Below are 59,912 nucleotides of genomic sequence, written 5' to 3'. Positions count from 1 at the left end.
GGAACCCTTTGGGGTTGGGTTAGAGGACCTCACAACACTGTTTCACCTTTAAATTCTCTTCTAAAAACTCTTCAAAAATCTTCTTTTAAAATGTCTCTATCTGTTTCGCCGAAATAGTTCCATAACATGTCTAAAACGTTTTCGCCCAAATAATCCCTAAACGTAAATTCAGCGTGTTCCTTTGTTATTGGCATCTATGTGCTAACGCATTTAAAATTAATATGAAACCTTTTCGCGCGCTAAAACAATTCATCGCTAAGATGTTTCTTGCCTAATTGTTTCCATGGCCTTTGGTTATTAATTTCTTTTGGAGTTCGACCAGTAGAACTGTTCCCGAGGCAAAGACATTAATGACTTGAATCTATTCCTGGAGAAATGTTTCTAGGCGAAAATTTTTAAAGTCTGATAGATGATGTCATTGATTGATTGATATGTCAAGAAAGGGAAATTAATTTGTTGTTTCTAAGGGGAATTATTGATTCACGATAGGTGAATTGAGGTCGACAGCACAGGTGTTCCAAATTCCGGGTTTTTGTTGTTCTAAGTGCACGCTCTCAGCGAATGTCAAGGTTGTTGTTGTTGTTGTTGACACACTTTGATTACACAATCGATTTCTCGGAAATCCACTTTCCCTTCGTTTACGCAATCAAGTTCTCGGAAATTCACTTCCCCATCGATTACGCAATCAATAACATTGTTCCCGTTAGAATTCAATGCGCATGTGCAACCTTCACCCCGGAGTTATTACACACAGAAACATCAAATAAATCGATCTTGGAAAAAGAGGTCATTGACCGATTACGCAATCATTCTCCCTAGGGAGGCTATGCCCTTATTTGGTGTACTCGTGGGAGTTTTTAAAAAAAGTGTCCGGATCGGGATTCGAAGGGGTATTGTACTCGTGGGAGTAGCACCCCCTCCTCTACTTTCAAGACAGTGCAATTTAAATCGGTGAATATTTCGGCCCTATGTCCAAGGGCCGTCTTGATTCACTCCTGGACCCGGTATGGTTAACCTCTCTTCTAGAACATTTGAAACCCAGGAAATCGAAACACTGGAAAAAGGTCCAAAATTCTCTTTTCTGCCGAAACAAGTTCAAGTGGCGGATTTAGTCTCCTCTTTAGAGTCCGCTTTGAATAAATACTGACCATCTGTTTCAAACCCTGATGGTTAGTTCCTGTCTCATTAATCCCCTTTATAAAAGCCAAAAAAAGGCTAAGTCTACTACCACTTTCCCACGAAAAAATTTGCACGACATAAAAATATTATCTAACCTCCGCAAAGACCCATCTATTATAATAACCAAAGCAGACAAAAGCAACTCACTCGCTGTCATGGATACAGCAGACTATGACAACAAAATCTTTTCACTTTTAAAAGACACAAGTACATATAAACCAATCACTCATGATCCTACTGATAAATTTACTAATAATATTATAAATGAATTAAAACAGCTAAAACAGAATGGTAAAATCACACCACAATTATACAACAAATTTTACCCCCGTGGTAGTTTCTGTCCAAAATTTTACGGCTTACCAAAACTGCATAAACAAGGTATTCCCCTAAGACCTATCGTAGCATGTACTAAAGCCCCCGCTTCCAATATTGGAAAATGGCTTTGCACAGCTTTCAATCCTTTACTGTATTCACAAAATTCCTACATCAGTAATTCGGCAGATTAGGTTAAAAAACTTAATAACACAAGTATTTTAGAAAACACAGTAATTAGCAGTGTTGATATTGTTTCCATGTACACGAATATAGATGTGGCTACTTCTGAGCAATTATTAAAAACCAAAATAGAAGAAAATTATCACAATCGAAGACTCAGCGACACGGATTGATGGTGAAGTTTTATTTAATCTTGTTAAAATCTAAAGTAAGTTTTCAATGTATTTTCAGTTTCGTGATTCTTTTTATCAATAAATAAATGGGTTACCAATGGGAGCAGCTCTATCCGGCCTACTGGCTAATATTTATGTCAAGAACCTTGAAAATTCGGCATTAAATTCTTATTTTTTAAAACATGTCTATTGGGGTCGTCACATGGATGACGTAATTTCACTTTGGAATTATGGGGAAACTGAACTTTGTGGTTTCCTAGATCATCTTAATACTTATGATATAAATTTTCAGTTTACCCTAGAAATTTAATTTGAAAATAAACTACCATTTTTAGATGTTCTAATTATCCGTAATGCTAATAATTTTGACTTCACTATCTATAGAAAACCAACACAAAACAATAGATATCTTCATTTTAATTCAAATCACCCCCCACAAGTTAAAAGAGCAGTTGTAACTTCTCTCATTCACCGTGCCCTGAACATTTGCTCCGATTCATACATAAAGCAGAAATAAATTTTATCAGAGATATTCTTTTTGGCAACGGATACCCCATTCCTTTTGTCAATAATACGATTAACCATAGACTAAAAAGACATTTTCGTAAAATCAACGATTTTTCACAATGTGAGGCTCCGGAAAAAACCTCTAATATAATCTATCTTCCGTACATCCCAAGAATCACCACAAAAATAAAAAATATTTGCACAAAAAACAATCTGTATTTATTTTTCACCAATAGTTTTAAAATTACAAATTTCTTAAACTCCGGTAAAGATAAAACCCCAGTTAATCGCCAAAGAGGGGTTTATCAAATACCATGCGATTGTGGCAATTACTACGTTGGCAGAACTCATCAGAATCTAGAAAAACGGATACACCAGCATAAAGAAGGCATAGACAAAGCGTTAATTGCCAATAATTCTAATAACTCCTTTGATTCTGCTTTAGCTATCCATATATTTGATAATCCCAGCCACAAAATACTTTTTGAAAAATCTTCTCTCATTAGTAGTGATTTGGGGATAAAACAGGTGGTCAGGGAATCAATCGAAATTAGGCTCAAAATAAATAAAAATATTTCCTTAAATAGAGACTTAGGAGAATACTCACTGAATTCTTTATACTCAAATTTAATTTAAAATGATCTAACAAAATGTTTTATTAAACCAATTGACAATAGTATTGAACCCGTTACAAAAAGGCCTTTAAGACTAGCTGCTAAAAAAGCAAGATTGGCTTTGAAAACTTGCAGTTAATAATTTCATTTTATTTCGTTTGAATGACTTCATCTTCTCCTGTCATTTTATTTATCAGTTCTGGTTGAACTTTGTTGAAGTAAGGAAACTAGGTCTGTTTTAAAGGTTTTTAAAAGCTGTTTTTTAAAATCATTTTTAGTTTATACTTCGTATTTTAATGTAAGTTTGTTTTTATATATATTTTTAGTTGTGCTGAAGACGGCCCTTGGACATAGGGCCGAATATTCACCGATTTAAATTGCACTGTCTTGAAAAAAAAAAAAATCCCTATTGTTTTTAAGTTGTATTTGTTTGATCGAAAGAATTTTTTTCCAAGTTTCTACGACAAAGATTTCAATAAAAACTTATATGACCCCAGGGCATAAAATATAACCCTTGCCCTGAAGAGGAGTGTCCTGCTCAAACGTATAATTTCCTAAACTTTAAACTGCGTGAAACAAAATGGCTATCTCAAAATTATGATTGGATGTGTTTGGGGAAACAGTGGGCGTGGAAGGGGTGTTAGTTGCCTTCCAAGCACTTTCGACTATTAAAAAGGGCACTAGCCACTTCAATTTCCAATCGAATGAGCCACTTTTGAAGTTTCTACGACAACGCTTTCTATGAAAACCTTATATGCCCCCAGGGTATAACTTACCACCCGTCCCAAGAGGGCTCTGGGGGGTTGTCATCCTCACCTACCGGAGTCCCAGTACTTTCAAAGAAACTAAACAAAATGAGTACCTTAAAATATCGATTGTATTTGTTATGGTATATGGTGAGTGTGAGAGGGGGATTAGCTGCCCTCCAATAACTACCGAACATTAAAAAGAGGATTAGTTCTTTGAACTTCCAATCAAATCCGAATTTTTTTGAAGTTTCTACGACAGCGATTTCTATAAAGACTTTATATGCCCCCAGGGCATAACTTACAACCCATGCCCTGAGGGCTGAGGGGGAGTGTCCTCCTCAAAAACATAATTTCTTCCTGGAAATCAACTACGTGGAACAAAATAGATATCTAAAAATTTTGATTGTATGTGTTTGGGGGAAAGGTGGGCGTGAGAGGGGGGTTAGTTGCCCTCAAATCACTTTTGACTATTAAAAACGGGCACTAGCCCTTTTAATTTCAGATCGAATGAGCCCTTTTTCAAGTTTCTACGACAAAGATTTCAATAAAAACTTATATTCCTCCAGGGCATAACTTATAACCGTCGCCCTGAAGACTGTGGGGGAGTGTCCTACTCAAAGGTATAATTTCCAGAACTTTATACTGCGTGGAACAAAATGGCTATCTCAAAATTTTGATTGGATGTCTTTGGGGGAATAGTGGGCGTGGAAGGGGTGTTAGTTGCCTTCCAATCACTTTCGACTGTTAAAAAGCGCACTAGCCATTTCAATTTCCAATCGAATGAGCTCTTTTGAAGTTTCTACGACAACGCGTTCTATAAAAACCTTATATGCCCCAGGGTATAACTTACAACCCTTGCCTTGAGGGGGGTGGGGGGTTGTCTTCCTCAAAGACCTAATTTCCAGAACTTTCAACTACGTTAAAGAAAATAGCTATCTTAAAATTTTGATTGTATGTGTTTGGGGAAAAGGTGGGCGTGAGAGAGGGGGGGGTAGTTGCCCTCCAATCACTTTTGGATATTAAAAAGGGCACTAGCCCTTTGAATTTCCAATCGAATGAGCCCTTTTTGAAGTTTTTACGACAACGCTTTCTATAAAAACCTTATATGCCCCAAGGGCATAACTTACAGCCCTTTTCCCGAGGGCTGTGGGGGAGTGTCCTCCTTAAAAACATATTTTTCTATCTGGAAATCAACTACGCCGACCAAAATGGCTATCTCAAAATTTTGATTTGATGTGTTTCGGGAAATGGTGGGCGTGGGAGGGGTGTTAGTTGCCTTCCAATCACTTTCGACTATTAAAAAGGGCACAAGCCACTCCAATTTCCAATTGAATGAGTCTTTTTCGAAGTATCTACGACAACTTCTTCGATACGAAGTGCCCTGGTCTAAATGAAAAAAATAATAAATAATACATTGTGCCAATATCGTTCTTATATGCCCCCAGGGCATAACCTAAAACCCTTGCCCTGAGGGTTGTGGGGGAGTGACCTCCTCAAAAATATATTTTCTATCTGGAAAGCAACTACGCTTAACAAAATGGCTATCTCAAAGTTTTGATTGGATGTGTTTAGGGAAATGGTGGGCGTGAAAGGGGTGTTAGCTGCCTTCTAATTACTTTCGACTATTAAAAAGGGCACAGGCCACTCCGATTTCCAATCGAATGAGCCCTTTTTGAAGTTTCTAAGACAACTCCTTTGATAAGAAGTGCCCTGGTATGGAAAAAGAAAAAGAAAAAACAAAAAAATAATAATACATTGTGCCAACATCGGGGTTTGGGGGGTAAAGCATTGCATATATTAAATACGTAACCATTGCATATATTAATTAAAAAGGGCACTATCCCTTTGAATTTCAAATTGAATGAGCCCTTTTTAAGTTTCTACGACAAAGATTTCAATAAAAACCTTATATGCCCCCAGGGCATAAGTTATAACCATTCCCCTGAAGACTGTGGGGGGAGTATCCTGCTCAAAGGTATAATTTCCTGAACTTTAAACTGCGTGGAACAAAAAGGGCTATCTCAAAGTTTTGATTGGATGTGTTTGGGGAAATGGTGGGCGTGGAAGGGGTGTTAGCTGCCTTCCAATTACTTCTATCTGGAAATCAATTACGCTGAACAAAATGTCTATCTAAAAATTTAGATTGGATGTGTTTGGGGAAAAGGTTGGCGTGAGAGGGTGGGTTAACTGCCCGCAAATCACTTTCGACTATTAAAAAGGGTACTAGACCTTTGAACTTCCAATTGAATGAGCCCTTTTTCAAGTTTTCTACCACAAAGATTTCAATAAAAACTTATATGCCCCTAGGGCATAACTTATAACCCTTGCCATGAAGACTGTGGGGGGAGTGTCCTGCGGAGAGGTATAATTTCCTGAATCCAAAACTAAATGAACGAAAATGGCTATCTCAAAATTTTGATTGGATGTGTTTGGGGACATGGTGGGCCTGGAAGGGGTGTTATTTGCCTTCCAATCACTATCGACTATTAAAAAGGGCACTAGGCATTTCAATTTCCAATTGAATGAGCCCCTTTTGAAGTTTCTATGACTACGCGTTCTATAATAACCTTCTATGCCCCCAGGACAGAACTTACAACCCTTGCCCGGCGGGGTGGGGGGGGGGGGAGTTGTCATCCTCAAAGACTGAATTTCCAGAACTTAAAACTGCGTTGAATAAAATGGCTATATAAAAATTTTGATTGGATATGTTTGGGGAAAAGGTGGGCGTTAGAGTGGGGTTAGTTGCCCTCCAATCTCTTTCAACTATTAGAAAGGGTACTAGCCCTTTGAATTTCCAATTGAATGAGCCTTTTTTGAAGTTTCTACGACAACACCTTCTATAAAAACTTATATGCCCCCAGGGTATAACTTACAACCCTTGCTGTGAAGGCTGTGGGGGGAGTGTCCTCCTCAAAGACATACTTTCTATCTGGAAATCAACTATGCTGAACAAAATGGCTATCTCAAAATTTTGATTGGATGTGTTTCGGGAAATGGTGGGCGTGGAAGGGATGTTAGTTGCCTTCCAATCGCTTTTGACTATTGAAAAGGGCACAAGCCACTCCAATTTCCAATTGAATGAGCCCTTTTCAAAGTTTCTACGATAACTTCTTCGATACGAAGTGCCCTGCTCTAAAGAAAAAATAATAAATAATACATTGTGCCAACATCGTTCTTATGTGCCCCCAGGGCAAAACTTAAAACCCTTGCCCTGAGGGTTGTGGGGGAGTATCCTCCTCAAAAATATATTTTCTATCTGGAAATCAACTATGCTGAACAAAATGGCTATCTCAAAATGTTGATTGGATGTATTTGGGGGAATGATAGGCGTGGGGAGGCTAGTTGCCCTCCAATCACTTTCCAGTATTAAAAAGGGCACTAGCCACTCCAATTTCCAATCGAATGAGCCCTTCGAAGTTTCTACGACAACTCCTTCGATACGAAGTGCCCTGGTATGAAAAAAAAATAATAATAATACATTCTGCCAACATCATTCTTTACTTAGGCAGCGCGATTGCGCTGCCTATGATAAAAGTTCAAATAGGGATAAAATACTTTTTATAGACAGTGTTTTACAAACAATGATAGAAATTCACAAGAAATACCAGATATTTCGTTCACATATGCAGTGACCGTCATCAGTAGTAAAACTGTCATCAGTAATAAAATTATCTAAGTAGCCATTTTATGCGATATTGAAATTTATACAATAAGAATGTTTAAAATAGATGAAGTAGAAATAGAGGAAGTAAAATTTGAAGTAAAGATGAAATAAAATAGAAGAAAAAATCGGCTATTGAATGCCTTATGTTAATTTAACTATGCTTCTCAACAAAGTTTCATCACCAAAAATACACAAAAAGTGCAAAACTCGACCTGTCTTTATGATTATTTAATGTCTGTCAATATTTTTCCTTTCTATATCCCAACTAAAAAAAGTGTGCTAGCTCGCCCCTCTTTTAAAAATTGCCTTGGGTAAATTTCATGCTGTTTATTTCTAGTGGCAATAGAGATTACAGAAAATAATATTTGACAGTGCTGTAACGGACGGTGACTTGTAAATATCGTCTTTTGTGAGTGAAATATTTTGATTTGGCTGCTAAAAATTTTTGTTCGAATGTTATTTCTTTCACTTGTCAGCGAAATTTTTGCCTGTGTCAGGTATTTACAAGGGACTTGATTTCTTTCAAGGGTAGGTTGCCTTTAGTCGGCAGAGCAGAGATAATGAAAGTTTAGTCCTGCTAATCATTAACAAGTTTGCTTTAAGTTGTTTGGCTGGCTGTGAAACTCGCTTTGGCTTGGAAACATTTGGCTGTTATGAATGCTAACTTTAAGTTTCCCAAATTTGAAATGTAGAATTTATTTTATAACTAAAACAAGTGCTTTGGCTTTAGTCGAACATAGTCTGACTTGCTGTCTTTTTCAAGTTAAAGACTTTCATGTTATTTGATTTTAAAAATGTACAATTCCATCTCAAAACACAAAGTCCCAAGAAAAACGGTTTAAAACTGCCGTTAACTGCCTTTTCCATGCCAAGTTTACTGCCATCTTTTAGTGCTTTTTGACGACCTACATTGGGAAATGCTTCTCAGAAATCATCAACGTCAACCCTTTCTGCATGACAAGAAATATCTAGAACAATACTCTGTAATTGCAACATTACTGTACAAATATCATATTATATTCTATGTCTCTGTATGATACCATTCTTAAGAGACTAGAATTCTGATGCATTTTTATTGAATTTTTTTACGTTATAGAGTTGTGAGCTGTTCCAAGAAAGAAAAAGTAAAACAACGACCTCTAGCGTTAAATACCGTCGAACTTATGAAAGTAGCAAGTAGTCGTCTCGGAATGTCACCTCACCATGCTATGCAAATAGCTGAAAAACTCTACTCTCAAGGCTATATATCATATCCAAGGACAGAAACAACTTCGTATCCAGATAATTTTGATTTAATGTAAGTCTACCTTATTCATTGTCTGCCATAACATGGACTGTAACAATCTATTGTAATGAAGCCAATACTAATTGCCTTGTACTCCTTTTGGCAAGGGGAAGGGTTAATCAGAACAAGCTCTGGTGTCATATTCCCAACAACATCATTTAAAAAAGATATACGCTGTTTTTAAAATGCAGTTCATGAATTGTGTACGAGCTTTTTTTTTTACCAAACGATCTAGGTGTGCTACTCTCAAGTGCTACTAATGATTATTTAAAAATCATATGTCGAAGCGATCTTCCACTTCTTTTGCTTCCTGATAATGATAATTAACAAAAACCACAGTTTTCTGATGGAAATAAAGAGCGAAGAGGAAACTTAAAATGGACAAAAAATACTGCTTCGCAGTGTTATCCAACATTTATTTTTAAATAAATAAACAGACAGCATATTTCTTCATTTCTTTCAAATAAACTGACTCATAATATTTTCCTAAGTTTAATAGAATTCTGAAAATCTAGTGCTTTACTGAAAACACAAAATTGATACAACAGAACACGATTAGGAGCAGAAAAGTCCTTAATCACCCTGCAGAAAATAAGACGCGATTTTACAAGGCTCTCAGTAGTCCTTCACCGGCCATGAAATCGGTAAATTTTAGTACGCAATTTTAATTCTCTCAAAAGCTCAAATAAGATCAGTTCTGATTGGGCAATGAAGAAATTTTCGCTTCAGATTTCAAGCATCTGTAACATCAAATGATTGTTTTCAGGTATGACAAGCTGGGAGTTACCGACATTACCATTATATAAAATAAGATTGTCGTACAATCATAATCTTATTCAATGGTAAATTAGGAATTCTAGCGCACCTTTTAGAGGGCCGATACCGGTCGGGCGATAATTTGCCACCCTTTCAGTTACCCGTATGCCCCAAGGGTCCTCATTCTTGTATGGTAGTGGGTCCAACTTTCATGATAGCCAGTATAATCAGAACGGCCAAGAGGTCCGAAAAATTTGATTCCTAGGAGTGACATGATACTTGCAACCCTAGGCGCACAGATCCAGAATCATGCAAATAGCCCCATACAAAAAGCTTCATAATTAGAGTTATGCGAGAATTTTCGACTGCATAATAAGAAGGCTCATAGTAGGGATATTCCCTTTCCTCTTCCAACACACCCGTCCCCTTCACACGTATCTACTTGTTGTGCCTATTTTGACTTGCTGATGACATATCCGAACTAGCTGACTATACAACTGTGACTAATATTGAAATATAGACGTCCTAAGTCAAGGGGCTCATACTTTAGGAGGTTGAAGCTCCCGTCGTACTCCCTCCCTTAAAACAAACCACATATAGACTTGCCTCACCTCTTCCGGTTAAACGTTAGCCATGGATTAGGAATTAAAAATATCAAAGTACCAAGGACATAAAAAAAAAACTTCAATTTTTTATTTGCCCCCTGGACTTATTTAAGTTCTACGAATTTTATGAGATTTTTATTTTGGTTGTTCCAAATTGATGAGGTTTTTAAGGCAGTGCCACATTTGCGTCAATGCTGCCACGTTGAACCGTGGAATAAGACTCTTGACTAAACTTTTTTTTTTTTTTTTTTTTTATTATTATTATTATTTTTTTTTTTTATGTGAACAAAACTATTTAAGAAAAATTATGATGACTTTATAACGTAAAAATTGGTTTTAAAAATTTATAACCTCATTACTCATATATTTTTTCGTTATTCTACATGCACTCTATATTTTTAACAATTTTTTCATAACATAAATTTTCTTTTTTGTTTAACTTTAGCCGATTTACGCATGTTTTTATTAATTTTTCTTGTACTTAGTGAAGTTTTGAAGAAACAAGAAAGTTCCAGCCATTGGGGTGTCGAAGTCACAGCTTTACTATCTGCAGGCTTATGTCCACCCAGGAAGGGGCAAGATGCTGGTGACCATCCTCCAATAACTCCAATGAAACTTGCTTCCAAGGAGTTGCTTGACTCTGATTCATGGAATATATATGATTACATTGTTCGTCATTTTATCGGTTCGGTAGGTTCAAAGTATTTGTTTTCATATGAAATGTCTCTAAATATGTAACCTGAAACCGCTGAACTTCTTAGAGTAATTGGGCTGTATCCCACAACTCGTTCACAAACTCCATAGGACGAGGATATTGGTTTATTTTGTTTGAAGTGATTTGGAGCAATATGTATATACGAGTGTTATGAAGCTGTGTACACACATTTAGAAGCAAATGTGGAATTCGCTCCTAAATTGGTTCTTTCTATCTGAAGAGAGGTTACAAAATTCTGCGTGCTTGAAATAGCTGAATGTTAGGAATAATTTTTCTTGACCTTTTCAGGTTAAATCTTTAATCGGCTCATCTTTTGCTTGAAAAACCATATGAAAATGCTTATCCAATGCCATTTATGTAAATACCGTTTCTAAAATGACGTCACTTAAGGGTGAAGTCACTTTTTTCAGAATAACCTCATTTTATGCTATATTAAGCTGGCTATAACCATATAATGTTTTCGGACAAAACAGCAAAATTACTATAAAAATTAAGTGTAAAAGCCCCAAAATATTTAAACTGATTTCATTAGTTTGACATCTTCCCTTCAATTTAATTAAACTGAATGAATGTCAAATGAAGGTATTAATATCTAGAATTGAGTGGAGTTAAAACACTTACTCAATAGATCAATTACTTCAGTAATGATAAGTTCATGCTGTGCCACTGCATATTCTTGCAATGAGACGCCTTTACATTGGTCTGTGACTGAAGCTCTAATAGGTGCCACTGAATTTCTTCTAGAAAATGAAGCCAACCCAAATGCAAAAGGTAGGGATGAGAAAACGGTGTTATTTTCTGTTTTCTCTGTTGTTTTTTTTTATATTTAAAATGTGAAAGATAGTAAAGAGGAAACAACCTTACCTTGTGCTGCAAAAATATGCCTTAGGACAATCACAGGCTACTAGTTTCAAAGGGTGTCGCTATAGATACCTTGGATGACAAAACACCTAAAATATTAGCTCTATTCCGATACTATTTAACACCGTGTTCTCCAACAAGCTTTGTTCTGTTCATTAGGATATTATCCATCAGATAATGGATATCATATAAACTGCATCCCTACTTAGCTCCTGACTCCACACTGAACCAACCAATAACAGGGTTACCAAAAATTCTCTCAAACTTGTCAGATTTTGAGCCGAAATTCTGTCGTTTGGCTTTCAGGCCTGTCAATGAGTGTTTAGACCATCAACTGCTGTTAACAGCGGTGAAGCTACAGTCGACCCAATTGCTTTACCCTCCACCATCTGTAATGAGTCTCAGCTACTATGAACGATTACTCTGAGGCTGTAATACCACTTTAGTGGACATTTTGTTACTCCTGTAAAGTAAAATCTTAGTCATATTTGAAGGAGGTTGGAAACTTAAAGGCTGATGGATGTGCACTGCTGCAGCTGAGGCTCTGAATGCACAAATTAATATTGGCACTATTCATACTAAAGTTCACAGCTGCTTTCATCTTCTATAAGAAAAGTGAATTGAACAAAATTGTGTTTATCTTTTGCCTTGTAATATAATTCATTATGAATCAGGCATGTTCCATGGCGCAAACCCTCTGAAATATCTAGATTACGCACTAGCATAATTAACTTGTTATTCTTTAGTTTCAAGTCAAAGGGTGGTAAATTAGCAGCTTCTACTGATTAAAACATTATGGTGTGAATTCGATTCCTTCTTCCTGTTTATTCTTCACAGGCCCTAAAATTATACGTTCCGTCGTTCCATTGATTAATTTCAACTTCTCCCTAAATATTCCCTGAAATTTTCTTCTTCATACCCTTAGCATTAGTTGTAGCAATAGTGACAGTAAAAGTAGTAAGATTATTACTACTAGTTGTAGTAGTAGGCTACTAACAGTAGCAACTCCTCTAATAGTAGCAGTAATTGTATGTGGCCTTTTGGTCTGATGAACATCCCCTTCATCAAGCCCTGGACTCTCAAACAAGGAAACCCAAAACCAACAGAAATTACAATAAATAACAGAGTGACACTTAAAACCAGCAGAAATTAACATGACGACCCCCATGCCATCTCAAGACCAGAAAATAATTTGCACTTTAAAAAAAAAAAAAAAAAAAAAAAAAAAAATGAACGTGGATTGACAGTTTAATCTACATATTCTGATATTTATTCCTTAAAGTTTTAATAGTTTTTTATTTATTAAAGTCAAAAAAGTGAAAAAATTTAAGATGTATTTTGTTTTCAGTAAAGTGCAAATTACTTTCTGGTCTTCAGAACGCATGGGGGTTGTCAGCCCTATTCATGTTAACTTCTGCTTGTTTTGAGTTTGACTCAGTTATATATTGTAATTTCTGTTTGTTTTGGGTTTTATTTTTTTATTGATGGTGATTTGTGGTAATTTTTCGCTTGGAAAATTATTTGACTTTATTTTCTGATTTTTGGTTTAATGGAGCTCTTTACTTTTCTTTGAAAAACTGATTTTGTGGAACAAGTTTTTAAAATTAACTTCTGTTTATTTTTTATTGACATAGTCTTTTTGATTGAAAAAGGAAATAATGTTTTATATCTTCTTGTTTTTTCTTTCTATGAGAATCCATAGTTTGGCTTGTTATCTGCATGTTGGAGAAGCCTTTTCAATAATTTTTAATCCTGAAACAAATAGTATTTTTTAGTTTGGTTTTATACCTCGTCAAGTTGACCTCAAAAATAGATGTAATACCATTCCCAAAAATGTCATCTAGGTCTTTTTACAACCTAGATATTTTTCCGCTGTTGTGATTTAGTTAATTTGTAACAACAGAAGTAGTGATAGTAGTAGCCCTGAAAGTTTCAGCTTAATATCCCAAGTCGTTATTTAGATGTTTTATTGGCAGCCAGCATACACACAGCGCCTTTTGATTTAGTTTTAAAGCAACATTTAGTTTTAAAGCATATTTGGGAAATTGCATAACTGTACCGGGGGGGGGGTCGACATACCCAATATCCCTAGAGACATAGTTACTGGACCGTTCTACTATACCGAATAAAGATTCTATTGGATACATTTGGGGAAAAGAAGAGGGAGAGGGTGCTAGTTGCCCTCTGATCACTTTTGAATCTTAAAAAGGGCACTAGATCTTCTGATTTCCAGTTGAATGAGCCCCATCCGAAGTTTATATTACCACCTCTTCCATAAAAACCTTATATGTTAATAATGGGCAACTAGTTGAACCTATAACCCTTGCCCTGAGGGGCTGGGAGAGGTGTTGTGATCCCCAAAGATGTAATTACTGGACCTTTCAACTATGCTGAAGAAAATGGCATTCTCGAAATTGATTGGACATGTTTGGGGAAATTATAGGTGTGGGATGGGGCTGGTTTCCCTCCAGTCACTTTTGACTCATAAGAAGGGCACTATAACTTTCAATTTCCAATCGAATGGGCCACTTTCGAAGTTTCTACAACAACTCTTTCGATACGATGGGGCCTGGTCATAACCCTTCCCCTCCCCTCGAAAAAAAAATACATTTTGCCCACATCGCTCTTTACTTAGGTAGCGCAATCCAGCGCTATTGCGCTACCTATGATTCCAGTCGCTTGGTAGCTCTGGCGGAAAAGAAGAACTTTAGAGATTTACTATTGCATTTCAGTAATACCCAAGCTAAAATGTGATTTTCTTAGTTTCTAGAATGAAGTGCTAATAGGCTCCAGTTAACGGTTTTTGAAAACAGAATTTCAATTGTATACTTTTTTTTGATCCGTCACGTCTCGATTCAATTCGTCCGACCAGATTCAAATGCTTACTCCTCGTTCCGTTATGTGATTTGAGTTTTGGGGAAGGGATAATTTGTTTTTTCTGTAGTGTGTGGACACTGAGAAATATTGAAGTGATCTGAATATGTGAATGTTGACTGTTAATAAATCGTAAGGAGATCTTTAAAAGTTATTACAAAATAGCCTACCTGTCAGTTTATGTACAAAAGCAACTAGACATTCAAAATTTTATGATTTAAAAATCTACATAACTTGAAATTTTAAGTACAGTGGCTACAAAAACCGTCTGAATTAGCAAAATTGAAAAGGAAAACTAATTAAGGCTTAGCGTCTTCTCTGGGCGCCTCAAGCTCGAATCTTTGTTCTCCGGTAGACAGAGTCAACCTTTTCGTCTGGTAAATACTATCCACTTCTTAGTAAGTTAATCTTGTTTTCATCTGCCGGAGGATAATTATTTTATGGTCTCTCTTCTGAAGATTGGAGGGCAACAAGCCACCCCCACATTGTTTTTTCCCAAATAAACGCACGATTTAATGCTCTTAGTGCGTTTACTAATAATTTTAAATTGGTCGGTAGCTTCCCGGTTTTTAATTTTCTATTTGAGAATTTAAATATTGGATTGTAAATAAAATTTAGACAAAATTTAATTAATTAGTCAAAATTTTCGATGACAGTAGTTTTTTGAATAAGTTCTTGATAATAATTTTACTATAGAAATTTGGATGAACGGAGACGTGTATTATTGTTCATGTGGATGGAAGTTCTGCGTGATTTGGTCTTCTACATGGCTGAAGCCATGACGACTTCCACAATAATGTTCTCCGATATTGAAATGTATTGTATTCGTAAGTTTAAGTGCATTTAAACATTTTATATAGGAAAAGAGGAAAATTACCATGTAGGAATGAGTGCTGCTCCCTACCAATCCCTACCACGCTCTTTTCCCCTACCAATAATAAAGGTGTAGACCAAAAATATTCCCGGGAATCAAGAGGGATTATATATCAATATCCACCTCCCTCTTTCCCCAAAACTCATTCTGTATTTATATGAAGGTTCAATGGAAGTTAGAACATTTGGGCATTAAAATGCACAAGAAACTCTTTGTGTAGTAAAAAGGGAGACATTTCCCCGTAGCATTCTTATCCAGACTTAGTCTAAATGAAGGGAGATGATTGATTAACTCCTATCCCCCACCTAGACCCTTACCTATATTTATTTGAAGTCTCACAGAGAGTTAGACAATTTGGACATTGAAATGTGCTCTTTTAGGCATCTGCCCCCTAGCTAGTCGTGTAACTGGTAAAATTGGTCACGGTAAAATTGGGTATTTTACCGTAATTTTACGGACCACGTAAAATTGGTATTTTACCTATTTTACTTAATTTACGTATTTTACCTATTTTACAGGTATTCTACGTATTTTACCGGTATCTTACATATTTTAGAAGGACTCGCAATTTTCACAGCACAAGAGCGCGAAGAGGCTGGCAGTAACAAGCTTGGATATGATATTGTTTTGTGTCTAGCTGTATCACCCAGTTTAGGCCGTTTATCTGACTTCAGTCTCATGTTTCAGAACGATAAAGTATATTATAGTACAGGTAACTACAATTTTAAAATGGGGAAATAGTAGCTGAAATTACATTATTAGTTCTGTGAACTGTTAAAGACAGAAAGGGCTACACGCACGATTGACGTATGACGAACAAGAAATATTATACAATTAAATAGCCGAGAAAAACAAGGGTAATGTCAGCCAGTGGACAGAAAAGAAGTGAAAGTGACAGAAGCATATATTTTGTCAGAGACTTCCTCCCAGCCGTCTTCAGTGCTAAAAAAAAGAAGGAAAACTAACCTTGTGGATTAACTCTTAACAGAGCAGAAGAAAGGGTAAATCGAACAAATCAAGCTGAAGGGAAAATGTTATTCTAATCCTTTAATTTTAAGTTATTGTAAATTGGGTTTCTAGGAATATCTCCAGTGTCTCTATTTAAACAAAGTCTCTATTCGCAGATTTTTAATTCGAATTGCCTTCCAAAAAAAAAAAAAAAATGTGGGAAGCCATTTGCTTCAGATATTAAGGTTGCCTCATCACAGAGAATTAAATGATTTGGATTTTCAACGATGTGGAGGGACAAAGCAGAATCAATATCCTCATTTTTATTTTCGTTTTCACACCCCAGATAAATCTTGTGTTCATGCCGCTGTTCCCCGGGAGCCGACAATTACCGTCCTCTCCGGAAAATACCCCCCATGGAGAATTTCCGCCTCCCCCATGGAAATCCCCCCATTTTCCTCTGGATAATTCCGGATCTTCATTAGAAGAGAAATTGAAATTTCGATTACCTATAGTAAAGACCCATAAAGGTTCAAAATATTAATATTTCTTCGTTTATTTTTTCCATGAGGCTTTTCATGTGGAAAGTGTGGTTGAATAAATTTTGGAGGAGGCTCAGTCAATTGGAAATCGAATGTTCCAGTGTCCTTTTCTAAGATTTGACCTTCTTTTCAACCAATTGTTACCGAATGTGTTGTTACTGACTACTGTGTCTTTAAGAAATTCTTATTCTAGTTTAACGGCCCTTGTGTTTCAGCAGTTAATTTGAAACAGCCTTCAGATAAATACAGAACTATTTCTAAGGGTAATATAAGGGGAAGTAGAAATTAGTATAAAATCCTGAGGGCCGCATCCAGGACTTTTGTTGGGAGAGGGGAGGGGTGGCTTGGGAACAGGTAGAGTCATCTGCTTTAGAATCTGAGTCTGAAGGAGAGGAGCTAGATTATGATCCAGTGCCTAGCTAATGAAAGTCATCAATTTGTTACCAACTACTTTTTTACTTCTACTCGGTGCTTTTATAAATAAATGTAACATAACATGTATATGATGAGAAATGTGAGAATGAATGCGGCGATGAGAAATGTGGCTGAATGCAGCTATTTAAATATGCAAGGCTGTTAGGGCAGTATGTCTTAGATTTAAATATAGAATAAAATTGTTAATATGATTTTACTCCCAAATAATAGTAGTATTTTTAAGGGATGTCCGAAATCAGGAACTGTTCAAGTGCTGAGGTGTTACCCTAGGCACAAGATTAATAAAGGGATAAACTAGACTATTAATTAGATTGATGAAACGCTAGATGAAGGGGGCAATATCTTTTTTTAAACCCAGGAAAATCAGAATCCTCAAAGTGTTTCATTAAATCTGAAAGTGCTTAAACAGAAACGCTCAACTGGTCTTGTAGCTACGGGGCAACTCTAAAACACCAATTTTACCCTATTATTTCTGGGGAGTACCATATTTTACCCTATTTCACCAATTTTACCTTATTTTACCAATTTTATCTTATTTTATCAATTTTACTTAACGAGTTATTATTTTACGGTAATTTTAAATAGCTGATGCGCAATTATACATCACCAAACATAATTTCATGAAAAATCAGTTGAATCAACTGAGCTAAACATAACATTAATATAAATGTCCACATTAACAATTTGTCTTGTATGGATCATGTGACTTTTCACTGACGAACACGCCATCCTGTGGCATTACTTCCTCTGCAGCTGGAAGCAAAATATGTAATTTTTTCATACTTTTTAATCGATTGGCGTTCTCAGAATTTTCAAATGATAGCAGCTTGGTCTGCAACGACCCACCGACACTCCTTCATGATAGCTGATGTGAAATTGTACCTCACTGTACATAATTTCATCAAACATAAGCTCAGGGTTGCTACCCCTAGTGGTTTATCACTATTTCTTATGATTTTTATGTTGCCTAGTGATTTTCTTCTAGCTAGTGATTTATAGTAGTTTTTTTTCTAAAACTAATGATTTTTTCCTAAATCTTGTGATTTTTTCAAAATATAGCGCGTAGATTCATGTCTCAATCGAATAAATTATTCAAGAAGCTAGTTGAAAAAAAAGAAGCAAGATAGTGATTCACTACAGTTCCTAATATGTTCCAAATTAGCATTATTGCAAATATACCGCCTTCGAAACTTCCGATTTACCACCATATGTCTATATCAGATATAGACTTCAGAGTGTTATTATCAACATGATAGGTGAATCTAGGTAATCGCAAAACTGCAAAAGTGTTCTATACTTCCTATTTCACAAAATTTGCTCCGATCATACATAAATCTTCGTATTTATGTTTTTTGTCTCTATCATCTATCTTTTAAAAATTAGATTTTCTTCTGTTAAAACGTTTGAAAGTGCAGCGAAAGGTGTATATGAATACACCCTCTGCATCTGCAGATAGAAAAGGAATGGAGTCATTGAAAAATAAGAAGGTATGTATAGATTAAATATAATTTTCTAAATGCAAAAAGAAATCTTTGAAAAAGAAAATAGGACTTTGTGCTTTTTATAATAGGATTTGTAATAGGATGTGTAAAGATAGATTAAATCAAATGTAGTTTGATGATTGAAGTCAGTTGGGAGTAAGGGGGAGGGTATCTACTCTGAGAATTGTCTAATGGCTTTGATATTTACTTCTAAATATAATCGAAATTCCAATGATTCTCCAAATTCCCCTATGTGTAATTGAAACACCTAATAAGCGCAATTAATGTCATATTCTGTAAGTTTTTGGATTTATGTTCAAACAGGTCAAACAGTTTGTGGTAACGAACTGTAAGAATGGAGCGGTAGTAGTAACCGAAACTCTTGAAACGGAATTTTGATATTAATCGATATATTATCGGCTTATTATGTTGATTCCAAATATATAAGATTCATTAAGCTGAGTTTTACCCATAAAAGGCTAAGAAACTCCGAAAATTTGCCTGAAAGAGTGAGGAAACACCCACTAAAAGTCAAAGAATTATTATTAAAATCAAACCACCAGACTCGGCGTATCAGAGAACCCTACTGTAGATGTTTCAAGCCCCTATCTGCAAAAGCGTTGAATTTTGTGTTATTTGCCAGAAGAAAAATCACGGATGCGTGTTAATTTGCTTTTTTTTTCAGGGGTGATTGTATCGAACCAACGGTCCAAGAACATCGGGAGAGGGCTCATTTGAACGGAAATTAAAATTTCTAGTGTCCCTTTTATTTGACCAAAAAGATCAGACGTCTACTAGCCCCCCTCCCACCTCCCCTTTTCCCCAAAATTGTTCGATCGAAAATTTGAGATATCCATTTGGTTTAGTATAGTTGAAAGGTTCCAAAACTATACCTCTAGATTTGACATGACCCACGCAGGCCCTGAGGATAGGTCTGGGGATGAAAGTATACTACGGATAATAAGGATAATGTGCGATCTATGAAAACCAGTTTCATAGCCACAAAGACAAATAACAGGTGACAGAATGCATTGGACTTGTATAACTGGGCTATATATTTGCAAATTAGGGGGTGGGGATAAGGTTAGATTAAGTTAGGTTAGGTTACTTTACCCCCTATCCTCTCTACTGTGCAAATACATAGCCCAAATTATATTATTATGATATAATATAATTACATTATTAAATATAAACTGAAGTATTGTTTTTTCGTCATATTTCATTAGGATTAAAAAACTTTCCTTCTTGGGTGTGTTCTGTGTAATTAAAAAACACCTTTTTTTTACTAAAAAAGAAATAAGACCGATGCTTATCCAAATTTGTGCAGGGTGGGACAAATTTTTCTATGAAAATATAAAAAGGCCTTTTTCAAAATTGTCGCTGGTGTCCCAGTATATACCAGCTCAACTATAGTAAAAAGAAAATAGTTTCTATACTTTTTGGGAAAAAAACTGAGGTTTCAAATCGACAAGGAAAAAAACAATTAAAAAGAAAAAGCAAATATTTCGATTACCAGTTTTCACCCATAACCAATTTTCAGTGGTCGGGGTATAAACCAATGGTGGCAGTTGCGGAAAATACAGGGAGGAAGCAAGGATTTTGTTATATTCTCTGCATAAAGATGCAAAAAAGTATTTTCAATATTTCAAGGGTAATTTTCGCTTGAGAAAAAACAAAACTTCAATCTAAAGGTATTTTTCCACATCTAAGGGGGGGGTAATTTTACTTCCTTCCTGTAGGTGCGCCTGTGTAGAACATTGTAAAGAAACAAAACTATTATTAATTACAATGATAAGGAGTATTATAATTCTAAGAGTTCTATTCAACAATCTAGTGATTTATGTGCTAATTTAGTGATTTTTTCAAGAATCTAGTGATTTTTTTTCACCAGGTGGCAACCCTGCATAAGCTGAATCAACTTGGTTACTACTAGGAGACCGGATTATACAGTAATTCTTGGATGAACCAAGAAGGATTATACAATAAGTCCCAAAAGCTCATTTAATTTTCGTCTGAAGGCTCAATGAGTCTTAGAAGATTAGGCCATTGAAGCGTGCTCCTTTTGGCATCTTAACCCTCGCCCCCCTCCCCCCCAAAAAAGAGACCTATCTTTCTTCCTTAATAATAAATCACTGTATTATGAAGTAAATCCCTTCTGTTAAATAAAGTATAAATATAAATGCCAGAAACATTTTTGTGCAATAAAAAGGGAGGTGTCATCCTGCAGCAACCTTGTGGACATTACCCACTTTTTTCCACGAAAAAATCTTGCCAGACAATTTGATCACTGCTGAACATTCCCCACGTGCACTTCCATCGTAAAATTCTCTCCATATGTAAAATTGTGCATCGAAAGGCGTACGTCTCCCAATAGCAAATACTATCAGTACACAATGGGCAAATTGCACACTTACAGCCCTTTCCCTAAAGACTATGAGGGGGGAAATGTCTTGTCATCTTCAGAGGCATATTTATTGGACCTTTCAATTATGATTGAAAGCCAATTACCAAATGCCTATCCCAGAATTTCATTCGGATGTATTTGACGAAAAAATGAGAAGGGGCTAGTTCCCCTCCATACTATTTGGTCACTTAAAAGGGCACCTTAACTTTTAATGTCTGCTCGAATGAGCCCTCTCCCGTTCTTCTAGGTCCCTCGATTTGATACGATTATCCCTAGAAGAAAAAAAAACAACGAACAACGCACGTCCATGATCTTTAAATAACGACGAAGGCCACAGTGCGTTTCCATCATAAAAACAACAAACTTGAGACTGTTTTAATTTTCAATTTCTTTTTTAAAGATCTCATTTTATTTTTAAATTTATATTCAACAGTATAAATATTGTTTAACTATTGATAACAGTATATTTATTAAACTTTTATTTAATTTATGTACGTAATTTGCTGTGGACGGCTCTTGAATATAGAGCCGAAATATTTTCTCGGAACAAATTTCACTGTCTTGAGTAAATTCCTTGTTGTTTTACTTGCTGTTGTTGTTATCCCTGATCAATCTTTGGCAAAAAATACACAATTCCAAACACTTCAGATGAGAGCTTTAAATGTCTACATTATGGTTCTCTGATTGGTTTGTTGTTAGGTGGGGGCAGATGCCTCAAAGGATGCATCATAATGCCAGAACATCCTAACCCTCATTGAGCATTTGGTAAATACAGAATTAGTCCTAAGGAAGGGGCGGGAGGGGGAGGTATAAATTGATATTTTATCCCTCTTGACCTCTGGAATATTTCTGGTCTATGCTGCTATTAAGAAAGTAAAGAGTAACTTTAAACCCCGAAACGAGCAGAATTTGTTCCGTATAGGAAGGGGCTACCCCTTCGTCATCCTTACCTCCACCTCAGGGTCGTAGAAACTTTTGGTGATGATCATTCAATCAGAAATTGATAGTTTTACTCCTTTTTTGTAAGTCAAATATGATTTGAGACCAGCCAGGCTTTGTCCTAAAACTGTTTTTGATATAATTTTTTTTATATATTTGATATATTTGGTTTTTGATATATTTGATAACCTTTTGTTGCCCTTTAAGACATCGATCTATGATCGACATTCTGAGGCACCTATTTTGTACTTTCTCTTTGACTTCTCAGTTTAGCGTATAAGGAATATTCGGGGGGGAGACGCTGGCTCCCATGAAACTTCAATCCTCTCGCTTGAATAACAAGGAAAATCACTTACCCATGGGTTGTCGTCCGACCCGATATTTTATCTTCACAACAATAAAAAAAATAATAAAAATCAGTGAGTCAAAACTGAGAGAGTGAAAACACTAAACTGATCTTATTTATTTTATTTTTTGCAGCTATCGTACAATTGTAAGATGATGACTACGAATATTGGTTTTGCAATTGGATCTGAGAGATTTTCATGTTCAGGCAAAACTTTGGTGGATCCCGGCTATACAGCTGTTATGACTTGGCAAATGCCCAAAGACGAAGAGTTGGTTCCCATGTTTACTGTTGGAACAACCTATGACATTAAAGAGGTTTGTTTCCCTTTCAATTGGGCAAATCATAAAACTGTAAAAATAGTGTATTCCTGTTTTTGGATGGAATTTGGGAATCTCACTGCTGTGGTTTGGCTGTAAGGGGAAAAGCGTTGTGGCTGTGCACCATATTGCCGTACTCAAAACAAATGGGTGCATCTTACACTTATTTTCAAAAATATGTTAGTCAGAATTTCCAGCTATGGATTTTAATCGTATGATTTTATTTGCATATGTAACTTTACCTCATAAGAGATTCGAGAGACCGGCCTGATTACAACCAAAAATATTTCGGCTCTTGTACCTCAAATCAGACTGTCTATCATTATATTGGTTTGCCTACTATGTACTGAGACTAAATAATAATATTCAGCTGCACTCTATAATTTTACAGATTCTTATCATTTAAAGTCTCGAACAGAAAGCTCTTTCCACCAGTGGTTTAAAAACATTGTTTCAACCTCCCGATAAAGTTATGTAAATTTGGCTGTAAGGGGAAAAGCGTTGTGGCTGTGCACCATATTGCCGTACTCAAAACAAATGGGTGCATCTTACACTTATTTTCAAAAATATGTTAGTCAGAATTTCCAGCTATGGATTTTAATCGTATGATTTTATTTGCATATGTAACTTTACCTCATAAGAGATTCGAGAGACCGGCCTGATTACAACCAAAAATATTTCGGCTCTTGTACCTCAAATCAGACTGTCTATCATTATATTGGTTTGCCTACTATGTACTGAGACTAAATAATAATATTCAGCTGCACTCTATAATTTTACAGATTCTTATCATTTAAAGTCTCGAACAGAAAGCTCTTTCCACCAGTGGTTTAAAAACATTGTTTCAACCTCCCGATAAAGTTATGTAAATGTCACATACTGCGAAACATATTTCGTTATTCATTCACTGCAGTGTACAGATCCGCCAGTTTTTTAATTACATTCCTCCTGTCACCCTTGACTTCGGCCCGCGCATTCGGGCCCTCCGAAAGTTTTCGTAACGAAACTAAAATTGAATGTCACTCTAGGCCTTGATGTTACTTTATGTGTTACACAGGAATTTATAGACAACGAATTATATACGCACGAATTATAGTAGAAATAGTGTTAAATATTATTATGCTTGGATTATGTATAGCATAATTAAGTCACTACGAAATAAGTGCATGAGTGGCAAACAATGTTTTGTCTATCTAAATTAAGTTTTTTGCTTTTATATAGTAACTAAAATGAAAGTATCCTAGAAAGCGCAATAGCACCGTCAAATAATTGGTGGTAATGACCTGTAAGTAAAGAAAAACTCGGGCTAATGGTAACAGAAACTCTAAAAAAGGAATTTTGATAACAATTAAAACATAAGAACAGTTGGCTTTTATGCTGATTCCAAATATATAAATTTCATTAAGTTTAAAGTTACTCATCAAAAGCTATCACTGTGAGAAAGTTTGCCAGAGATCGTTCAGATAAACATGGAAGAGGAAGATTCACGCTCTTAACGTGAGGGAATATGCCTCCTTCCTGTATAGGAGATTCCTGGATCCAAAAGTTTTTGGTGTCAATCTTTAGTAAAGACCGACTTATTGAAAATTGTTAACACGATACACTTTGTATAATCATAGAAAAGGGGGTTTAAGGAGTTATCTTGGTGACAATGTAACAATCAAACTCCACATGGCTGAGAACCTTAAATCTATTATCTATAGAAACCTGAAAATCTGTTTTTCTTGGAAGAACGGTCAAACATACATGTTTTTTCTTAAGGGTGATTTTATCGAGCCAGCGGTCGTGGATTGTCCAAAGGTGGCTTATTCAAGCAAAAGTTTTAACGACCTAGTGCCCTTTTTAAGCAGCAAAAGCGATAAAGTCATGGCCAAATACCTATCTCTGGCACTTGTTCATAAAATAGAAGAATAATAATCTCAGCCTAAACATGTCCGAAATGTTATCAAGTAAAAAATTTTGATATTTCCAATTGGCTGAGAACCATTGAAATGATCTCAATTCCAGAGGTCATATTTGCACATCCCTGAAAGTGCTCTTATCATCTGCCCCTGAAAATACTGACAGTCCACTAGAAATGAACCACTAATATTAGACCGCTTATTCAATTAGCCTAACATGTGTATAATATTGACTAGTTGCGCAAAAGCTATTAGGGTGGAAGCCGGCGGATTTTTTAGTTTGGTGGGGGGGGGGGTAGATTTGAGTATAATTATAATCCCTCAAAAGTTCATTTTACGGAAACAACGATTGTGTTTTCTGGAAAAGTTAGCTTTGAAATACCAAAAGATTATAATTGACAGCAGGACCATAAAGAACGGGGGTATTTTATTCCTATTTATTGAAGAAAATTATGTTACATTCTTATTTTTTATTTTTTTTTAGGCACGCACGCCTTCATGATCCTCTTTTCTCGAAGCATTGCTATGTAAAAATTAAAGTTTTTTCTGTAGATTAGTGGTCGATAAACCTCTTCATGTTCAGTTTAACCTTGATTGTGGCATTAAAAACTGGTTAAAATGAATTATTTGTTTTTTCAAATGCAAGTAAAGATCGGCAGTAAAACTAAGCTCAAACTAAATTTAGAATAAAAAATCCTAGAATAAAATACAAAAGTGGTAAAACTAAGGAATGATCCTGTATGTAAGGAAGGCTCGCCCCCCCTCTCCTATTCACCCTAACTTCCCGCTTTTTACGTTAAATTTAGACTTTTGTCCCCTCAAGTGCAAATGCCCTGACTTTAAGCCATAACTTTTTGATTTCAAAGGTTCCTAAATGTAATCTGTAAGTAAAACACTATCAAACTGGCGATATTTACAGTAGTCAGAAAAACTTTCAGAAAATTTTATCGTACAGATTTGGAAGATGGGGGGAGGCTCATATACAGTTTTAATGTTACTCTACTTTCATTTTAAAAACTTGTTTGTTTATTTAGTGGTTATAAAATCTCTAATCTTTTAGCTGAAGCTTCTGAAACGCCAAACTTGTGCTCCTGTCTATTTAACCGAATCTGAGGTTATAACTTTGATGGAGCATCATGGTATTGGAACAGATGCCTCTATACCCGTCCATATAAACAACTTGGAGCAGCGAAATTATGTAACTGTTGGAAGTGGAAGAAGAATGGTTCCAACTCCACTAGGAATCGCTCTAGTACACGGCTATCAAAAGGTGAGTAATTCAGAATGCCTCAACTCTCCAGCATTGATTTTTTTATTATTGTAAGTGATTTACTTCAAACATTATGTTGCTCCCATTAATTGAAAGCGAACTATTAACAGGAAAAAAGTTTAAGGTTTATTTGAACTTTCAGTGGTTGTAAATGGAAGAAATATAGCACTCATCAGATGAAAAGGTAATATTTTTTATTGTTCGGAGACAAAATTTGACGACCCAATTCATTTTTTTTTGGAGGGGGGGGGGGAGAGAAATAATCATAAATGACCAGTTGTCTGTTTCGAATATGAAAGTAGTTGAAGTAATTTTTCACGTAAAAGGGAGAAGGTTGCTGATTTTGCTGTTACTCTTTTAGAGTTTGAAAGTAATTCTTTTCATAAATTGCATTTGCAAAAATGGGGACATAAATCTAATAAAGTGTAATAAATTTCATTAATGTAGGTAGGTGTGCACCGTTTTATTAATAAATATTTTTCTTTGCATTAGCTATATTAAACATATTTTTACAAACTCAAAAAAAAAAAAAGAAAAACAAGTGCAAAAATAACAACTATTTTTATACAATTTTTTAAAAAAAAAAAACGGTACGAAAGAATCTTCATGCCTTCTAGTGTGACTCATTGGTGGTAACAGTTTAAGTTGGGTCCGTGTCTTCATATTGATAGGGGCATCAGGGGGTAGTATGAATCTATGGTGTTTGTTGTTTAATAGGAATATACCAAAATTCATTATCAATTTATCTCTTCTTTCGGACAACGATGGTAGGTCAATTGTTCTAAGTCAAGTCTAAGTCAATTAACTAAAAAAAACAAGTTTTTTTTAACTGAAAGTAAGGAGCGACATTAAAACTTATAACGAACAGAAATTATTCCGTATATGAAAGGGGCTTTCCCCTCCTCAAAACCTCGCTCTTTACGCTAAAGTTTGACTCTGTCTCACAACTTTATTTTTTAAAACAATAAAAACTTTAGCAATAAAAGAGCGAGGTGTTGAGGAGGGGAAAGCCCCTTTCATATACGGAATAATTTCTGTTCGTTTTAAGTTTTAATGTCGCTCCTTACTTTCAGTTAAGAAAACTTGTTTTTTTTTTTAGTTAATATCTGAACATTTTTGAATTAATGCAGCTTTGATTTTGGCTCACTGTACATGAATAATTAAAACAAAATTCGCATATTAATTTTGCTTTTTTTTGGCTAATTGGCTTTCTCGAAATTTTGTTCTGACGTAACTTACGAATTAGCTTACGTAACGAACTTCTATATTCGAATGTTTTTATTACGTATATTAGGGAGTTCGCTCCCTAGTCAATACCTCGCTCTTTACGCTAAAGTTCGAATTTTGTCCGAATCACAAACCCCTGAATCACAAAGGCCGGTTAATTAGAATAGATGGCTCTTTTGAAAGTACTAAAAAAACTAGCGTAAAGAACGAGGTATTGACTAGAGGGCGAACTCATACGTAATAATTTGTTCGTTTTAAGTTTTAATGTTGCTTCTTACTTTCAGTTGAAAAAAACTTTTTTTTTTTATTTAATTTCTGATCGTTTTTAAATAATGCTGGGAAATCTGGCCCCCCCTTCATAGAAATGTCCCTTCCCCCGAGCAAATATCCTCCATGGAAAGATCCTCCAACGTATCCCCTACTCTAAACCCGACCCCCTACTAGAAAAAAAATCCTCCTGAAAACACCTGTATACTTGCCATTAACCAACACTATATGTAAACAATGGGCAAAGTTTATAACTTGCAGCCCTTCCCCCGGGACCAGTGGGGGATTGAGTCATCCTCAAAGATATATTAATTAGATTTTCGACTATGCTGAACAAAATGGCTATCTCAAAATTTCGATCGGGTGACTTTGGGAAAAAAATGAGCGTGGGAGGAAGCTAAGTTGCCCTCCATTTTTTTTTGGTCACTTAAAAAGGGCACTAGAACTTTTAATTTCCGTTCGAATGAGCCCTCTCACGATATTCTAGGACCACTGGGTCAATACGACTACCCCTGGGAAAAAGAAAAAGAAAGAAAAAAAAAACAAAAAAAAACAAATAAACACGCATCCGTGATCTTTCTTCTGGCAAAAAATGAAAAATTCCACATTTTTGTAGATAGGAGCTTGAAACCACTACAGTAGGGTTCTCTGATACGCTGAATATGATGATGTGATTTTCATTAAGGTTCTATAACTTTTAGGGGATATTTTTCCCTTTTTTCGAAAATAAGCCAAATATTCTCAGGCGTGTAGCTTTTGATGGGTAAAACTAAACCCGATGAAACTTATATATTTGAAATTGCGATTTAAATCTGATTCTTTTTATATATGTATTGATATCAAAATTTTATTTTTTAGACTTTCGGTTACCGCTGAGCCGGGTCGCTCCTTACTTACAGTTCGTTACCACGAACTGTTTGAAAATCACAAAGGCCGTTTAGTTAGAATAAATAGCTCTTTTGAAAGTACTAAGAAAAACTTTAGCGTAAAGAGCGAGGTATTGACGACAGGGCGAACCCCCTAATATATGTAATAATTTCTGTTAGTAAAGCTTTTCATATTCTTCCTTACTTTCTGTTGAAGAAACATTTTTTTTTTAAATTTAATTTCTGATCGTTTTTTAAATAATGCTGGGAAATCCGGCACCCCCTATGAAAAATTCCCTTCCCCATGAAACATTCCTCTATGGAAAGATCCTCCCATGTAAAACCCTCCCCCAGCCCCCCCCCTATCAGAAGAAATCCCTCCGGAAAATATCTGTATACTTCGCAATAACCTATACTATATGTAAACAATGGGCAAAGGTAGAAACTTGCAGCCCTTCCACTTTGGACTGTGGGGGGCAAAGTCATCCTTAGAGACATAGTTCTTTCATTTTTCGTGTATGCTGAAACAAATGCCTATCTAAAAATTTCAATGAAGTGACTTTGGTAAAAAATGAGCGTGGGGGGGGGGGGGGTTTAGCTGCCCTCCAGTTTTTTGGTCACTTAAAAATGGCACTAGAACTTTTAATTTCCGTTCGAATGAGCCCTCAGACAATTTCCTATGACCACTGGGTCAAAACGATCACCCTTGAAAAAAAAAACACGCATCGTGATCCTTCTTCGAGCAAAAAATGCAAAATTCCACATTTTTGCAGGTAGGAGCGGGAAACTTCTTTAATAGGGTTCTCTGATAAGCTGAATGTGATGGTGTAATTTTCGTTAAAGTTAATTAAAAATGCAAAATTCCACATTTTTGCAGTTAGGAGTTTAAAGCTTCTATAATTATTTTCTTTGATAAGCTGAGTCTGATGGTTTGATTTTCGTTAAAGTTAATTAAAAAAAATTTGCAAATAAAACACAATTTTATTGTTAAAAAAAATTGAGTCGTTAGAAAGTCAAACTGTAGAGCAAAAAGCGAGGCGTTGAGGAAGGGACAGCCCCTTTCATATACGGAATAATTTCTGTTCGTTTTAAGTTTTAATGTCGCTCCTTACTTTCAGTTTAAAAAACTTGTTTTATTTTTATTCCTTTTGTGAACGTTTTTGAATTAATGCAGGTTTTGATTTTGGCTCACCGTGCATGAATAATTAAAACGAAATTTGTATATTAATCTTAATTTTATTTGATTAAATGGCTTTCTGGAAACTTGTTGAATTTTATTTACGAACGTTTTTATTATTATTAAATATACGTAACTTACGAATTAAATTACGTAACGAACTTCTATATTCATATATTTTTAATGCGTATATTAGGGGGTTTGTTCTCTAGTAAATACCTCCCTCTAGACTCGGAAACTAAAATATGGTTCTAATTGTTCAAAAATTACCCTATACTAATGCATATTGTTAATGAGAAAGAAAATACCTTATGAAGGTGTTAAAAAAATCTGTAACTTAAAGAGTGCAGCATTCATTAAAATATAAGCCCAATGATATAGCTATTATTTTTTGTTCGTTTTAAGTTTTTATGTTGCTCCACACCTTCAGTTGAAAAACTTGTTTTTTTATATTTAATTTCTGATTTTTAAAAAAATAATGATGGGAAATCCGGCGCCCCCTTCATAGCAATGTCCCTTCCCCCATGAAAACTCCTTCATGAGCAGATCCTCCCACATAACCCCTGACCCAGCCCCACCACCCACTACCAGAAAAAATTCCCCCTGAAAACGTCTGTATACTTCCCAATAACCAATACTATATGTTAACATTGGGTAAAGTTCATAACTTTTAGCCCTCCCCCTGGGGGCTTCGAGGGATTACGTCATCCTAAAAGACATAGTTATAATATTTTCAACCATGTTGAGCGAAATGGTTATCTTAAAACTTTTATTGGATTACTTTGGGAAAAAATGAGCGTGGGAGGGTGCCTAGTTGAGATATATTTTTTGGTCACTTAAAAAGGGCACTATAACTTTTAATAAACGTTCCAATGAGCCCTCCCACGATATTCTAGGACCACTGGGTTGATACGATCACCCCTGAGAAAAAGAAAAAAAAACAACAAGAAAACAAATAAACACGCATCCGTGATCTTTCTTCTGGCAAAAGTGCAAAATTCCACATTTTTGTAGATAAGAGCTTGAAACCTCTACAGTAGGGTTCTCTGATACGCTGAATATGATGGTGTGATTTTCATTAAGGTTCAATAACTTTTAGAGGGTCTTTCCCCCTTATTCCTAAAGTAAGCCAAATTTTCTCAGGCGCGTAACTTTTTGATGTGTAATACTAAACGTGATGAAACTTATACATTTGAAATCATCATTAATATTTGATTCTTTTGATGTATCTATTTGTATCAAAATACTGTTTTCTAGAGTTTCGGCTACCATTGAGCCGGGTCGCTCCTTACTTACAGTTCGTTACCACGAACTGTTTGATCACTTTATCTGTGCGTTTTTGTACATTTTTCTGCATTTCAGATAAGGATGGGGAATTTTGCACTGCAGGACCCCACAATGGACTGGCATATTCTAGGTGGGGGCGGACAAGGTCACGAAGGTAGTTCTTAACTGGTCTCTGGAAAAACCAAAACGTTTCATTGTAATAATGGTTTGAAGGGCACTATATGCCTTCGATGCCACTGATTCCACATGGGTGTGTAATTTAGTCCGATGATAATATTACACCTAGTAATTTGGCACTGTTGGACAGGGGGAACCGAGGTTTTGGAACATCAAAATCACGTTTTAGAGGGTTAAACCGAATAACTTTTGATTTGGTGGAGTTTATGGTTAGATTAGCTTGCTCAACCTCCTTATTCAACATTTCCATCAGGTCGTGGGGGAAACAAGGAATAACACTTGAATTTGTAGCTTCATAATTAAGTAAAACTAAAAGATCATTGACAAATTTATATCTTTGGTCTTAGTTCCTCAGCAAAAAATTTATCACAACCAAAAATTTGCACCCAGCCAATCTGGTGCCTTGAAGGGCACCACACGTAATTGTACCAGACGAGGGCAGGGTATCACTCTCAAATAGAGCAAACACACATTGTGTTCTATTGAATAGGAATTCAGCGATTAGCTGAACTGTTAGTCTATTCGCCCCCATTAGATTTAAGTTCATTAGAGCAATAGGGTAGAAGATAAGGGCGAAAGCCTTGCGAAAATCCACCATGGCAAGATAAACGATGGTATCTTTTTGGTCAAGCCATTTTACTAAAGTATCATGCAGGCAGACTAGATAAATTGTGGTATTGCAGCCTCTGAGACACCCGTACTGGTATTTGTCGTTGTTTGTGGAAATCTCATTGAGTGTTGCTTGAGTAATAAATGCCTCAAACACTTTTGCGAAGGCAGGGGTGGGAGATATAGTCCTCAGTTCTTCTGGAGATTTAGGAAGTTTAGTTTTGGGTATAACTCTCACATATGCAGTTTTTCAAACAGAAGGAAATACTCCTTCAGCAAAACAAGAATTCGAGATGCGACAGATTGGTTTAGTGAGAAAAATAGCATATTCACGACATAATTTTACAGGCAGTTCACTGGGGTAGTTTGAAGAGTTGGGTTTGAGTTTGAGCAGTTCATTGTAGACTGAGAATTCTTCAAGGGTTGGGGTCTGACTTGGTGGGCACTGTTCAAGAATTCTAGCAAGTTAACTTTTGGATGGGGCAGGGTGGGTACTACGAATTGAGCTGAAATACATATTAAGATCCTCAGCTTAGAGCTTATTTCCGTCGTCTTTATAAATAAGAAGGTCGTCACTTTGAATCTTCCCGGCTATTCTTTTTGCAGATTTGTGCCACTGCCTGGGGTTAGTAGAAAATAGAGGTTCAATCCGTTTTTTAACATAGTTGACTTTAGCATTACGGTTTTCTTTCACTATTCTATTCCTCAGCTTTTTAGCAGCTAGACTTTCTCTATCAGAAATTTGGGACCGTTCGCGGATAAGCTGTTTTAATGACGAGGTTATCCAGGGCTTGTCACTTTTCCACTTTATACACTTTTTCTTACTGGGAATCGGTCAAGGTACTCTTTATATAGGTTACTGAATATATAAACTTTCTTGTGAATGTTGCTTTCAGCATACATTTCATCAAATGGTTCTTCAGTCAGCCACAGACCTTATGAGCGTATACTGGAGTCTAATAAAGGACGACAGGTAATTTTTTGGCGCTTTGGCTTAGGCATTGCATGCTTGGCTTTCCATACAATAATCAAATGGTCTGCCTTGCCAAAGGGATTTAGGGTTTTTGGATCAATATAATAACTATCAAAGTTTGTGAGGATTAGATCTAGGGTACTGCCCGAAATAGGCTTAGGAGTTTTCACCATTTGTTTTAGGCGAAATGATGAGCTAAGCCATGATTTACTGGTCTGGTTAAAATCACCAAGAATACAAATGCCAGGGGCAGAATATTTGGACCTGATCCCATCAACAGAATGTTGCAGGTATGAAACGAGTTCCTTGCGGCAGCATGAGCTCTCAGGGTAATACACTAATCCAAAAATTAGACAAGAGGTTGACCGGGAAAGCTTTACGGATTTGCATTAAAGCCATATCACTTCAAAGTCATTGTTTTTTAGTTCAAAATTTGAAAGCACAGACGCAGGAACGTCCTTACGCCAAAAAATACCAACACCACCACCTGTTCCATTTATTCCATGATCGTGAAGGGTCACAAACTCAGATGAGTTTCCAGTAAGCAAAACACGGTCTCGGCAGACATTCCAGATTTCAGTTATGAATGCAACAGCGATATTATTATCTCGCATGTGACTGTCCAGAATTTCAATTTTGTTCTCAAGCGACAGGGCATTGCAAAGTATGATGTTAGGAAACTGTGGAAAAATCTTGGTAGATAGCTTCAGAGTAGTAAGGGTGGGGTTCGGGTCACTTTGGTTAGAAAAGCAGGATGGATCAGATTGTAATCTTATATATTCTTGTAAGTTAATTCTTATGAAAGAGCAGTGTTTCACATAAGACGGGGGTTTAAGTCTATGTCTGCTACTATGCACGGGAATAATACAGTTATGGGCAAGTCATTGTTGACCGTTGCTGTTGAGTGATTGACTTGACTCAATTAAACTCTGAGGCCTATGTTGGCTTAAAACAGTCTCAATTTGAATTTCTACTTCTGAGACTATGGTCTCGCCGAAGTCGGTTTTGCCAAATTCTTCAGAATAATGCATTTCAACTGATTGGGGAACTCTAATTGGGAGATGAGCATAGAGGTAACTGTAAAGCTGGCTAATTTAAAGTATACGGTTGATTCATCTTCCAAAGCATGTGGAGTTACCATGTGAAATCTTTGGGGAGTAATTCCAGGTAGTTTTGTTGGTCTTGATGTCTTTCCTTGCGCAGGATTTTCCAAAAGGAGGTTCTTTAGGGTTTTTTGGGGGACACTTGGTATCACGGGGAACCATTGATTAGTTTTATCTCGGATGAGATTATTCTGAAAATTTTCAACACTAAGGGAAGCATTGGGAACTGTTGGTGTCCTGGGGGCTGCTGATGGTCTGGGGGCTACTGGTGGCCTGGGGCCTGTTGGTGGTTCAGGGGCTGCTGGTGGCCTGGGGCCTGTTGGGGGTCAGGGGACTATTGGTGTCCTTGGGACTTGCATTGCTACAAAAGGGATTGGAAGTTGTTGCTCTTTTGCCATTCTTAGTATCTCTGCCCTTTGTTTATATTTGGGACAGTTTCCTTTATCTAGGGAATGGTGTTTGCCCTTAAAATTAGTACATATTGGGTCAAATTGACGGTTTGACTCATTATGGTCCTTGCTTAGGCAAATCCTACAAATGTTGGAATCCTCTCTGCAGTATTTATCTGTGTGTCTGAGCTTTACACATTTAGTACACTGTAATGGCTTTTCTTTTTATGGCTTGAAAGATTTTTGTTGGCCAAAGAGGAACACTTTGTCAATATTAAATTGTCCTTGAAGCTCAAACAACACTGCTTTAAAGTTTGAGGTTTCAGTGGTTTGCGACCAAGGGTATGGACACTAGAGACCGGAATACATTCACCTTTTTCGTTCATCAATGCTTCCATCAGGTCCGAGTTTAGAAATGATTTAAGGACATTGTGGAGTACTATCTTTGTTTGTATCGGGGTCGGGGACCACAGACGGGCTGTGACAACAATATTTTTAACACTTTTCAGCTCCATTACCTTCTTCACTGATGTGGGATTGTTCAAAAGGATATCTAGGGTTCCTGATCTGTTTATATTCATATTAAAGTTGCAACGAATGGTCATGAAAAGGGAAACTCGCAATTTTGGTAGATCCCAGTTGTTAAACAAGCGATTATCAGATTGGGGAACTAGTTGAATAATTACCGGGGAATCGGCAGGATTTCTTAAAGAGTTGTTCGTGGTATCGGTTTGATGTATTATTGCTGAATCTGGTGGACTTTTTGTTCTCTGTCTTCTACGCTTGGCCGAGTTTACTGTCTTAAAGTCTTCTTCGTCTTTTTCAGTATCAGTTGTTGAGGATGATGGACATTGGGTGGTATCCCTGTTTAGAGTACGAATACCCTTCAGAGTGGTCGCTGGAACAGACACAGTTTTAGGGGGGGGGGGTTCTAGCTGGGGCTTTTGAAAATGGTTGAAATGGTCGCTCACTCATATCTGTCAGGAGGTTGTTTTGGAGGCTCCTTTTTTCCAAAAATTTGAACTATTCAAAATCACAAATTCGAACACTAATTTGAATTTGTTTCTCAATAAATTCAAAATAATCAACAGTAACGAGAAAATTACCAGTAATCTGGTTTAATAGGTTATAGGTTTAATAGGTTGAATAGGTTAATGGGTCAACTTACGTCAAAATATCCTCAAGTCTTATCAAAATCAGGAAATATTCACGATTTGTTTACAGGTTAGGTTGCGAAATTGGTGGTATCCAGATTATAAATAATTCACAGGAGAAGTGTCTCCTCTGAACTCACAATCAAGAATGTAATAAATTGCAAATAATAAATTACAAAAATGGGAACATCATAAACTAGGATCATTCTATTGAGTTAAATAATAAAATTGGCACAGGTGACTAAATACTTTGGTTAGCCTACATTAAAATTAAGACAGATAGAAGTCAATCGTTGTTACGATTCTCAAATCTGCTCCCTCTTATATTTGAAAGCTGTTTATACCTGAACAAACTATGATGTGTACATTCGTCACTTTATTTACGAAAAGGGCAAGAATTCTAACCTTTTGGACCTGACATTTTCCTTTTCTTTATACTTTTTTTTTGTAAAATGGAAGGCAATTTTCCCGAACTTAGAGTCACAACCACATGTATGTACAATGTAAATTAATTTTACAATAGTTCTGTGCCAAGTTGACTTTACAAAATAAGGTAAGGCTTGGGAATTAATTTAGGGTATTACGCCACTTCAGTGTCTGTTCGTCTTCATGGGGAATTTTAAGCAACTGAGAAACTCTTCATGGGTTTCACAAAGGCATTTACCTTAATCCCAGTAAGCTCTAAATTAGGGTTTTTCTTATCGAAGCGCTTAGATGGCGAGTTTAAGATTTTATCCAATCGTGCAACATCAGGAGCTTGTTGTTACTTTTGAGGAAAAACAGGTCGAGGTCAATTTTGAGAACAAGAGAAAGAGTAGTTGCTCTTAGTCAAAACATTCGCTTGCAGCATTGTAGGTAAATTGTTTTCAAGCATGCTGCAGGATAATCCCCCTACAACTCACAATGAAGTATCAACCGTATTCTCCTGTGAAATATGTGTTTGTGAAAGCATGGATCCGTTGAACCAACGAGGGAACTGTTCATGGAAATATATACATTGCTGTTTTGCCTTGGATTGCTAAGGTTGATATATCCTTGTTTTATTTGCCCCTCTTGCTGACTACAATATCTATGTTTCTTGGTTTCTGTTGCAGTAAAAAGCTTCACATCTCTAGAAAAACTATTAATATATTCTGGACAATACGATTCAGTCTCTTTTTATAATTTGAAAACAGATTTTAATTCTATTTTTCCTGTCTTTCTTTCGTGGAATTAGCCACCTGGTCGACGAGATAATTGAATACAAATAAAAAAATCAGTTACACTATAACTTGTAGATGAAGAAAATTTCTGAACTTGATCAAATCTAGCTGTTAACCAAGTCCTGTATCTAGGTTGTCAAAGCAGGATGAAAACAGATTAATGCACACATCCACAAGGCTTCCAAGCCATTTTTCGAAAAAGTTTTTTTTCAATCATTCGTCGATTGACGGTGCTTCTAAGCTACAAAGCTCGCAGCGTAGGTCCCGCGGCAGTTAGGATTTAAATTGGGGCCAATTGTCACCAGGTGAATATCAATCCACTGTTCCACCAAAAAAAGTTCTCCGCATAATTTCAAAGGCTATTGTAAATCGCTCTGAAAAGCTATATATTTTTAGTTAATTTTTTGTTTTCTTCGTGATTGACAAAACTGCAGATAAAAAGTAGGGAATTGTGAGGCATTATTGTATCTCTTGGTGTGAGGCTAGCCGTTTGAATGAACAACTTATGCTTTCAATTTCCTTTCTTGTATTTGCAGATTGATCCTGATCTTGTTTTACCAACAATGCGTTCTGCAGTCGAAGAGCAGCTGACCTTGATTGCAAAGGGTAAAGCGGAGTTTGAAGATGTTTTGAAACATAATTTGGAGTTGTTTCGACTGAAATTTCTCCATTTCGTCAAGAATATATCCAGCATGGATCAAGTGTCTAAGGATAGTTTTACTTTACTGAGTGACATGGGAAAAAACGTTTCAAGGTAGGTCCTAATATTGATATGGTGCTAACCCTTTTGACCTATTCCCAGGCTTGTAATAGGCTAAGTCCAATTTTATGTCTATGATGGGTCCACTCTTTCTAGATATATCCTATCAAGAGGAAATATTTGTTAAAGTAGAAGCGAGGAGATGAGTGACATTCTTGGCTGGTTATTCTTTCTTATATATAATTTAGATAATAAAAGTAGGGAAAAAATGGAAGAACTTGGAGAATTTAATTGATAAATTAAACGAAAACTTACCAAGTTTGAAGTTTGATTGTAATTGATAGATAGATAGATAGTTTATTTTAGCCCACCAATAAAACAAAAACATGGCGGAGTAAGGGAAAAACAAAAGAAACATTACTTCAAAAATAAAGGATTAGATTATATATACTATATACATTAACAACTCGTACATGACGTGGAACGGAAGGAAATCATAAAGGTGCTCCAGTGCACCTTTTCTAGCATTGGTTTCATGCATTACCACAACTTCACGAGGCTCTGGAATAAGATACTTGTCCAAGAGAAGTGTATTTCTCTCGAACAGCGGTACTCGTAACAGAAATTTTAAATATTTGCAGAACGCAGATCTAGCCTTTAGTCGCTCTGTTTCCGTAAACCATTCCCATACAGGGGACAGGTAAAGAATATGTGGGAGTGCCACCGCTCTATATAGCCTCGCCAAAATTTGCCAATTGTATGAATACTTCAGGGGGGCCAGTTTAGCATAGCTAATTCGTAGGTTTGACACAAGGGTGTCAAGGTAAAGAATTCTGGTTGCTTTCTTATCTCGACCGTACTGAAGACCCAAGTACTTAAGCGACGAAGACGGTGCAATAGTAGCGCTATCTACTGAAACAGTTGGTTCTGGTGCATCCCGTTTCATTGAGTTGAAAACCAGAAATTCAGTTTTCTTACCATTAACTTGCAGACCAATAGCTCTATAGCCAGATACAAGCTTATCTAAATTATCCTGCAATAGACTCAGAGAAAAACTCAACATAAGTAAATCATCGGCATAGCTTATTAGACTCAGATCACAAAGATCAAGGCTAAGCCCACCAGATATTTGTTTTGTAACCTTAGAAGTCAAAGTGTTTAATAATATCGGACTTAGAACTGAGCCTTGTCGAAGCCCTCTATTTAGTTTAACTGGCGCACTAAGTCTTTCAAGTCCGAGTTTCACTCTTATATAGCTATTAGAGTACCAATAGGATAGCATAGCTACTATATGGGTGTTCACGCCAGCATCTAGCAGGGTCTGGAAGACGGCGGACTGGATGACTGAGTCGAATACAACATAAATATCGACACTACATACATACACGGACAACCCGAGTAGTTCAGCCTTAGCAAGAATACACTTTAGAAGTCTATGGGCAAAAGCACAACTGAGATATTTTCGAAATCCAAACTATCTGTGTTCTATAACACATTTCGATACAATTTCGCTAAGAACCAATCTTTCCAACACTTTGCTCAGCGTACTTGAGACAGTAATAGGCCTATAGCCTCCACACTCATTCGCGTTTTTTCCTTTCTTGAGGATATTTGTAACAACCCCGGTACAGAATGAGTTAGGAACGGTCGCACAATCTATACACATCTGAAATAGTAGTTGCAGATGCTGAAGCAAAAGCGGGGAACCATTGCGTAGATGATTACCACTAACACTATCAAGACCGGGAGCCTTGTTACCCTTTAACTGGCTAACAGCCCTTGAAATATTATTTTTAGAAACCACAAAATAATTTCTCTGTTTTAGAAGCGAATCAAGTCGTAATTTTAACGATTCATCATATTCTTTTTCCAAAGGAATATTTTTTGACCCGAAAACCTTCGAATAATGTTCTAACCACTGTTCTTCAGGTACTGTGGCACAACGCTTTGGCTGCACTCTACTACTTGAAAACTTTTTCCACATATTTTGCGGGTCGCGGATAGCCTCTTTCGAAGCAGTTTCTGCTTCCTCCACTTTAAGCACATCCACACATGCTTTGTATTCTCTTTTTGTTTTACGAAAGAGATTGAAAACAGTACCTGACCTAGGCTTGCCGGATTCGCGCCACACTGAGTACCACATCTTAGACCTCCTTTTAGCATAATTCACGTAAGGATGGTCGCTCCATCCCCTTTTCCTAGTACCTTTCTTAATAACTGCAGTAGGTACAGATGCAGACTCAGCAACTTTTAGCGCGTGGGTGATTTCAGCACAATATGTGTTGAGTGCGATTTTGTCATCACACCCATTGACCAGAAGCTGAAATGGAACTTTTATTTTGCCCGAAATTTCGTCACACGTCGACTGATACGTCGACTGATATTAATCTTTTTCCACTCGCGTCTTTCTATGTAACCTCGATTTCTTGATTTCACTGCGCGACTAAAAGGAACACGGAACTTGAGACCGAGATGGTCACTTGCTGTATGCTCTGAATCCACCTGCATTGGCGAGGGGATAGTGAAGTTTGAAAAGACGTGATCAATATTGCTTGTGCTTCCTGAGTTGTGAATGAACGTAAAGTTGTGATCTTTAGTGTAAAGAGTACATTCACTCGGAATAAATGTCATAAGAACGTCTTATAACTGTCCTTTCAAGAGAAGTTCACACTGGAAGTCACCGCAGACTAAAATCCGCGAATTCCCCAGTTTGCAGAGCAGTCTTCCGAGTTAACCGCAAGCCTCGGTATATCTTTCTTCACTGAGATCTATGTTCATGTTAGTTGATAGTTAGAAATTGACCAGCGTGAAAGCACTGGGGCCAGGGAAATCGACTGCTAGGTAGAATTCACACGGCTCAAGTTTACGACAGTCGATACTGTCGTCAACGAATATCGCAAGTCTGCCACTAGGGCGGCCCCTTGCACTGGAGCGCTTAGCCTCATGAATGTGCACAGATTTATCAGGAATTGACTGAATAAGCCCAAAGTTATCGGTAGTTAACAAGTGTTCTTGGACGCAAACAATGTTATGTGCTATGCACAAGTTCTTGACATAGTCCAGTTTGGCAGCATTATGGCCATAAACATTGCGGCAAAATATAGATAGTTCGTTCATTTTCGGGTTTCAGGATAAGCTTTCTGTATTGCTCGTCGAACTGCTGGGCAGTGCAAACTAAAGCTAGGGTGACCATTATTAGGCTACTCCAAAGAAGGAGCGCCAGCGTAGCTGAGAGTTCAACTGAGATAGACCTGTGCAATCGCCTCGATTGACCAAAACAACACCAGTATTTTAAAGTCATTATAATATGCGGTGGTTAAGCTTATGATGAAACGCTGAGAGTTCAACGGGAAGAGAAATTGGGAGGGCAGTTGAACTCTCAGCTACGCTGGCGCTCCTTCTTTGGAGTAGAATAACAATCAAACTTCAAACTTGGTAAGTTTTCGTTTAATTTATCAATTCTACTCCAAAAGGAGCGCCTTAGCTACGCTTCGAGTTAAACTGAGATTTTAAAGTTCATTATGAGCTAATCCAGCGCGAATAATCAATAATAGCCTTCGTAAAAAAAGACTACTGTACAAAATTAATTTATAGTAAGATATTTCAAATATAACAAAATAAAATGAGTAATTTCAAAAACAAATAACTGTTGTCCACTTTCAATTTGTTTATTGTAGAACCTTGCTAACGTTTTCACATTTGTCCAGCCTACATATCTTACAATTTGATCCACACCAACTACTCTTGCTTTGAGGTGGGACGTTGAGCCAGACCTGGTGCTATGAGCACCATTCTGAGATCTAAGAGCACAACACTGAGATCTATTCCTGCAAGAAATGACACTTCTTCTAGAAAAGGATGACTTTGACGCAGCAGTATGAGGCTTACGGTATGTAAGAAAAAATGCGCCGTCTCTATTCAAATATGATGTCATTCTAATATAACTAGCTAGGTGCTTCAGCAGACACAGGGAAGACTCTTCAAAAGACCGATGTTAACGATTAATTTATGGTTTCATGTTTCGTTCTTTTTAACAACACATGGATTTGACAAGCAAAAAACTTACATCGTCATTGTATATCATATTATTAATTGACAAGCTAGCAAGAAAACTAAACTCTTTCATAAGCCGATAAAATCAATAAAACTGCTAATTTTTGTGTTTGTGTCTTTGGTTGAAGAATTTCGATATACGAAGCTGGTAATGTAAAGATATCGAATATGTGTTTTACATCCCAGATACTAGAAAGCTTGGGAAGACCAGGCCTATTATTAAAGACACCACTCATGATCTTCTTGTGATTTGATCACTGCCCAACTGAAGGCTTGGTAAAATTGCCGATAAAGTACTGCTTGCAGTATTAATAGCGCTGTATCCAACACATGAGTGAAAAGGTTCCATAAAAGAGGTAAAGGTCTCCAGTAGAGTTGCCTCCAGGGGATGGATCCCTTTCTTCCACAAAAGTCGATTGCTTTTTCATGTGAACCCCGTTCTTAGTCGAATCCTACCATCCATCCATGATGATATCGAATATGGAAGGAGAATTTCCTTGGTGGAAAAAACCTTTCCAGAGACGACACACGCTTCTGGACGTAACGCTTTGAACAATGGATGGTCAGTTTTTTTAGGTAGAGACAAGGTAGAAATATCGCCTGGTAGAAGTTTGGGAATTCATACTAAAAGCCTTAATAGTAAAAGATAATGAACTCGTGTGGTTCAGTTTCGAAAGATCAAAATATTAGTTACTTGATCTCTTTCTACCTTCTGAAGGTACTTAAGAATCAAGCCAAAGAGGGAGAGATGCGTAAAAGAAATGAGGCTTCCAACTCATTGTGAATTCATCTACAAAAGAATATTCCAGATCTGCTTTCCAAGAAACAAATGGTTTATTTCAAAATTTTAACTTGTTGACCACAAATCAATGTCTATCCACTGAGATACGACAGAGTTTACATTTCAAATATTCCAGAATCCAATTCCCATTCCTTTCATTATCAAATTTTCGTGATCCTTTATCAGCGATATTAAGCCACTTCAGGCAAATATTCTGCACATATCCACCCTTTTCCCTGCAATACCAGCTGTCAGACCTTATTTGAAAAATAACCACTAAACTCAGATTTTGATCTCTTTTTATTTTTGCATGCCACTAGTGTTGCATTTTCTGAACGCAGCCGAACATGCATGCCTTTGCTATGCTGGGCAAACTTTTTAATCCCAGATAAACAGCTTTTATTTCTAAGGCCTTGATGTAAAATCACTTTTCTTCTGAAGACCATTTATCTGTGGTTGTTTTCATGGAATATTCCTCAACAAGTACCTAGCCTAGTTTCCATGCATCACTACACAAATGTGTGTCAACTGATTTAGTCAATTGTTTTAGATGAATAATTGGTAATATCCGATCCCCGCTGTAGTTCCGAACTTACCTCGGATGTTAAAGTGTGCTTGGCCCCAAAATCACCCTGTGAGTGTTTTAGTACTCGAAGTTTGAACAACTTTGCTTTCCGGTAAAACAAGGACCCTAATTTCTGCGATAGTTTGTACAAGGGGGCTCGTTCTGTCAGCGGCAATAACAGTTGGCCCCCTTGCACGTTTTTTGGTCTTCCAAGTGATTGGAGGACTTTCGTCACTTTGGCTTCAGGAGCGCATAAAGCTAATGCTATCATGGGATCTGAACTCACTTGAATTTCAATGCATGATGTCTTTTAAGACTGAGATCATAAACGGTAAGGCTAAGCATGTGAACTTTATCTGTTAGGTTTTTGACGACCTTTTCTTTAATGTCACGATTTCCAAGCTGAAGAATCGCATTTTCTACCTCTAAAATACAAAAGGTTGAGTGGACAATAGTTCGCTGCACATGAAGGGCCTTAGCGTTCCTCTGTTTAGCCTGTGATGAAAAAGTAGGCCAAATTTCTCAATTTGCCTTTGATAAAAATAGTTCAAAGTTCAGATAACAAAAACTTTGGTGTCAAGACAGCCCCCCAGTGCCCGGGGGTAGGCGTTGGGAACAACAATTTCATTGGTATTCGTAGGCCTAGGGTGGCGCTCAAATAAATCCTTTAGCTTCCCTATTTCCAGAGCTATTTCAAGCTTTTCAAGAGCTATTTCCAGACCTATTTCAAGCTATGTTTACATTTTGGCCAGTTTTTTATGGGTCTTGGACCCCCTCCTTCTTACCAGAACGTTCTTCAGAAACCTTGTTAAATATACCTACATTTGACATGCTTTCTTTTAATCTTTTGCTTTTGGGCCTTTCTGGAGAAGCCTTCTGCTTTCTGTCATTTTTTGTTATCGATTTTCATGGGGCACGCCGAGCCAGTTCTGGTGGTTCTAAAACCTATTTTTGGGCTCCGAGAGCTAGATCTAACGTTCCTAGAACTAATTTCAGGGCTCCGAGAGCCATATCGAGCACGAGTTTGAAACTCGGGGCTCCGAGAGCCAAGATTTGCTCTTCGATCAGTATCCACTGCTGGAAAGGTTGAAACAAGAACGCATGGAGTTTCGGCCAATTCTCCAATCGTAGTCAATCCTCAACTAGTAAACTTTGAAACCAAATCTTAGACTTTTTGAATTTTCTTTCCGACAATAAAATACGCATTGATCATGAATCTAACAGAAATCCCAGAAATTCTATTTATTGACATGAAATAAGAACTGACTTTTCCAGGTGAATCACAAACCCCAACTCTGAAGTAATTTCACTGTTTCGTAAGTTGTATTGACATTCTAAAAGTAACCTTCACAGAATGAGTAAGTCATCCATGTAAACAACTGATAAATAACCCCTTCGTCAGAGTAGGGAGAACTGAGAAGCGGGTTTAAAGAGTTTCATAAAAACCCTCAGGCTATTTATAACCGATTTGGCAAAAATGTGTAAGCATAGCAACAACATATTTCAGAACAAAACCATATACGAACATGAAATCAACAGGACATGAATAATATAAATCGATAAGGTGTACAGAGGCCAGGTAACAATTTTTGTCATTATTAAACAGTAGATTGTACACTTCCCATTTTAAAATGGTCGTATTTAACGCTTTTTTAAAATTTAGCATAAATGATGAAGAACCATTTTCCTTCGGGACCATAAAAGCATGAGAAATACAAAGTATTTCCTTTGTTCTAAACTCGGAACTTTAACAGTAAGACCTTTATGCAATCAAGTATACACTTCTTTTCTTATAACCTGTAGTTCTTCAAAAGTAAAACTTGTGTTCTTTATTTTTAAACTTTCAATGTTGTTTTCTCACATTCAGTCTTATAACCTGAAACTACAATATTCCAATACCTGGTTATTGACTGCCAATTTGAGACAAATGTACCAATTCTCCCCGTTTTAAAGTTATCAGCCAAATGTTATAACTGGCTATTAATTGAGGGCAGTGTGTGTTAAATAATACGTACCAGCTATTGCGATCCCCTTTTCTTGAGTTTAGGCTTTTCTTGACGGTCCTGGCCCTGATTAAGTGCTATATATTACCTTCTTCATTTTTCACGATCATAATCTCCATCCACTATGTTGTCCAATAATCTGGTCACTATTGTATCACACCTACTCATTATTTAGTTTGGTGTCAATCCTAGCGAAAGCAAACGTCAACTGGTGTTGTTACGGTCAGTCGAGGCGATTGCACAGGTCTATCTCAGTTTAACTCGAAGCGTAGCTAAGGTGCTCCTTTTGGAGTAGAATGAACAGTAAAGCTTGTTTATTAGTACTGCTAAAAACATGAACTTCAGTTAGACGAAATTTTATGCGATTTTGCACATTAAATGTATTAACTACTTAGGAAATTTTAATATCCGGTCAATTGAGAAGGTCCATAATGAATTATAGTGCCTGTAGAGGTGCTCACGCTGACTCCAACACTAGTGAAGTCATCCATATTCCTCAAACTAGCTACAAAAAACAAGTGCCTAAGGTGTGATTTAGGGAACCTCGAAGGCAAACGAATCCTGGAACAGTTCTACTTAAACTGCCTAATTGGTTCAGCATTCTGGATTCGCAAGACTCTTATGGGCCAGTCAGATATATCGAGGATTAGTATAAGTCAATAAATAAAGAAAATATCAGTCGGAAAAGAAAATGGAAGCGCAAAAAAGGATCTCTGAAGAGACGATCAATCCGACGTCAAGGAACCAGTAACTTGGCAACAATAGGGTGTCGTCTGCCTTCAAAAACCTCAGAAAGCAACGCCATAAATAAGTTCAGACCGCCAAAAATTTTGCGATTAAATGGCAACAGATATAGAGAAGGCTGCACAGCACTCAGATTCAACAAAACTCTACTAACTTCTCGGAGAAGCCTCTGGTAACAGTAAGAAACATGCAGCGTTGACAAGAAGCAATGAACGTGCCCTTCTCACGTGACAAGGCGATATTATAGAAAGATAGATCAATAGTTTTCAAAAATATTTAATCCTACAGCATGAGCAACGACCCTCATATTTTAACCTTTCAATATCAGCAAATTTCCGCCAGTAGCAGTAGCTCTCTTAATCGGTTCACTACGGAAGATAGAACCGGTCACAATGGCTTCAATCATGATGTCGATGTTGGATCACCAGCTTTGCAAGAGATACAGGCAACCATCAATAAACTCAAGCTGCACAAAGCCCTAAGAATTGACTCGATCCCAGTGGAAATTACAAAGGTCCCCCAAACTCCATGACAAAAAAAAAAAAAAATGCGCAAACCTAGCTCCATGACATCAGAAACCTTTCAAATACGACTGGGATTCAAGAAGAATTTCCCCAGGAATAACTAGACTCAATCATTATCCCTATATTTAAGAAAAGTGAAAAAACTAATTGCGAAAACTACTGTGGTATATTCCTCATTAGTATAACTCCGAGTATCTTTGCTATTGCTCTCCTAAATCGGTTCAGATCTGCAAGAAGCTCGACAAACCACCTAATCACGCTATATTGTGAGCATGCAAGATATGAATTAATCAGCTCTTCATGCTAAGATCGATCCTCGAACAAGGGGTCATACATCACCAATAACAACTGCAGTATTTATCGACTTTGTCATCACATTTGACTCGGCTATCTATTGTGAGAATTGGATGGAACTGCTGGAAGATGGAGTACCGCCCAAGATCGTTCGCTTAATCTATGCATCCTAAAAACACAGGCACCTGGATCCAAAGCAATAGGATGCCCTCATGTCGGTTTGATATTGACTTCATTGTGAAGTAAGTTTACATCATCTCCCAGAGCTTTTTAACTTCGAAATGACTGGATTTTATCGAAAACCATCGGAGGCTGTGTTAAAAAAATTAATTTGAGCCCTGACTTCAACGTCACTGATTTGGACTACGCGGGCGATGTCTTGCTGATGCTTAGTTCTCCCCTGGAAACGCTGGACATGCTACAGAGAGTATTTTTAGCAGCTGCTCGAATGAGATTGAAGATCAGTATCTAGAAGACGAAAGCGATGACCAACGATAAATGGTACTCGCCCCTAGTGTTCAATCACTGCCAGATTGAGGTAGTCAAGTAATTTAAATACCTTGGTTCAATCATGCCATAAATAGTGGATGTACTGGTGTAATCAGCCCGCGCATATTACCAACCCCCTGGGTCTTTTCGTAACTGCGTGTTTCGTAACTAACTTTTTATAACTATGTTCTGGCTCAGTGCAAAACGAGCAAAGTCCATAAAATATATAATATTGTTGGTGCAGGCTGCAAAGATTGGGTTAGTCCTTACTCAGTGCAAAAGCGAGCTAATTCTTTATTTAGTAAAAAAAAAACAATTTAAGTCCACGCTCAGTTGACAAAAATTAGTTAAATGCTGACTCAGTGTGAAAACGAGCCAAGTTCTACGGACCGACTCGCTGTAAAAATGAGTGAAATATAATCTGCACTTGCCCCCCAACTATTGCCATCTTCTTTTGTGGTAACGTTGGCAGGTAGCAGCTTGCTTAAACTGAATGAATACAAAACTTTTCAGCGGAAAGGTAGGTATGTTGCACCTTATTTTAAGGATTCATGCAAGGATTTCCGGTTTTTATTATTGTAAGACCAAATTGAGCGTGTAGACCGTCTGAGACTGTCTTTCCCTCCTTCCTACCCCACGACCAACTTTTTAGCAGACTTATGACATCTTTTTTCAACACAAATCAGCGTAATAAATACTCAATCAGTGTATTGGAATCAATTATCAATTGGAGAATGGTTTAAAGGAATATATTTTGTTTACAGGTGCGAGAAGTGCCAACGATGTATGAAGCTTGTTGGTGGTAAAGTAACGCGTTTAAATTGTCCCAAGTGCAAAAACCTCATTGAAAGACGCTACAAAACTAACCGTGGAACTGGTAGGGGACGAGGTCGTTCGTCTTCAAGAGGCAATGGACGTGGAAGAGTTCAAGGGTCTTCTAGAGGTGGTGGGCGTGGAAGAAGTCAAGGGTCTTCTGGAGGTGGGGTGCGTGGAAGAGGTCAAAGGGCTTCTACAGCTAGAGGTGGTGCAGAAAGTCAAGGGGCTTCCACAGCTAGAGGTGGTGCAAAAGGTCTGGGTAGAGGCAAATCAAAGCCGAAAGATAAAGTTGCCTCTTTAACTGCGCATGTTATTTAAAATTACTGTTGATTTTTATTTGTGCTTACTCAATAAATTTTTGGTACATTGGAAAAGCTTCTGTTGTGTTTAAAAGATCAGTAAAGAACTGAATTTTAGCCTTAATCATTTGTTGATCGATAAAAAGAAAATTCAGGAAATGCAAACGTAACCTATTTTGTTTTCTTAGGAAATTCATCTGATGCTACTCAACATATTTAAAACTTATCGCTGGAGGCTTGAAACGAAAAAGTGACTCCATATAACTTTGGAAAGGTAAGATAAGGTGAATCTTCAACATTCCAAGATAGTAATAACAAAGACATCACCGCCGAAAAACATCGCCATCAAAATAGCTGAATATAGACAGCTCTAATCAGGAAAGTAAAAACAACAAAACTCATCCAAGTCAGCTCAATACTAGAAACTTATCCTAGAAAATTCGCGATGGGGAACTTAACATACTACTACTCCTACCAAAAACTCACCGTGACACCAAGCCGCTCGACGCCAACTTAGCTCCGCACGTTCCTCATCCACTCCAGTCTATTCAAAGATTTACTTTTTATCCCCTCCTATGGGGTTCCGGTTTTTTCAATATTTTCTTGAGACTTTCTCCCATCCTTTAGCGGTACGACCTTCTTTTGGTTTGGTCCCAGATAGGTGGCAAAAAAGCTCAATCTTTAATTATACGTCATCCTTCATCTACAAAATGTGATCTATCTATCGTAACCTTTCGTTCATTACTTCTTAAGAAAATTGGGTCGAATGGCATTTTTCGTTGAGCTCACTGTTTGATACACGGTCAGTCAAACGAGTGCTTAACACTATCTTTAGACAATTTCCTTGGAAGATATTTAGGAAATCTTGCTCACCCTATCGAACTTCTCCCATTTTAGAGCCAAACTTGACCACTTTAATGACCATGGCATGACCCATTAACGCCTCTTGACATAAAACGGCAGGGAAGTATGCAGGACATGTCTTTAGGAAATTACAGACATTCATAGCTTTCCAAACGCGATGCAATTATACCATTTTGATACGATTTAGAGGTTCTGGTACAATGTGGTAGACATGAAGATTCTGCCGCACAGTCCAGTTTTTCCCGTATATTCTGGTTTTATTCGGCCCTTTTTTACTCTTAGATCTGGTCAGGATTTACGTTTCCAAAATTTTCTTCCCTTCTCTATATTTAGAAATGTCAGCAGAAGAGAAGATATTTTTGCCGAAGACAAGCCCGAAGCAAAAATATAAATCTTTGTAGATTTAAAACTAATCTTCGCATGAGAAAATACCTCTTCAAATTGACATCTCAGGGTGGCGAATATGGTTTACAGGTATTACGGTCATTTTAAAAAAATAAGCAACTGGTTTCGCTTCTTTTTTTCACCTTTCCACATGTAGACTGTGAAGATTTGAAAAGCTGTACCAAATATACCATGATTAGAATCAACGGTCCCATTAAATTCTAATTTAATGGGTAAATATGCTTCCTTTTTCTTACTTTCTCTTAAGTTCCTTATAGCTTTCAATGGGGCTATACAATTTAGATAAAATAAAATCTTAGTTTTTATACATATACTAATTGTGACTGTAAGTTTAGCCATTTCTCTGTAATTAATTAAAAAAACTTTTTCCACAAAATAAGTTTTTCAAAGAAAGGTCAAGGACTCCATTAAACAAAAAATGAGCAAAAATAAAATCAAAAAATCTACCAAGCGTGAAACTACCACGAATCAGTATTTATAAATAAATGAAACCTAAAACGAACAGAAATTACAATAAATAATCAAGTCAAACTCAAAACGAGCAGAAATTAACATAAGTTGGGCTCAAAACCCCTATGCCTTCCCAAATCTAGAAAAAAATTTGCACTTTACTGAAAAAAATATAAATGGTTTTACTTTTGTAACTTTAATAAATCAAATAATATTAACATTTTGATTACAAAATATCAGTATATGTATATTAAACTGACATTGCACATTCATTTGTCTTTTTTCAGTGAAGTGTAAATTTTGTTCTGGCCTTGGGAAGGCATAGAGGTTTTGCGCCCAACTTATGTTAATTTCTGCTCGTTTTGAGTTTGACTCGGTTATTTATTGTAATTTCTGTTCGTTTTGGGTCTTATTTATTTATTGATGCTGATTTGTGGTAGTTTCACGCTTGGTAGATTTTTTTATTTTATTTTTGCTCATTTTTTGTTTAATGGAGTACTTTTCTTTGAAAAACTTATTTTGTGGAAAAAGTTTTTTAAATTAATTTCTGTTTGTTTTATATTGACATAGTCTTTTCAGGGAAAAGGAAAATAACACTTTGAATCTTTTCGCTTTTTTAGACTTTATAATCTAGCCTGCTATTTGCATGCTGGAGAAAATTTTTCAGCAATTTTAACAACATACACCCTTTTAAAAATCTGGACACAAATAGTACTGTTTAATTTAGTTTCATACCTCCTCTAGTTGACCTGAAAGGGAAAACTTGATACCATTCGCAACAAAATCTGCTTACTTTCTTCGATAGCTTGGATACACTTATGCTATTTTGATTTGGTTAAACTTTAAGAGCAGAAGTAGCCCCGAAAGTTTGAACATAATACCCTCAGTCGTTCTTGGGATGCTGCTGAGATGCCATATTGGGAATTAGCATTATCACAGTGCATTTTGATTTAATCTTAAGGCAAAATTTAGTTTTTAAACATAATGGGAGGGTGGGAGTGGAAGGGGGATTAGTTGCCCTCCAATAACTTTTGACTATAAAAAGTGCATCAGCCCTTTCTATTTTCAATCGAATGAGCCCTTTTCGAAGTTCCCACAAAAACTCTTTCGATACGAAGTGCCCTGGTCTAATCGCCCTGGTCGTGTTGCCCTGGTACAACAAACACAACAAAAAATAATACATTATACCCACATCGATCTTTACTATAAAAATGTCAAGCCTCCCAATCATTTTCGACTATTAAAAAGGGCACTAGGCCTTTCGATTTCCAATCGAATGAGCCCTTTTGGAAATGACAACGCTTTCTATAAAAAACCTTATCTGCCCCCAGGGCATAAATTACAACCCTTACCCTAAGGTCTGTTAGGGTGGTTGTCATCCTCTAAGACTGAATTTCCAGAACTTTCAACTACGTTAAACAAAATGGCTATCTCAAATTTTGATTGGATGTGCTTGGGGAAATGGTGGGCGTGAGAGGGGCTGTAGTCACTCTCCAATCACTTTCAATTATTAAAAATGGCCCTAGCCCTTTCAATTTCCAATAAAATGAGCCCTTTGGAAGTTTCTACGACAAAACTTTCAAAAAAAAACTTATATGCCCCCAGGGCATAACTTACAACCCATGCTTTAAGTGCTGGGGGGGGGGTGTCATTCTCAAAGATCTAATTTCCAGAACTTTCTACTACGTTGAACAAAATGGCTATCTGAAAATTTTGATTGGATGTGGGTAGACGAATGGTGGGTAGGAGAGGGGGGTTAGTTAGCCTTCAATCACTTTCGACTATAACATAGGGCGCTAACCCTCTCAGTTTCGAATTGAAGGAGCCCCTTTTGAAGTTCTACCATAACTCTATCTATAAGAATCTTATTTGCCCCCAGGGCAGAACTTAAAGACATTGCTCTTGGGGCTCTGGGGGGTTTTTCATCCTTAAATACGTAATTTCCAATACTTTCAACTACGTTGAACAAAATGGCTATCTCTAAACTTTGATTGAATGTTTTTGGGGAAATGGTGAGCGTAAGAGGGGGGTTAATTACTTTCCACTCACTTTCGACTATAATAAGGGCAATTTCGATATCCAATCAAATGAGCCCTTTTTGAAATTTCTATAAGAACATTCTATATATACTTTATATGCCCCCAAGGGCATAACTTACAACCCTTGCACTGAGGGCTCTGAGGGGCTTATCATCCTTAAAGAACTAATTTAAAGAATTTTCAACTATGTTCAACAAAATGGATATCTCAAAATTTTGATTGGATGTGTTTGGGAAAATGGTGGGCTTGAGAGGGGCGTTAGTCGCTCTCCAATCACTTTCAACTATTAAAAAGGGCACTAGCCCTTTCAATTTCCAATTGAATGAGCCCTTTTGAAGTTGCTACGACAAGGTTTTCAATAAAAACTTTTATGCCCCCAAGGTATAACTTACAACCCTTGCCCTGAGGGCTGTGGGGGGAGGGGTTGTCAACCTTAAAGACCTAATTTCCAAAACTTTCAACTACGTTGAATAAAATGGCTCTCCAAAAATTTTGATTGGATGTGTTTGGGGAAAAGATGGGCGTGAGAGTGGGGTTAGTTGCCCTCAAATCACTTTCCACCGTTAAAAAAGGTACTAGTCGTTTTACTTTTAAATCGGATGAGACCTTTTTTAAGTTTCTTCGACAAAGATTTCAATAAAAACCTTCTGTTCCCCAAGGGTCTAACTTATAATACTGGCACTGAGGGGTTTGGGGGAGTTACCTCCTGAAAAACATATTTTCTATCTGGAAATCAACTTCGCTGAACAAGATGACCATCTCAAAAGTTTTATTGGTTGGGTGTGGGGGAATGCTGGGTTTTGGGGGAGGGGGCTAGTAGCCCTCCAATCACTTTCGACTATTAAAAAGGGCACTAGCCCTTTGAATTTCCAATCGAATGAGCCTTTTTTGAAGTTTCTACGACAACGCCTACTTTTAAAACCTTATATGCCCCCAGGGCATAACTTTAAACCCTTTCCCTGAGGGCTATGGGGGAGTTTCCTCCTCAAAAATATATTTTCTATCTGGAAATCAACTACGCTGAACCAAAGGGCTATCTCAGAATTTTGATTGGATGTGTTTGGGGAAATGATGGGCGTGGGGGGGCTAGTTACCCTCCGATCACTTTCGGCTCTTTAAAAGGGAAAAAGAACTCTCAATTTCCAATCGAATGAGCCCCTTTTGAAGTTTCTACGACGTCCCCTTCCATATGAAATGCCCTGCTCTAAAGGAAAAAAATAATAAATGATACATTGTGCCACCACCGTTCTTATATGCCCTCTAAAACCCTTGCTCCGAGGGTTGTTGGGGAGTGTCCTCCTCAAAAACCTATTTTCTATCTGGAAATCAACTACGCTGAATAAAATGGATATCTCAAAATTGTATTTGATTTGTTTGGGGGGATGATGGGCGTGTGGGGCTAGTTGCCCTCCAATCACTTTCGACTATTAAAAAGGGCATTAGGCCTTTCGATTTCCAATCGAATGAGCCCTTTTGGAAACGACAACGCTTTCTATAAACACCTTATATGCCCCCAGGGCATAAATTACAACCCTTACCCTAAGGTCTGTTAGGGTGGTTGTCATTCCCTAAGACTGAATTTCAAGAACTTTCAACTACGTTAAACAAAATGGCTATCTCAAAATTTTGTTTGGATGTGTTCGGGGAAATAGTGGGCATGAGAGGGCCGTGGTAGTCGCTCTCCAATCACTTTCAACTATTAAAAATGGCCCTAGCCCTTTCAATTTCCAATAAAATGAGCCCTTTTGAAGTTTATACGACTAAACTTTCAAAAAAAAATCTTATATGCCCCTAGGGCATAACTGCCCCCCCTGGCGTTAAGTGCTGGGGGGGTTCATTCTCAAATATCTACTGTTCAGATCTTTATGCTACGGTGAACAACCTGGCTATCTGAAAAGTGCCCTGGGATGTGTGGGGAGGAAGGGCGGGTATGAGAGGGGGGTTAGTTACCCTCCAATCACTTTTGACTATTAAATAGGGCACGAGCCCCCTCAATTTCGAATTGAATGAGCCCCTGGTGAAGTTTTACGACAACTCTATCTATAAAAATGTTATATGCCACAAGGGCAGAATTTAAAAACTGTGCCCTGGGGACTCTGGGGGGTTTGATATTCTTTAATAAGTAATTTCCGGAAATTTCAACGACGTTGAAGAAAATGGTTTTCTCTAAACTTTGATTGAATGTTTTGGGGAAATGGTGGGCGTACGATGGGGGTTAATTTCTGTCTACTCACTTTTGACTATTATAAAGGGCAATTTCGATATCCAATCATATGACCCTTTTTTGAAATTTCTATGACAAAATTCCATGTATAATTAATATGCCCCCCAGGGCATAACTTACAACCCTTTCACTGAGTTGAATGGGCTTTTCATCCTTAAAGACATAATTTCCAGAATTTTCAAATCTGCTTAACAAAATGACGATCTCAAAACTTTGATTGGTTATGTTTGGGAAAATGGCGGGCGTGAGAGGGGCGCCAGTCACTATCCAATCACTTTCAACTATTAAAAAAGGCACTAGCCCTTTCAATTTCAATTGAATGAGCCTTTTCGAAGTTTCTACGACAACGCTTTCAATAAAAACTTTATATGCCCCCAGGGCATAACTTACAACCCTTGCCTTGAGTGCTGCGGGGGGAGGGGTTGTCATCCTTAAAGACCTAATTTCTAAAACTTTCAACCACGTTGAATAAAATGGCTATCTCAAAATTTTGATTTGATGTTTTTTGAGAAATGGTGGGCGTGAGAGGGGGGTTAGTTGCCCTCAAATCACTTTCGACCATTAAAAAGGGTTCTAGCCGTTCTAATATTAAATCGAATGAGCCCTTTTTCAAGTTTCTTCGACAAAGATTTAAATAAAAACCTTCTGTTCCCCAACGGTCTAACTTCGAATGATTGCACGGAGGGTTATGGGGGTGTGTCCTCCTCAAAAATATATTAGCTATCTGGAAATCAACAACTCTGACCAAAATGGCTATCTCCCAATTTATATTGGATGTGTTACGGGGACTGAAGGGCTGGGGGGGAGAGCTAGTTGCCATCCAAACACTTTCGACTATTAAAAAGGGCACTAGCCCTTTGAATTTCCAATCGAATGAGCTTTTTTTTAAGTTTCTACGACAACGCCTTCGATAAAAACCTCATATGCCCCCAGGGCATAATTTAAAACCATTGCCCTGAGGGCTGTGGGGGAGTGTCGTCCTCAAAAATATATTTTCTATCTGGAAATCAACTACGCTGAAAAAAATGGCTATCTCAACCTTTTGATTAGCTGGGTTTGAGGGAATGATGGGCGTCGGGGAGGGGGAGGCTAATAGCCCTCCAATCATTTTTGGCTATTAGAAAGGGCACTAGCCCTTTGAATTTCCAATCGAATTAGCCTTTTTTGACGTTTCTACGACAACGCATTCTATAAAAACCTTATGTGCCCCCAGGGCATATCTTACAACCCTTTCCCTGAGGTTTATGGGGGAGTATCCTCCTCAAAAACATATTTTCTATCTGGAAATCAACAACGCTGAACAAAATGGCTATCTCAGAATTTTAATTGGATGTGTTTGTGGGAATGATGGGTGTCGGGGGGGGGCTCGTTGCTCTCTAATCACTTTCGACTATTAAAAAGGTCACTAGAACTCTCGATTTCCAATCGAATGAGCCCCTTTTGAATTTTCTACGACGACCCCTTCCATATGAAGTGCCCTGCTCTAAAGGAAAAAATAATAAATGATACATTGTGCCAACATCGTTCTTATATGCCCTCAGGGCATAACTTAAAACCCTTGCCCTGAGGGTTGTGGGGGAGTTTCCTCCTCAAAAACATATTTTCTATCTGGAAATCAACAACGCTGAAACAAATGGCTATCTCAAAATTTTTATTAGATTTGTTTGGTGGAATGATGGGCGTGGGGGGGGGGGGGGGCTAGCTGCCCTCCAGTCACTTTCGACTTTCAAAAAGGGCACTAGCCCTTTTAATTTCCAATCAAATGAGCTTTTTTTTAATTTTCTTCGACAACGCCTTCTATAAAACCTTATATGCCCTCAGGGCATAACTTAAAACCCTTGCCCTGAGGGCTGTGGGGGAGTGTCCTCCTCAAAAATATATTTTCTATCTGAAAATCAACTATGCTGAACAAAATGGCTATCTCAAAATTTTGATTGGATGTGTTTGTGGATATGATGGGCGTGAGGGGGGGCTAGTTGCCCTCCAATAAATTTTGACTATTAAAAAGGGCACTAGCCCTTTCAATTTCCAATCTAATGAGCCTATTTTGACATTTCTATGACAAAGCATTCTATGAAGAACCTTATGTGTCCCCAGGACATAACTTAAAACCCTTGCCCCGAGAGTTATGGGGGAGTGTCCTCCACAAAAATATATTATTAATCTGGAAATCAAGTACGCTGAACAAAATGGCTATATCAGCCATTTGAGTGGGTGTGGTTGGGGGAGTGATGGGTGTGGGGGGGTAGTTGCCCTCCAATCACTGTTAACTAATAAAAAGGCCACTAGCCCTTTGAATTTCCAATCGAATGAGCCTTTTTTGAAGTTTCTACGACAACGCCTTCGATAAAAACCTTATATGCCCCCAGGGAATAACTTAAAACCCTTGCCCTGAGGCTATGGGGGAGTTTCCTCCTCAAAAACATATTTTCTATCTGGAAATCAACTACGCTGAACAAAATGGCTATCTCCGAAGTGGGAGTGGTTGTGCTTGGGGGACGGATGGGCGTGGGGGGGCTAGTTGCCCTCCAATCACTTTCGACTATTAAAAAGGGCACTAGAACTCTCGATTTCCAATTTAATGAGCCCCTTTTGAAATTTCTACGACGACCCGTTCCATACGAAGGGCCCTGTTATAACGGAAAAAAAAAATAAATGATACATCGTGCAAGCATTGTTCTTATACACCCCCTGAGCATAACTTAAAACCCTTGCTACGAGGTTTATGAAAGACTGTACTCATCAAAAACCTGTGTTTCTATCGGAAAAGCAACTACGCTGAACAAAATGGCTATCTCAAAATTTTTATTGGATTTGTTTTGTGGAATGATGGGCATGGGGGGGGGGGCTAGTTGCCCTCCAGTCACTTTCGACTTTCAAAAAGGGCACGAGCCCTTTGAATTTCCAATCAAATGAGCTTTTTTTGAAGTTTCTTCGACAACGCCTTCTATAAAACCTCATATGCCCTCAGCGCATAACTTAAAACCCTTGCCCTGAGGGCTATGGGGGAGTATCCTCCTCAAAAATATATTTTCTCTCTGAAAATCAACTACGCTGAACAAAATGGCTGTCTCAAAATTTTGATTGGATGTGTTTGTGGAAATGTTGGACGTGAGGGGGGGCTAGTTGCCCTCCAATCACTTTTGACTATTAAAAAGGGCACTAGTCCTTTGAATTTCCAATCTAATGAGCCTTTTTTGAAGATTCTACGACAACGCCTTCTATAAAAACCTTATATGCCCTCAGGGCGTAACTTAAAACCCTTGCCCTGAGGGTTATGGGGGAGTATCCTCCTCAAAAACATATTTTTTATTTGGAAACCAACTACGTTGCGAAAAATTGCTGTCTCACATTTTTGAGCGGATGTGTGGGTGGGATGAGGGGCGTGGGGGGGCTAGTTGCCCTCCAATCATTTGTGACTATTAAAAAGGGCACTAGTCCTTTGAATTTCCAATCGAATGAGCCTTTTTTGAAGTTTCTACGACAACGCCTTCGATAAAAACCTTATATGCCCCCAGGGAATAACTTAAAACCCTTGCCCTGAGGCTATGGGGGAGTTTCCTCCTCAAAAACATATTTTCTATCTGGAAATCAACTACGCTGAACAAAATGGCTATCTCCGAATTGCGAGGGGATGTGTTGGGGGGCCGGAGGGGCGTGGGGGGGGCTAGTTGCCCTCCAATCACTTTCGACTATTAAAAACGACACTAGAACTCTCGATTTCCAGTTGAATGAGCTCCTTTTCAAATTTATACGACGACCCCTTTTATATGAAGTGCCCTGCTCTAAAGGAAAAAAATAATAAATGATAAATTGTGTCAACATCGTTCTTATATGCCCTCAAGACATAACTTAGAACCCTTGCCCCGAGGGTTGTGGGGGAGTGTCCTCCTCAAAAACCTATTTTCCATCTGAAAATCAACTACGCTGAGCAAAATGGTATCTCAAAATTTTGATAGGATTTTTTTGGGGTAATGATGGGCGTGGGGGGGAGGTAGTTGCCCTCCAATCCCGTTTGACCCTTAAAAGGGCACTAGAGCTCTTGATTTCCATTCGAATGAGCCCCCTTTGAAGTTTCTACGACGACCCCCTTCTATATGAAGTGCCTCTGGGAAAAAAATAATAAATAATAATAATAATAAAACATTGGAGCCGTATGGCCTTTGCTATAGGCAACTCTATGGCGTTGCCTCTGATATCAGCAAATGGAGCCTTATTATTTTTTAATCTTTTTAGTACTTTCACTAATTCACTTTTACAAAATAAATCTTCCTTTACACCTAATGTGCCATAAACTTATTTGATTTCCTCTATATCATTTTCGGTAACTCTGTTCTGGTTTAGCACATTCTTAAAATGCTCAGCCCATCTCTCTTAAATTCTTTCTGTACCATTGAGTGTGGCTCCGTTCCTATTTTAACTGGACAAGTCCAGATTTACTACTCCTTATAATTTATTAATATGCCAATACAACATTTTACTATTTAGCCATCTAGCTGCATGCTCCCGATTTTCGGCAGTTTTATCCATGTTCTCCAGTTCACATCTCCTTATTTCATAATATATTGTTCTCTCAGCTTTTATTACATTCCTCTTATTTTCATACGATCTATCACTCAGGTAACTCAGGTCTTGTACAAGCCCCTCCTCCTCTCTATTAAACATAAAACATTCTGCATCGTCGGTACAACATCCAACAAATTGAAGCTAATTAATATTTAATAATATTATATTTTAAACCATTATTATTTATCATGTTAAATTAAATTGCCTACCCTTCAGCGTCAAATTCTATTAGTCTGAATAGCTTAATGACTTATTCTCAGGGTTAAAATGTTGTTTTTATTATCTCAGTAGTTGTACTGAAATTTTAGTCCGTAACGATAGTTGGCTGTTATCATGCTAATATATAATATGTTATCATGTTGGGATCCGCTGCACTAGCAAATACAATTTTGTTAACCAAATTTGTATTTTATTGCAAATTCCTCTTTTATATTTACCCGCAGCATCATTTTTCTAAGTATCAATTTCATGTTTTCGCCTTCTAAAATATCAGGCTCTAAAACTCAACATTTTGACAAGTCAAATCTTTTGAAGCGACTTCTACCCAAGTCTGGTAGCACATAAAAACAGTTGGTTGTTCATGCCATTCCTTTCACATATGCACTAGTGCTGCCGGCCAACAATTGCAAAAAGAAATTGAATATTTTTGTCAGGATGTATACGGCTATATTTGTCGCAGCCCAAAACGGACAGTGAGATTTTAGAATTGCAAAAGTAAATGGAATTGAAAGGACATCGAATCTTGAGAGGTATAGCAACTCGATGATTGTCTAGACAAGCCGTTTTAGCTCGATATTTGGAACAGTGGGATTGCTTGACTTTATTTTTCCGTGCGGAAAGTCTTCAAGAGGCCAACAAGCCGGGGAGAGCAACTGCCATACTAAAAAATCGTCTGTCAGCGGTTTTCAAGGCTTACTTACCTAAACAAGCAATTTCAGGCAGAATACACCCAGATTCATTTTTTCTGTAATCGTTTTGCTGCAGTGTATAAGAAAATGGCATCCCACTTTTTGTTGCCTAGTTATACCAAAGGAAGTGATTCCCGCTTCATAAACCCACATGACACCAATTACTACGTCGATGTCAAGGACGTGGAATATGGGGGCCGAGTGGAAGTGATTTTTGCTCAAGAAAAGGTATTTCTATCTGTTGCAGTTGAGTTTAAAAAAAAGTGTAGTTGATCATGCTTTGTGATTAGATGAGAAAGAGTTTTTTTCCACTCCAGGTATTCATCGGTAAGAAACTTCAAAAGGCTTCATCCACGCCATGATATGGGAGTAGAGTAAAGTCAGCCAAACCTGGCACCACTTCTGGCTTAGTTTCCGAGTTTACTGAGTGACAATGGCCTGGAAGATATCGTCCAAGAGCGAAAGAGATTACCTTTTGCTCAGAGCTTGATACTTCGACTGACTCATGTCCAGCCGTGTTTTGGAATCGGGTTTACAGGCAAATAGCTGTTAATGGGTCAAAGCATTTTCCTCTGCTCGGGCGTTTCACTTTAAGCCTATTAGTACTCCCACACACTTCCGCTGCTCTTGAGCAAACTTTCTCAGTCTCGGTTTCACCACCTTGAACGGGCTTCTCAGTGCAAAACGGATCGTCTCAAAGAATTGGAAACCACCCTTGAAAACTGTTCTGCATCCAAAGTGGAAAAACTATGGAAGGGGGTATGAAAAAGCTGGAGTACAAGAAGAAACAGCAGAAAAAATGACCAACTAGCACACA

The 59,912-nt window shown here is 37.4% G+C and overlaps 1 protein-coding gene across 1 annotated transcript; it reads left to right on the top strand.

Annotated features, from left to right (window-relative positions):
- The first annotated feature begins 8,457 nt into the window (after nt 1-8,457).
- Nucleotides 8,458-47,708, top strand: LOC148955249 (DNA topoisomerase 3-beta-1-like). Its single transcript, XM_089108123.1, has 6 exons — nt 8,458-8,681; nt 10,516-10,720; nt 22,584-22,766; nt 25,731-25,940; nt 36,908-37,125; nt 47,289-47,708. Exons 1-6 carry the CDS (start codon nt 8,548-8,550, stop codon nt 47,656-47,658), a joined length of 1,320 nt encoding a protein of 439 aa, XP_088964249.1. The 5' UTR covers nt 8,458-8,547; the 3' UTR covers nt 47,659-47,708.
- The last annotated feature ends 12,204 nt before the right edge of the window (nt 47,709-59,912 follow it).

Source organism: Artemia sp. Qi Xiang Cuo, chromosome 2, assembly GCF_049724085.1.
Source record: "Artemia sp. Qi Xiang Cuo chromosome 2, ASM4972408v1, whole genome shotgun sequence".
Taxonomy (NCBI): Eukaryota; Metazoa; Arthropoda; class Branchiopoda; order Anostraca; family Artemiidae; genus Artemia; species Artemia sp. Qi Xiang Cuo.
This window is presented reverse-complemented; position numbering and strand designations above follow the sequence as displayed.

Bases quoted from the DNA above. Each gene is read 5' to 3' on its own strand.
- LOC148955249 (XM_089108123.1), top strand. From the start codon at position 8,548: ATGAAAGTAGCAAGTAGTCGTCTCGGAATGTCACCTCACCATGCTATG. The intron at 8,682-10,515 runs GTAAGTCTACCT...TCTTGTACTTAG, and splicing joins CCAGATAATTTTGATTTAAT to TGAAGTTTTGAAGAAACAAG. The intron at 37,126-47,288 runs GTAGGTCCTAAT...TTTTGTTTACAG, and splicing joins ATGGGAAAAAACGTTTCAAG to GTGCGAGAAGTGCCAACGAT.